Genomic DNA, 72,089 nt, shown 5'->3' with positions numbered 1-72,089 from the left:
TATTTGTTAATGGTCTACACTTGCAGCTCTCTTCCTCTGGGTTACCCTCAGGCTACTGGAGCTACTTTGACCTGTAAGCACAGAAAGCTTACATCCTTTTGAAGCAGTTTTTAGCCAGTGATACAAAGACTGACAGATTGCAGTGTGAAAACTCAGTTCTCTGGCCTTAGGACAAAGAAACATTCTCTAGTGAAACTAGACAAAACCTACTTGCATGGGGCCTTGCTTCCAATCACATCCTTGTTTGGCTTCTTCCTCTTCCTTTGCTGCTGCTTCTTCTAGGGTACTATCTTAGGAGTTCTTCCTAATAATTTAAAAATTCACTTGAATGCAAATGCTCACCCACTTCTGCCTCTGTAGAACTTGAACTACAGTAATTTTCTTACACCTCAATATCAGCTTAGAGATTGTGGTTCTTAGTCTACAGGTAAATAATGAAAGCAAAATAATTTATCAGTAACACATTCTTGTCAACAATAATATTTTCCAAGAATTTCTTTTGGAGAGAGCATGCTTTTAGAAGTTGTAGCAAGATTCAAAATCCATCTAGGCTGCCCAATGGCTATGGAATAACTGTGCATTACACATTGGATGAATAGGTCTAGCCTCATGCTTTGCTTATTGAATTTCCCATGAATGTTTTCCCTTATAGAATTCCCTCATTAACCTACCCCTCTATTAATTTGACCTACCAAATGCATAGCATATGTAATTGAAATTTAGAAAAGCATTATATATAGACACTTAATTGCATCTGCTAAAATTCTATTCTCAAACCAGGTCACATTCAGAGGTACGAAGGTTCAGACTTGGACCTGTCTTTTTGGCAGGGCACAATTTAACCCAATACAGTTGAGATTTTACTGTTTGAAGACATACTCATTCTGACTCATGGACTATGACACAACTGAAATAAATGATTTACTTATTCTGTGATAAAACTTTTGGATCTTGAACTTATAAAATGATTGACTTCATGTTTTTCATTACATCTATATCACTTCCAGAGTATTTTGACCATTAGAAATTTTATATGACCAAAAAGCATATTCTGCATTTTATGATCTCCAGTTGTGTAGCTTACATAATATGAAAGATGATTGTAGATCATTTTTGGAGCCCTAAAATTATGGTGCTAAAATAATTATATAAACCAATGAGTTAGATTAAGAAATGGAATAGGAAAAATTAAACTTTGAATTAGTAAAATTTCTACATGGTTTACTTCATAAGATTTTTTTTTCTCCTCATGACCTCAATCAATGTAAAATTTGCTACTACTACACATAGAGGATGTTGAAATGAAATTTGTGGACTTTGAACAGCTAATATGTAATGCTCATTTTCTCTGGCATACAATAAAATTAGGGAGATACATGAAGCATGCAGAAATAATAAATGGGAAAAATGCCATGGATTTGACATTTTGTTTCTAATTTGATGATGTTTTTTGTTTGCATTCAAAAAACACCCAATGAGATCAGCTTATATTTTCTGACACTTCCTTTCAAGACTATCAATAATTAATTATTGATAATGTTTGAAGAAATAAATTTACTCTTTAAAGAAACAATACTAAAGGGTTAGGGTTTTCAAAGACTCCTTTAAAGCAATATTGGGTAAGTTTCAAATGCAGTGTAGAAGATTGAATGTGAAGTACACAATTTGATAGAACTCTATAGGTTCCTACGACTCTGGAGATAAAGACAAATAACCCTTCTCTCAAACACAGATAAAACTGCACACCCACTAAAATGTCAACCCTTAGACTGGAACCAACTCAAAACATATAAAAAGTAGTATGTATTAAAGGAATACCAATAAATATGTTAGGGAAACGTGAGTGGGAAAGACTCATCATAGCATACTATTCAATCTCCTTGTGGTAAAAAGGTTTCTGCTTTTTATCTTGTTGATAACTAATTTCATTTCATTATGATTTGATAGATTACAAGAAATCCTTTGTATTTTCTAAGACTTGCTTTGTGTCCTGAAATATGATCCATTCTAGAAAAGATTCCATATGTAGCTGAAAAAAATTAAATTCAGTTGCTGATGGATAAAATATTCTATGGATGTCTGTTAGATGTATTTAATTAAGAGTATTTTTTAATTCTGAAGATTTTAATTTTTAATTCACTCAGTTTATGGCTGGATGACCTAACTTTGGGTGAGAGAGGTGTGTTGAAATTAACCAGTATTATTGTACTGGGGTCAATTTGAGTCTTTTTATGGAGTATGGTTTGTTTTATGTGCATAGATAACCTGATGTTTTGGGTACAAAGATTTATAAAGATGATATCCTGTTTTTGTTGTATGATTTCCTTAACTACTATGAAGTGAACTTTATTGTCTCTTCTAATTAATTTTGACTCAAAGTCTACTTTTATTTTAGTCTCCATTTGCCTGGCATATCTTTTTCTATTCTTTGCCTTCAACCTGTAAATGTTGTTCTCTGTAAGGTGAGTGTAAACAACATATGGCTGGGTCTTTGACAAATTTTGATACAATTTGTCAATCTGTCATTTGATTAAAGAGTTTAGATCATTTTGCATCCAGTGTTATTATAGAGATTGAGAGAAATTTAAAAATTCTAATAAACAAATAAGAATAGAGATACAATGTCTGGGTGCAGTGGTGCACACCTCTCATCCCAGTGGCTTAGGAGGAGGAGACGGGGGATCATGAGTCTCAGCAAAATCTAGGAGTTAAACAAATCAGTGAGACCCTGATCAAAATAAAATATAAATTAGGGCTGGGGATGTGGCTCAGTGGCCAAGTGCCCCTGAGTTCAATCCCTGGTACCTCCCCCTCTTCCCCCACAAAAAAATAGAGATACAACATATAAAAATCTCTGGGATGGTGTGAAGGCACCTCTAAAAGGAAAGTTTATGGCATTGAATTTCTATATACAAAATAAGATCCCATATAAGTAATCTAATGCTACACCTCAAGGCTTGAGGAAAATAAGAGCAAACTAATTCTGAAATCAGAGGAAGACAGGAAATAATAAAACCAGAGATAAAATCAGTGAAATTGAGGATAAAATTCTCAAATTTTGTTCACTGCACAAAGTGTCAACATAACTAAGAGTTGATTCTTTGAAAAGGTAAAGATATTGACAAACTTTTATCTAAACTAACAAAATAAACAGAGAAAAGGAAAAAATTACAAACTTACATATGAAAAAATGTCATATCAACATAGACATTCCAGAAATATAGAAGATCATTAGGAAGTATTTTGAAAAATTACACTACAATAGCCTGAAAAATCTACAAAATATTAACAAAGTTTTAGAGACATATGGCCCACCCGAATTAATTCAAGACAATAAAGAATATCAAGACCAATATCAAGCAATGAGATTGAAGCAGCAGTTAAGAAAGTCTTCCAAAGAAAATCCCAGGACCAGAATTATTTTCAGCCAAGTTCTACCAGATCTTTAAATAAGTAAAGCCAATCTTCCTCAAACCATTCCATTAAATGGAAATGGAGACAAAAGTTCCAAATTTATTCTATGAAGTCAGTAACACCATTGTCTCCAAAATAGGGAATGAAATATTAAAGAAACAAACTAAGAATAAGATCCCTGATGGACATAGTTTAAAAATATTTAACAAAATATTAGCAAGCCACATTCAATAACATATTAAGAAGATTGTTCTAGGTGTTGTGGTACATACATATAATCCAGTGGCTCAAGAGGCTGAGGGAGGAACATTAGATGTCCAAAGACAGCCTCAGCAACTTAGTAAGTCCTAAAGCAACTTAACAAGGACCTGTGTCAAAATATAAATAAATAAATAAAAACAAAAAGAGTTTTGGGGATATGGCTTAGTGGTTAAATGTCCTGGATTCAATTCCCAGTACAGAGGAGGAGGAGGAGAAGGAGGTAAAGAAGATGAGGAGGAGGAGGAGGAGGAAGAAGAAGAAGTTTGTACTCCATGATCAACAGTATTTTATAGTGGTAATGCAAGCTTATTTAAAAATATATAAATGGTACAAATCATTAAATGTTAAATTGATAGAATTAAGGACCAGCATCACATGATCATTTCAAGAGATGCAGAAAAAAACCTTTGACAAAATTCAGAACTCATTCATGTTAAAACCACTGGAGAAAGTAAGGCTAGAAGGAAATTATTTCAACATTATAAAAGATATACAACAAATTCAAAGCTAAGATCATATTGAATAGAGAAAAACTGAAAGTATTTCCTCTAAAATCAGGAAACGGGTAAAGGTGTCTACTCTCACATCTCCTATTCAATGTAATTCTTGAAGTTCTAGGCAGCATAATCAGGCAAGATAAGGAAGTAAAAGAGATCCAAACAGGACAAGAAGAAGTCAAATTGTTTCTGCAGATTGCATGATCCTATATGTAGAAGACACAAAGAAGCGCCATCAAAAGACTTCTGGAACTGATGAACAAATTAATCAAAGTAGCAAGATTCAAAATCAACATACATAAATCAATAGTTTACCTGTACTCCAATAACAAACCTGCTGAGAAAGAAATTAGGATAACTATTGCATTCTCAATAATCTCAAAAAACAATTAAAAAAAAACTTCAAATAAATTTAACCAAATAGGTGAAAGATATTTACAATGCAAACTATAGAACACTGTAAAAGTGGAGAAGATCTTAGAAGGCAGAAATATCTCCCATATTCATGGATAGGCAGAATTGATATCATTAAAATAGCCATACTACCATAGCAATATACACACTCAATGCATTTCCCATGAAGATACAAATGACATTCTTCTCAAAACTAGAACAACCAAATTCATATCCAAGAATAAAAGACAGAATAGTCAAAGCAATACTCAGAAAGAAGAGTGATGCTAGAAGCATCATTATATCTTATCTCAAATTACACCACAGAGCTATAGTAAATACAAAGAAAAAAAACACTCATGGCATTATCATCAAAACAGGCATGATGACAAACCTGCACAGATGCAATTATCTGACCCTCAAAAGTGACAAACACTTGTTGGAGGAAAGAGAACTTTTCTGGATATCAATATGTAGATGACTACAACTTGACCTTTCTCATCCTTTACAAAGGTCAAGGTTTATCAAAGAAGAATGTAGAAGAGAAACTTGGCAACTGCTGGAAGAAAACATAGGGCCAACACTCCAACATATTGCTATAGATACTAACTTCCTTAACAAGCCTTCTAAAACTCAATATATAAAACCAAGAATCAACAAGTGTGACAGTATCAAATCAAAGATTCTGCACTGCAACTATATCAATTAAGAGAATGGAGAGAAAGCTCACACTGTGTGAAAAAAAATCTTTGCCAGCTATTCCTCCAATAGGGGGTTGATAGCCATAATAGATAAAGAAATCAAAACTCTTAAAACTAAAAAAAAATCAAAAAACCCAATCAATAAATGAGCCAAAGAACTAAACAGACATTTCTCAAAATAAGAAATGCAAATATCTCAAAATATAAGAAAAATGATGAACATCTCTAGCAGTTGCAATTCAAATATACATCAAGACTTCATAATACTCCCATTAGAATGACAATCATCAAAAATAAAAGTAAGAAATGCTGTCAAGGATGTTGGGAAGAAGGTACACTCATACATTGTTGGGGAGACTGTAAATTAGTACAACTACTTTGACAATCAGTACAGAGATTCTCCAAAAGAGTAAGAATGAAACCACTATATGACCCAGCTACCCCATTCCTTGGCATTCATCTGAAAGAAATAAACACAGCCTAGTACAGTGATACAGAATATCAATTATCAATTTTTATTGCAGTGCAGTTCACGGTAGCCAAGTTTGGACCCAGCTCAGGTGCCCAACAACAGCTGAAATGATAAAGAAAATGTGGTACATACAGAAAAGGGGAGTTTTACTTATCCATAAAGAAGGAAATTATGTCACCTTCTGGTAAGTGGGTGGAACTGGAGAACGTCATGCTAAGTGAAATAAACCAGACTCAGCTTGTTAAAGGTTAAATGTTACTCTTATATACAGAAGCTAGAATAAAATAAGGGGGCAAAAGAGGGTACTTCATGAAAATATACAGTAGAACAGTGGCATTTAGGAAGGGGAATCAAAAGGGAGAGGGGAGGGAAAAAGGAACCGTAGAACACAGCTGGCTGTGCTATTAAATGTACATGAATATACCTCAGTGAATATCACCTTTATGGATATCTATGAAGCACAAATAATAGAAAAAAAATAAACACATAGAAAGAAGACTAGTGCAGTAGAGAAAAGGGGAGCAATGGAAAGGAGAAGGAGAGTGAAAGTTGACTTAGTGGAGATTGAAATGGAGCAAATTATATTCCATGCTTGCATGATTTTGAAAAAAATGAACACCACTCTTATGTATAACTGTAATGCACTAACAAAAACATTAAAAAGCACTTTGCAAAATCTTTCTCAGTCTTTTATTTATTTATTTATTTTGGGGTAGTGGACATTGAACTCAGGGGCACTTGAGCACTGAGCCACATCCCCAGCCTTATTTTGTATTTAATTTAGAGTCAGGGTCTCACTGAGTTGCTTATTGCCTCACCATTGCTGAGGCTGGCTTTGAACTCATGATCCTCCTGCCTCAGCCTCCGGAGCCTCTGGGATTACATGCATGCGCCACTGCACCCAGTCTACCAGTGTATTTTTTCATCATATACCCAATTTCCTACTTAATAAACACCACTTAATTTATGTTACTAAATGCTGTTAAATATTATTAAATAATAATATTCAATTTTAATTCAATAAATATATATTATACACTTAATATAACCAAGAAATTCTTTCATTTAATCAGAATTCCTTTGTAAACTTGTAACAGAAGTTATCTGTGCTCTTGAAATTTGAATTTCCATGAAAAGGGAATGTAATTAATTAAAAGAATAATCTAAAATAATATATTTTTATTTGCTGATCAGTGTTTTCTAAAAACAATAATACTGTCTATGTGCTACAGTTTATTTTATCTTTTTACAAACATTTATTTGTCCTGTTTAGATATACATGAGAGTAAAGTGTATGTTTTCATATTTATACAAACATCATGTATGTGTCATTTTCATTGGCAATCATAGTCCTGTAATGTACATCATGTGAAGAATCACAGTGTTGTATTCATATATGTACATAGAAAAAGTATGTTATATGCATTCCATTGTCTTTTCTATTCCTATCTACCCTTTCTTCTCTTCATTCCCTTTGTATAATATACCAAATTTTCTATTCTTCTCTTCCCCTCCTTATTGTATGTTACCATCCACATATCAGAAGGAATATTTGACCTTTTTTTGGGGGGGATTGGCTTATTTCATTCAGCAGGATAGTCTGTAGTTCAATCCATTTACTTGCAAAAGTCATGAAGTCATCGTTTTTATGCCTGAATAATATTCCGCTGTGTATATATAAGACATTTTCTTTATATATTCATCTGTTTAAGGGCTTCTGGGTTAGTTCCATAGTTTAGCTATTATGAATTGAGCTCCTATAAATATTGATGTAGCTACATCACTATAGAATGCTGAATTTAACACCTTTAGGTACATACTAAGGAGTATTATAACCAAGTGAGATGGTGTAAGGCATAGACAATAGTGAATATTTGATCAGTAGAATATGTTTAAATATTTTAAACATTTGAATACCAATATATTATTTTTTTCTTCTAGTATGCCTTTGTCCTCTTAAAAAAATAAAACAAACCTCTGCTTAAGGTAATATAATAATATAATCTCCTAAATGTTCTTCCAGTATCTTTATTGTCTTAACTATATACTTAATTTATTTTTACATTGAAGTTTATGATTCATCTCATATTGGTGACATGAATGGTTAATTAATGGTCAAATTTACTTTTATACAAATGGATATCCAGTTTTTCTACCATCAGTTACTGAAAAAAAAATGTCTTTCTTCTTTGAATCAGTTTGGTAAACTTGTCAAAAATCATAACTGGGTCATATTTATTTGAAGTGATTCTAGACTTCTTATTTTGTCTACTGACTTTTTTCTGTGTTTTTACTTAAATCATCATCTTTATCATGATAACATTAGAGTAACTCTTGAAGTCAACTAATATAATGAATTCCTCCAAACATTTCTTTTTATTTAAATGTTATTTTGCCTATTATATATTCTTGCCACTCTGATGGCATTTCCAAGTTAACTTACAGATTTCTATAAATAGGTGGTAATATTTTGATTGAAATTACACTGAATCTATAGATTAGTTTAAGAAAAATTATCATTTTATCATACTAAATATCGTGATTATACTTTATTGCATATCTCACAGTTTTTTATTCTATTTTGATCTTTTGCGCAATTTTAGGGGAACTGTTTATTATTTCATGAAGGTCTATATTAGATTTAGGTTTTTCATAGATACCACTTATCAGATAAGAAAATAATTTTGTTTTTATTCAGGTTAATTCAAAGTTTTATAACATAAAAATGTGTTGCATTTTACCAAATATCTTCTTCAAATTTTTAAACAAATTATAATATTTTCTTTCTTTACTTCTTAATGTGGTTAAAGATGAATTTTTTCTCACATAAAAATAAATAAAAACAATAATAATGGCCAAATGTTAATGAATATAAGTTCTAATACAAATTAAAAATAAATGTCGTAATTCTTCCTTTTGCAAATAAGGGAAGAGATATTTTCCTCTCCCTTTCTTAGGGCATTTATTTTAAGAAAATAGTAATTTCAAGTTATTTTCTGTTTCTTTGAAATGCACGTAAATCTTTTTAAAAGCTAAATAAGCCTCTTGACAGCTTTAAGACCCAGAGATGTCTTTCTCAAGGAGCTAGGAACTATCTCTGTGAAATTAATCTCAAAGAAAAAAAGAACACTTCATCTCTTGGTTTTGCGAGGTATGTAGGAGATGAACCTCAGTGGGCACTTGGCTTGAAATTTTAAAACTATCTTTGATCACAAATGTGTGAAAGGTCTAATTTTCTGTTGGATAAAACCACCCAGTTAACACAGATGGTCATAACAACTACCAAGTGGGGAGGATACACCGATATTCTAGGATAAAATATGTGTGACAAATGCTGCTGTCAATTCCTCTGAGGCGAGGAATGGTTGCTATTTATTTTGAGAAAATGTATGTAATGTCTTGTATTCATTTGGCTATTTAGAAGGGAAAGATTTATTTCTATCTGCAATCTCTTAGCAGATTGCCTGTGATGCACATCACACTCTGGTTTAATGATCATTCAATAATAAAATCATGTGGTTTCTCTTCTACCTTTGGGGAAAGGTTTTCTAGAGTAGAATTACATATTTGTTTTTAATTACATTCCCTCAACATGGGATAGAGAGTTATGCAACAGAATGTTTGTGAAAATGTAAATTTAGAGAGAAATGGTCAACAAAATTATCTCTAGGCAAAGGATAGTGGAGTATAGATTTGAAAATTAAGTAGAAACCAGGCATATAAAAATATCTATGGAGAAGAGTGCAAGTGTAATAATAGCAAATATTCCGTGAAACAAAGGTAAGTTTCACTTATGCTAATAACAGAAAGTGTGCAGATATATGAAAACTTTCGAGAAGGATAGAAAAAGTGGTAATCAGATAAGGTGACAAAGGAAACTGTAGTCATCACCCAGAGGTTTTACAAAATATCCTAATTGTATGTTGGAATCTGGCACATGATCAAGTCTGTTTTTAAAGGGGAAAAAGTTCTGAGAAAGAACTTGATTTCCCAGGCAAGATATAGATCTAGAGTAACAGTGGTGGATATTTGAGACATGATTGAAAAAGGGAGTAAATTTTAGAATTTGACAAGTTCATTTGGAAATGAATACAAAGAAAAAGACAAAGCAAGAATTATTCCTAGGTCCTTGTCCACTGCAACTGGATGAATGATGATATCATTAAGGGCAGTGGTGGACTAGGAAGACTTATTTTAAGGAGGAAATCAAAACTTCTGCTTCAATCATGTAGTGTTTGAGATACCATTAAATATTCAAATAGAAACTTCGAGTTGGCAGTTAAAGACTGAATCAATCTGTAGTTCAGAAATCTACTTTGGAAAATCAGTAGTTTAGATGGCATTTGAAATCATGAATCTAAATAATGTCACATAGAATAGAGTAGAGCTAGTGGTAAAAAATTACATGAAGGCTGTGCTCTGAGACATACTGACAGTGCAGAGAGCTGAAAGCAGAGGAGAAGTCAGGAAAGGAGAAAGAGAATTTGTGGCCAAGTGAGAGGAAAACAAGACTGTTAGGTATTCCATGCCAGACCATTTTGATTTAAAATTAAATTCTCAGTGGTATCAGAAACTGAGTTCAAGTGTGATAAGAACAAATATTTCACTTTTGAATTCTGAAACCAAGCCATTGTTGACTTTGATGTGATCAACTTCAATGGAAACATGGGGAAGAACATTTAATAAAGAGATGAAAAAAGAGAGACTGAGATGAGGTAGTGCTGTTCATAGCTGGTGGGAACCACTGCTATTACTTTTATTTTTCATAATGGGAGTTGATTTTGTTTCAGGTTCCAAGGTTCTGCCTATTTTGTTATATTTTTTTTCTTGATGATATAGATTTTACTTTCAGAATTTATTATTTTTTTGTAATTATAGTGAGAAAAATACCATCTTTTTATAATTTATTATTTTGTTCTTTTTATTTTGCTTTCTTGATTTCTATTTTTTAATTTAAAATTTGGAGCCAAGCTCTGTCATGCACACCTGTAAGTATAAAGACTTAGGAGGCTGAGCAGGAGGATCACAAGTTCAAAGCCAGCCTTAGCAGCAGCAAGACAATAACCTATGGAACTAACCAAGGGGCCTTTAAACAGATAAATGGATAAAGAAAATGTGATATATATATATATATATATATATATATATATATATATATATATATACACACACACACACACACACACACACACACACACACACACACAATGGAATATTATTCAGCATCTTAAAGTAATCTGCCTAACAATCTTTCCTGATGTGTAATCAGAGGAAAGGACAGACAAAAGAAAGAAAGTCATTTGAAAAATAACAATGTGCAATCCATTGTATATGAGTCATCCGCACCAACTTCCAATTCTTAATGTGAACACAAATCACAGGGATTTCTTGACGTCAGCTCCTGTTTACTTGGATAAAGGACAAAGCCATTTCATATACGTTTACAATTGTTATATTAATTATGTCTTTTGGTCCACTACATGCTAGTTTTCAAGTTCTCTGGATGACAATAACTATTACCGCTATGGCTTAGATATGAGGTGTCTCTCAAAAGGTCACCTAGGAGACAAGGTAAGAAAGTTTAGAGGTAAAATGACGGGGTAATGAGACTTTTAACCTAATCAATGCATTGATCCCCTGGTAGGAATTCACTGGATGGTAACTGTTACAGAGGTTGTGTGGTTGAAGGATGTGGGTCTGGGGATGAGCTTCTGGGGTATAGATTTTGTCCTTGTTGATCAGAGCTCTCTCTCTCTCTCTGCTTTCTGATCATGTCTTCAGCTGCTTTCTTCCACCACACTCTATCACCATAATGTTCTTTGTTCTATGTACTGACACCTCTGAAACCTTGACTGTTAAATAAACTTTGTTTCCTCTAAACTTGTTCTTATCAGATATTTTGGACTTAGTGATGTAAAAACTGCCTAAAACAGTTACAAAGCCTATGTCAAGATATGTTAACAATTTATTTGAATAAACCGAAATAAAATTGTGTCTGACCTTAAGATTCTAAAAAAATATATACACTTACATTTAAATTTAATTCATCTTATACTGAAAATTCTGGCCTAGAAACTGGAATCATGAGGCTGGGAATGAGAGGGCAGCATTCAGTGTTTTTAAATATTATATGTGTGTGTGCTCAGACATACATATACATATATTTTTAGGCTATGACCTACCTAGTTAAATCAAAAAGGAGGAGATAGGCTTTGGCCTAATTAAAAAGAAATCCATCTGACAAAACCAGCGCTTATTATCTCTCAGTAAAGAATGTGTTCACCACTATATCTACTAGTAACCGGGATCTCTGCTGGAAATTGATGGAAAAGTCTAAACAAAGAATTAATTTAGAGGTGTGTCAAAAGTCAAGGGTGCCACCTAATCAAAAGTCACTAGATGGGGGCTGGGGATGTGGCTCAAGCGGTAGCGCACTCGCCTGACATGCATGCGGCCCGGGTTCGATCCTCAGCACCACATACCAACAAAGATGTTGTGTCCGCCGAGAACTAAAAAATAAATATTAAACATTCTCTCTCTCTCTCTCTCTCTCTCTCTCTCTCTCTCTCTCTCTCCTCTCTCACTCTCTCTTTAAAAAAAAAAGTCACTAGATGGGGAATCTCAGAGGTTTGTCTCTCATTAATTTACCGTGACTCAGAAAGGCCTTCTTCAAGTAAATCAAGGCTTGAAACAAATACATCTATGCTGGGGAAGTGTCTGAACAACAATCAAGCCATGAATGCTGCTCCCAGAGATTAATGGAATACATATTATCTCTGAAATATACTTATAAACAACTGATTAAGCAACATAGCAAAATGTTCTGGCCAGGCATAGTCACAGGTGCCTGTAATTCTAGAGGCTTAGGAGGCTGAGGCAGAGGATTACAAGTTCAAAGCCAGCCTCATCAACTGAGCAAGGTCCTAAGCAACTTAGCAAGACCCTGTCTTTAAAGAAAACACTAAAAGGGCTAGAAATGTGGCTCAATGGTTAAAAGCCCCTGGGTTCCATCTCAGGTACCAAATAAATAAATAATACTTCTGGTGAGAGTTCCAAAAGAATCAGCTTCATCATGAGGTTGAAAAAGAATGATTGTCTATACTTGATAATCTCAAGACCCTAAAATTCTTATAAAACCTCTATGTTATCCTCCAAGTTTTCACGCATAAATTAATTCAACAAAAATATATAGTATATACTTTCTTGTTAAGTTTGAGATCTCCTCTTTTAAAATTGCAGTAGAAATAGGGAACATATTTTTAGGGATTAAAATTTTAAAAAACTCATAAACACATGAAACTTGTCAGCCATAGAGAAACACATAAATATTCTGTTATTTCCAGTATTTAATAGCACACTGTTTGACCTGCTGCAGATTCTCAATTAATATTTTTGCATAACTTTTACTTCGGGAAAATATAAAAAACAAAATTCAGAAATTGGGTCGGGAATGAAAGTACCAAATGACTGTATTCCCTCAGGGGATGGATGAAGTAAATTGAGTCACGTATACACATGAGACTAAGAAAGCTAAGGGTGCTAAATATATAATGGGTCTCAAAAATATGATTGTGGGCCAGGTACAGTGGCACACACCTGTAATCCCAGCAGTTTGGGGCTGAGGCAGGAGGATTTTGAGTTCAAAGCCAGCCTCAGCAACTTACTGAGGCACTTAGCAACTCAGTGAGACCTTGTCTCTAAATAAAATATATAAAAAGAGCTGGGGATGTGGCTCAGTGGTTGAGCACCCCTGGGTTCAGTCTTCAGTACCAAAAATAACATATATATATAGGAAAAAATATATATATATATATTTTCTAGTCCACAATCATATATACATGTATATATGTATCATGTATATATGATTGTGGAGTAGAACATGGGTAAGTACTGTCACCTTTCTGTTAAGGATAAAAGTTTCAACCCATGATTAATTGGCTCTATTTTTTTGAGTGAGGCAGCACATAATGGGCCATATGGTAGAACAGAACCCCAGACATCATCACCAGGTAGCAAAAGAAAAAGAGACAAAAGAGAAGAGGGGGTCAGGTTCCTACTACTCCCTGTAGGTTAAGCCTCTGATAACCTAAAGACCTTCTCCACTTAGGCCTCTTAGAGTCTCCTGTTAGAGCCTCTACCACCTTCCAATAGTTCCACTCCAGGACCACAGCTTTAAGAAAGACATGGACCTTTGGGGAATAAATAAGATTCAAGGTGCAGACTGGGAGTACAGCTCAGTGGCCCAATGCTTGCCTAGCATATGTAAGCACTGGGTTTCATGCCCTAGCACAAAATTCCAAAACAAAGCAAGATCCAAACCATCACAGCCCCTTGGAATCATTGTATCGGTCCCTGTAATTTTCCTATTGCCTCCAGAAATATGCTCCTTGTGGATGAGATAAATACACTTCCAAAGTTTTTGCTTTTCAAAATAGAATATTCCTTAAGCTGTACATACATGAGCCAAACAGGAATCAACCTAAGCATAGATTTTTTTTGTTCTATTAATAAATTAAACTATTCATGACTATCTTTTAAAACTTGATTTCATTTATTTTATTCTGCAGCAGTTTCGAGTATGAGAAAAACATTTGATATCATCAGTAAATGAGTCATGTTAGGAGAGGCCAGTCCCAGAAGCCTCTCTGTGCCCTGTTCAGATAATGAAATCCTCTAAAAAAGCTATGATGCATTTTGTCTATGAAATGTTTTCTTTTTCCCATTTCATAAAATTCAGGATATGAGTCAATGCAACCAGGAGGGTTCATTTTAGGATAATCATAATGTTTTAAACCACTTGATGGCTGATTAAGAATTCTGAGCTTTATTGATATAACCTTTCAAATATCCTTCAAAAATTTTCCTCTAAATTGAATTTACCATACTGTATACTCACTGGATAGGAAAAAATGGAAATAGGAGACACATATTTTTTTTCTGATTCTATTAAAAAAGGAATAAACCAATAGGGAACAAACCATGTTGGGAAACATAACAAACATCAGTCTCATAAAGTGCCATAAGAGCAGAGCTTAGCAAGCTGTCTGTTCCAGAAAGCATCCCCTTTGATAGGGCAAGACCTCCACCCCCACCTGAGCTTCTAGCAGTGCTTCCAAAAGGTCAATATGGACATTGCAGGTTTGCCTACAAATTCAGACCTTTCTGTTTTCTTGCTCCAACTGGTACATTTGTAAAGTATTTTTTAATTTGAACTGGATACAATATAACTTTAACGTTTTGACTTTTAAATGACCCATAATAATTTTATATATTTACAGGATATGATAGAGTGATCTGCTACAAAAAATTAATGTGGAATTATCCATTCAGGATCATTAGCGCCACCATATTCTCAGACACCATATATATATATATATATATATATATATATATATATATATATATATATATATTGGGGAATTTCAGATTCTTCTTTTCTAGTTATTTTGCAATGTACAATAAATCACTATTCATTACAGTCATGTTATTCTGTGATAAAAGACTAGAACTAATTTCTAGTTTTAGTTATACATGAGAGTAAAATGTATTGTGACATACCATACATACATGGAGTGTAAGTTCCCATTTTTGAAGTTGCACATGATGTGGAATACACTGGTCATGTATTCATACATGAATATAGGAAAGTCATGTCCAATTCATTCTACTGTCTTTCCTATTTCCATCCCCACTTCCTTGTCTTCATTCCTCTTTGTCTAACCCAATGAAATTATATTCTCCCCCATCCCTTTGTTGTGTTTTAAGCTTCTGCATATCAGAGAGAACATTCAGTTTTATCAAGATTGGCTTATGTCACTTAGCATAATAATCTCCAGATCCATTCATTACCAGTAAACACCATAATTTCTTTCTTCCTATGACTGACTAATTTTCCATTGTGTTTATATACCACATTTCCTTTATCTAGTCATCTGTTGAAGGGAACCCAGTTTGGTTTCATAGCTTAGATATTGTGAATTGTACTGTCATAAACACTGATGTGACCAAGACACAATAGTAGACTGATATTAAGTCACTTTGGTATATGCTGAGGGGATAGATAACTGGGTCAAATGGGGATTCCATTCCAAGTTTTCTAAGGAACCTCCATGCTGCTTACCAGAGTGGATGCAACAATTTGTAGCCCCACCAGAAATATATGAGTGCACACTTTCCCCCATATCCTCAACAAAATTTATTGTTACTTATATTCTTTATAATTGACATTCTGACTGGAGTGAGGTGGAATTTCTATAGCTTTGATTTACATTTCTCTAAGTGTTAGAGATTTTGAACATTTTTTTTTTCATAGATTTGTTGACCAGTCATATTTCTTCTTCTGTGAAGTGTCTGATCATTTTGTTTGTCTATGTCTTGATTGGGTTATTTGTGGGTTTTTTTTTTTTTTTGAGTGCTCAGCTTTTTGAGTTCTTCATATATCCTGGATATTAATGCACTATCTGAGGTGCAGGAAGCAAAGATGTTCTTTTGTTCTAGGCTCTGTCATCATGTTCTTGATTGTTTCCTTTGATGAGAAGAAGCTTTTCAGTTTTATACAATCTTTTTTATTGGTTATTGATTTTACTTCTTTCACTTTATGAGTCTTATTGAGGAAGTCAGTTCCTTAGCTGACATGATGGAGATTTGGGCCTACTTTTACTTCTAGTATGTTCAGGGTGTGTGGTCCAATGCTGATGTCCTTGATCCACTTTGAGTTGAGTTTTGTGCAGGGTGAAATAGGGGTTTAAATTCATTTTGTTGCATATGGCTTTCTAGTTTTCCCAGAGCCATTTGGTGAAGAGGATATCTTTTCTCCAGTGTATGTTTATGGTGCCTTTGTCTAGTATAAGATAACTCTATTTATTTGAATTTTTCTTTGTGTCTTCTATTCTGTACCATTGGTCTTCATGTCTGTTTTGGTGACAATACCATGCCATTTTTGTTACTACAGGTCTGTAGTATAATTTAAGGTCTGGTATTATGATGCCTTCTGGTTTACTTTTCTAGCTGAAGATTGCTTTGGCTATTCAGGTCCTTTTATTTTTCCAAATGAATTTTATGACTGCTTTTTCTATTTTTATGTGGAATGTCTTTGAAATTTAAAAGAAATTACATTAAATCCATATAATACTCTTGACAGTATGGTCATTTGATAATATTAATTCTGCCTGTTTGGATAGGGAGATCTTTCCATCTTCTAAGGTTTTCTTCAACTACTAGAACTAATTTCTCCTATGTAACTCTATCCTGATACTCATTATCTACCCTCTTTCTATCCTCTCTCCTGTTGCACTTCCTAATCTGTAATGACCACTATTTTTTTAATTTCCTTTTTAAAAATCAACTCTTTTGCTTTCCACAAATGATATAGCCTTACAAGTTTTTCTTTACATAGTATCCTCCAATTTCATCCATGTGACCACAAATGACTGGATTTTATTAATCTTTATGACTGCATGACATTCCATTGTGTTTTATATCACCTATTTTTAATCCCTTCATCTTTCAAAGAATGACTTAATCAATTCTGTATCTTGACTATTGGAATAGAGCTGCAATAGTCATGGGAAATTAGGTAAATCTTTGATTTTATCTCTTTTCATTTGTATATACTCCTAGTAGGGGGATTTCTGGATTATATTCTGGTTCTTTACTTATTTGTTTGCTTAGATAGAATCATACTATTTTCCACAAAGGTTCTATTGATTATTATTGCCACCAATATATAAGAGGTATTCTTTCTTTTCATTCCCACCAGCACTTTTTGTTTTTTGGATAATATCCACTTTAACAGGAGTGAGATACTATCTCAATGTGGTCTCACTTTTCATTTTTCTGATTATTAAGGATATTGACTAATTTTACACATAATTGTTGTACATTTGTATGCCTTCTTTTCATGAATATCTTGAAATTATTTGCCTATATTTAATATAATTTTTGTTGTTGTTGAGTTGTTGGAATTCCTTTTATATTCTCAATATTAATCCCTGTTTCTTGGATACTTTGAAAAAATTTTCTTTAGTTCTGCAGTTTGTACCTCCACTGTGTGAACTGTTTCCTTCTGTGTACAGAACCTTTCAGAATGATGTAATTGGTTTGTTGCTGGTGCTGTTGTGGTCTTATCCAAAAGTCCTTGCCCACTCTAATATCTTGAAGTGCTTCCAGTATGTTTTCTTCTAATAGTTTTATAGTTTCAGATCTTAGATTTAGATCTTTGATCCATTGTGAATAGATTTATGTGTAAGAGTAGAAGTCTGCTTTAACTATTGTGAACATGGATATCCAGGGTGCCCAGTATTGCCCATTGCACAGACTTTTCTTTTTTTAAAGTATGACTTTGGTGCCTTTGTCACAAGTTCACTGCCTCAACCTTAGGTTGCAATCCAGTGGAAGAGCTTTTACCTAGCATGTTCAAGACTTTGGTTCAATCCCAGCACAGGAAAATAAAAAAAAATGTTGTTGAATATATTTATATTATTTTCTGGATTTTATCTACTCAGTACCATGTGTGGGTTTGTGTATGGATTTTTGTCCCAGTTCTTTATTGGTTTGGTTATTATGGCTTTGAAATGTACCTTAAACTCAGATATTATGATGCCTTCATTTTTGTCCTTTCTTCTCAATATTTCTTTGACTCTTCCGGGTCTTCTTTGGTTTAAACTGAATAATGTAATTAATTTTCAGATTTCAGTGAAGAATGTCTTTGGTATTTTAAGAGGAATTACATTGAATCATACACCACTTTATGTAGTGTGAACATTTTTTTTTTCATAGAAGCACTTTTTATTATGGCCAAAATGGAGGAATAACCCAAATGTCTATCAACGTATAAATGCATAAACTAATCTGGTACATCCATACAATGATATAGTATCCCATCATAAAAATGAATGATGCATACTGACCCAAGTTAATGCACATATAAACTTTGAAAAGAGTATGCTAATGGAAAAAATTTCTTTTGTTCTGCATTTACAAAGCATTACATATTGTTTGAATTTCATGTTTAGAATAGGCAAATGCATAAAGATAGAAAACAGATTGATATTAAAATGGGGATGAAGGGAGTAGAAACTGTTAACGATGTGTTTTTTTTTTTTATGGAGTGACAGGGGGTCGTGGGCTTTTCGGTGATGGTTGCACATTATAGGTATACCAATTTCTTTCTAATTGTACACTAGAAAATATTAAATGTTGAATTTTATGTTTGTTCATTTTATCCCACAAAAATCAAAGATATAATTTATGGACCAATTGACTTTGGGGAAATTTTTTGTTGGTGAATTTTAATTGTATAGAATGGTAAATTTCATTGGGACATTCACACATGCTTAAAACAATTTTATTAAATTCTTTATCTGTTATATTAGCTATTCACCTCTTTCCTTTCCCCTTCCTCTACCCCAATAATCTACCTTTTACACACAATGGTCTTTCAGTTTTTTTTCTTTTGTCTATCTTCCACATATGAGAGAAATATAATATTTGTATTTCTGAATTCGGATTATTTCATTTAATATGAAATAACCTCCAGTTTCATCTGTTTTCCTAAAAATGGCATAACTTTATTCTTACTTTTAGCTTTAAAAAAGTCCATCATGTGTATATACACATTATTCTTTTTATTCATTCACCTGCTGATGGACCCCTAAGCTATTTTCATAACTTGGACACTGTAAATTGTGCTGCAATAAACATGTATTTACATGTATTGGTAAAGAAAACTGACTCTGATTCTTCTGGGTTAATGCCAAGGTGTGGTGTAGCAGGTCATGTGGTAGTTACATTTTTTAGTTTAATTCTTCTGGGTTAATGCTAAGTTGTGGTATAGCAGGTCATGTGGTAGTTGCATTTTTAGTTTTGTGAGAAACATTCATACTGACTCCCAAAGTAGCTTCACTCTTTTTCATTCAATAGTGTGCAAAAGTTCCTTTTCCCCCTGCATCCTTGGAAACATTTATTGTTATTAGTGTCCTTCATTATTGTTATTCTTATTGGGCTGAAATAGAATCTCACTGTAGTTTTTTGATTCACATTTTTTTCTGATATTTAAAGATGCTGAACACTATTTCATGAAATTTTTGGCAACTTGTGTTTCTTTTGAGAAGTGTCTATTCTTTTTTTGGTTCATAATTGATTATTTTTTGTTCTTTTCTTGTTGAGTTTTTGTAGTTATTTACATATTCTGGATAGTAATCCTCTCAGAAGAGTACAGATAAATATTTCTGCCATTTCAAAGGCTATATCCTTAGGCTATTGTTCCCTTTGCTGTGCAATACTATTTTTTGATTTGATGCCTCCTCATTTATTGAGTTTTGGTATTGTTTCATGAACTGATGGAGTTCTGTTCAGAAATGTGTATATGTTGAAAGGTTTTCTTCTGGCTGTAGCAAATTTTCTAATCTTATACCTAGGTCTCTGATAAATTTTGACTTAGCTTTTGTACAGAGTAAGAGCGAGGTATCTAGTTTCTTCCTTCCTAGAGAACCATATGTAGAAGTACCATTTATTAAAGAGGATCTCTTTTCTCCAATTTATATTTTTAGGAACTTATCAAGAATCAGGTGACTGTAGTTATGTGATTTTGTCTCTGTTCTTTCCATTGATCTATGTGTTTTATTCCAAAACCTTGCTATATTTTTATCTGCAGTATAACTTGAAATTGGGTATTATAATACTTCTTTATTTCTTCAGGATTGCTTTGGCTATTCTGATTCTTTAGTTCCTTAATATAAATGTTACAATTTTTTTTTCCTAGTTCTGAGACGAGTATTATTGGTAGCTTCATGGGGAGTCCATTTAATCATTTTGGTAATATGACAATTTTAGCAACATTAATTAGGCCTATCCATGAACATGGGAAATCTTTACTTCGTTTAGTATCTTCTACAATGTATTTTTAGTGTTCTGTAATTTTCCATGTACAGGTCCTTTATTTTCTTGTCTAGATTTATTGCCAGGTAATTTTTAAAGATCACATGAATGGAATTGCTTTTCTGATTACTTTCTCAGTAAGTTTATTATGGTGTATAGACATGCTTGATATTTGTATGATGATTTTATATCCTATTACTTTCCTGAATTTGATGTTTTGTTGCATTCAATATGAAAATATTTTAGAAATATTTAACATCTATATTCATCAAGGATATCAGGCTGTAGTTTTACTGTCATTGATGTGTTCCTATTATTTTCTTTTTGTTCATAAAGAATTTTATTTTTATTGCTTCTTTTTAGTTTTATATGATAATAGAATACACTTTGATAAATTATACATGCATAGTTTAATTTATTCCAATTAGGACCCCATTCTTGTGTGCGTCGACCATAGTGGGATTCACTTGGGTTTTTTTCATTTGTGTGTAAAGAAAAATTATATCAGATTCATTCTTCTACTGTCTTTCCAATTTCTACACACCCTCAATTCTTTTTATTCCCCTTTGTCCAACCTAATGAACTTCTCTTCTTTCCTCCATTTAGTATGGTGTAGCTTTTGCATATCAATGATATCTTCTAATTTTTTATTTTTTTGAGATTGACTTATTTTACTTAACATGATAGTTTCCAGATCCATACATTGAGTAGTAAAAGTTCTGATGCCATTCTTCTTTATGGCCAAGTAATATGCCATTGTATATATATAACAAAATTCTTTATCCATTTATCTTTTGAAAGACACCTAGTTGGTTCCACAGGTTATGTATTGTCAATTGTGCTGCTATAAACATTGATGTGGCTTTGTCACTATAGCTTGTTTATTTTAACTCTTTGGATATATACCAAGGAGTAGTATAATTAGTTCAAAAAGTACTTCCATTCTTATTTTTTTTTTGTATCTCCATACTGCCTACCAGAATGGCTGCAACAATTTTCAGTCCCACCACCAATGTATGAGTGTACATTTTCCCCACAACCTCACCAAAATTTATTGCTATTTGTATTCTTGATAATTGCCATTCTGACTTTAGTGAGATATAATCTCAGTGTAATTTTAAGTTTAATTTCTGTAGTTGCTAGACAAGTTGAACATTTTTTCCTATATTTGTTAACCATCCATATTTCTACTTTTGAGAAGTGTCTGTTCAGTTCTTTTGCCCATTTATGGATCAGATTATTTGCTTTTATTTGGTGGGTTTTTTTGAGTTCTTTATATATCCTCCACTATCTGAAGTGCAGATGCAAAGATTTTCTTCCATTCTGCAGACTCTCTCTTCATTTCTTGATTGTTTCCTTTGCCATGAAAAAAGCTTTTCAGTTTGAAGACATCCCATTTATTGATTATTGATTTTTCTTCCTGCACTTTAGGACTTTTGTTGAGAAAATCAATTCCTGAGCCAATGTGTGAAGTGTGGGGTCTACATTTTGTTTTACTTTATGTAAGGTTTCTCATTTAATTCCTAGGTCTTTGATCCACTTTTAGTTGATTTTTTTGTACATGGTGAGATATAGTGGTTGATTTTTATTTTATTACATATGGATTTTCAGTTTTCCCAGCACAATTTTTTAAAGAGTCAATATTTTTTTCCAGTATATGTTTTTTGGTGCCTTTGTCTAGGATGCAATAACTGTATTTATGTGGGTTTGTTTCTGTGGCATTTATTTTGCTCCATTGGTCCACATGTCATGTCTGTTTTGGTGCCAAATACCATGCTGTTTTTGTTACTAAAGCTCTGTAGTGTAATTTAAGGTCTGGCATTGTGATGCCTCCTGCTTTATTATTTATTTATCCATTATTTATTTATTACTTTTTTATTAATAATTGCTTTGGCTATTCTGTTTCTCTTATTTTTTAATATAAATTTTATAAAATCTTTTCTTTTTCTGTAAAGAACACTATTGGAAATTTGGTGGAAACTGCATTGAATCTTCACGATTCTTTTAGTAGTGTGGTCATATTGACAATATTAATTCTGCCTATCCAAGAATATGGAATTAATGCTGCTTTAATTTCTTTCTTTAGTGTTCTGTAGTTTTCAATATATAGATCTTTCACTTCTTTTGTTGCATTCAGACCTAAGTACTGTATTGTATTATATTGATTGTATTTTTGAGGCTATTGTGAATGGGATGCTTTTCCTAATTTCTCATTCAGTTGATTCATCATTGAAGTATGGGAATAAAATTGATTTATGGGTATTAATTTTGTATCCTGCTACTTTGCTGAATTCTTTTATGTGTTCTAGAAGTTTATTGGTAGAGATTAATGGGTCTTCTAAATATAGAATCATGTCATTGACAAACAAATAGCTGGAGCTCTCCTTTTTCTATTCTTATCCCTTTAATTTATTTCTTTTGTCTCAGTGCTCTGGTTAGGATTTTAAGGACTATGTTGAATAGAAATGGTGAAAGTAAACATTCTTGTCTTGTTTCTGTTTTTAGAGGAAATGCTTTTACTTTTACTCCATTTAGAATGATATTAGCCTTTAGTTTGTCTTATGTAGCATTTCCAATTTTGAGGTATGTTCATTTTTCATACTTAGTTTTTCTAGTGTTCTAACATGAATAGATTCTATATTTGTCAAATGTTTTCTCTGCATTTATTGAGGTGATCATGTGGTTCTTGTCATTTTAGACCACAATGCAATTCTTAACAAATAAAAAAATAATAATAGAGATAATATCCTGCATTCTATCAGATCATAGGGGAATGAAATTAGAATTAAATAGGACAAAAAGCAGAAACTACTCTAACACTTGTATATTAAATTATTTACTATTGAATGATGAATGGATAGCAGAAGAAATCAGAGGTAAAACTTTAAAGACCTACAAGAAAATAAGAATGGTGTTATAGCCTATCAAAATCTCTGATACACTATGAAGGCAGTTCTAAGAAGAAAGTCTATAGCATTGAGCTCATTCATTAAAAGAATAGGAAATCACACACACACACACACACACACACACACACACAAATCTAACATTACATCTTAAGGCCCTACAAATTGAAGAACAAATCAACAACAAAATCAATAGAAGGCAGGAAAAAATAAAATCAAAGCTGAACTCAATGAAATTGAGACTAAAAAAGCATTTCAAAAAATCAATGAAATGAAAAGTTGGTTCTTTAAAAAATAAGCAAAAAATTGAAAAACCTTAGCCAAGCTTACTAAAATAAAGAGAAAATTTTCCAATTGTTAAAACTATGGTGAAAATGGAAATATCACTAGAGATGCTACTGAAATATAGATGATAACCAGAATCTATTTTGAAAAAGTATACTCCAAAAAGCTAAAAAAAATCTTAAGGATATCAACAGATTTATAGAGACATATTACCTACCCCAATTAAACCAGGAGGATATAGAAAATTTAAACAGATAAATTTCAATTAATAAAATTGAAGAAGCCATCAAAAGCCTACCAACAAATAAGGTCCAGGAGTGGATGAATTCACAGCTGAATTCTACCAGGCTTTTACAGAAAAACTAAAACCAATCCTCCTAAAATCATTTCATGAAATAGAAAGAAGGGAACTATCTGTAACACATTATACAAAGCTAGTTATCACTCTGATACCAAAACCAAACAAAGACACATCAAGGAACAAAAACTTCAGACCAAGATCTCTGTTGAATACTGATGCAAAGATTTTTAATAAAATACTAGCAAATTGCATACAAAAACACATTAAAAGTGCTACACCATGACCAAGTGGGTTTTATCCCATGCATGCAAGATTGGTTCAACATACAGAAATTAGTAAATATAACTCATCAGATAAATAGACCTAAAGACAAAAATCTGTGTTTATCTTAATATAAGCAGAGAAAGCATTTGACAAAATACACCATGCATTAATGTTTAGAACCCTATTTGGTTTTGAAATCATATTCATACTTGCTTCTTACAATGAATTTGGAAATGATCCCTCTTTTTGTCTGGTTTCATAGAATAATTTGAGGGGCATTGGTCTTAATTCTTCTTTAAAGATAAACAGAATATATCAAATTAACACATTTAAATAAATAAAATTGGGTCAAAGTATGCAATATCAAATACCATAAGAAGGGCATTCCCTTCAACACAGAAGACAATGCCAGTGAAAAAAATTTAAAACAGTAATATTGAAAATACTTAAATTCCTCTACACAGACCTTACCTGTCTACTTATGGCACAAATATAGGAAGCTCTGATAGTTCTGTGGCATGCCCAGGTAGCAGTGTATTTTTCTGTGTCTTAGAGGGAAAATCCTGGAATTTGACAGTCTACCACCTAAATTCCCAACAGAGGTGAGCTCTGGTATTACCAATGTCTCTGGGGCCTCTGGATGTGGCAGCTGTGATTCTAGATCCACATTATGTTCAAGAGCCTGCACTCAGGTTCCATAGTGTTATGCACAGCGATGCCAAGGTCTGTGATGGTAACAGCCTCATGTTGAGGCTATGTACTACAGTGGGATCTGTCCTCATGCTCTGCAGAGGCAAACACCAATGATACTACAGCTAGTGATTGCATCAGAGATTCCAGGATTCCATGCTGGCCACTAGGATACTATAGACTCTAATAGCATGTCTCTTCTGAAGATGGCACCATAATATAGCATCTTGGGCTCTGGAGGTTGTTGAGGGGGTATGAACTTCTCTAGAGAAAAACATTTGAAAGGAAACCAGGCAGATTCCCTAACTGGGTTCAAAGTCTTTTTCAACTCACTTTCAAACTACAGAACTCATTTTCATTTATGTTGCTTGGCTGCAGCAGTAATGAAGGCCTCTGAGGCTTTCCCACTTAACTTTCCTGAGCAACATGAACTCTGCCATGTTAAGGCACTGGGGACACAAGTTGTAGTAAATTTTGATCTTCTCTCCAGGCTGCCATCTGGAGTCTCCACTTTGCTTGGGGTTCACATCATTCTTTCCTGAGGTCGAGTATTTTCCCTGCCACTCCTAAAAAAATGTTTTTCCCCTGGTTTTCCTCTTTGGAAAAGGGTATCTCTGTTAAGTCTATTTGGATCCTCTCACCATTCAGATTTTTATTTTGCTGGTCTGATATAGGCCTTGTCTTTTACATTTCTAAAAAGATTCTTAATAGAGATTCTCTTGACCTTAGCGTCATTAACATTTTGAACCATGTACAGACAGTTCGTGACTTTGGGTGGTATTTTAAGATATTTTGACTTTGTGATGGTTTAAAACTGGCATCATTCAGAAGATGAATTTTTAGTTTTGTTATTTCCTTTGGTTAGTTTTATGAGGTATGATACTCTTTTGGGATACTGAACAGTAGCAGTAAGCAACAGTTCTCAGGAGTACTCTACCATGTGTTATGATGCTAAACTATGATGTTTATTAGGTTAAGCGTATTAAATGAGTTAGTTAATTGCAATATTTACAATTTATGAAGGGCTTATTGAAACATAGTATCATTATACATGAAGTAGAAGTTATCATTATTTTTTCTTGTTGTTTAGGATGACTAGCTTGTGCCTAGAAGGTTGTTTTAGAAGCATCCTTGGCTTCTACCCACTGAATATGAGTAGTGTTCCCCTAATCAATCATGACAATCTAAAATGCCTCTAGAAATTTAAAAACATAAGTTAGAGGATTGTGTCACCCCAGTTGGAACTATTGGTGTAGGGAATATTAATGCTGCTGGTCCCGAGAAAAGATTTTAGAAGGTTTGGCCTGGGCTTTCCATACTAAACTCATGTCTTCAACAGAGTAAGGATTCCATGGCATCAAGAGAAGGGACGTATCTTGAGCCTAGGATCCTCTTCTTGACCAAATGCTAGGTGAGTAGGGCCTGAGTCTCATATAAGCCTCTGTCTGTCACCTCAATTGCCACAAGTACTAGAGATTGAACAAGTTTTAGTGTTACTAGAGAATTCTACATATGGAATACGAAGAAAATGTTCTGATTCCTGGGAAAATACTTCCTTAGTAGAAGAGGAAGTTCAGTTGTTTAACATAGAAAATGTGCGAATTATCAAACTAGGCACGAAAACACATGGCCCAACCTAGAGCATATAGCTCCTCGTGAACAGGCCTGACCAAAGACGGTTAAAATTTGCTATGCTAGACATTGACAACTTTTTCTGTAAAGGGTCAAATATTAACTATTTTATGCTCAGCACATTAAACAGCTCTAGTGCATCTACTCAACTTAAAAATGGGTGGCTTTTGGGGGTGGGGTAGAGCACTTGCCTAGTACTTTATGAGGCACTGGGTCTGGTCCCCGGCACCACATAAAAAAAAAAAAATTAAAAAAATAAAGTTATTATGTTCATCTACAACTAAAAAAATAATAAAATTAATTTCAGCTTTAGCAATGGTGAGACACTAAGCAACTCAGTGAGATACTGTCTCTAAATATCATACAAAATAGGGCTGGGATGTCGCCTAGTAGTCAAGTGCCCCTTAATGCAATCCCCAGTATCAAAAAAATAAAATAAAATAAAATAAAAATGTTGGAGGTGACTCCACCATTTAGACATATATGAATATATGTCTAAATAAGACATATATTCATGCACATCTTTACATACAAACAAATAATTAACTAAAGCAGACTTTAGGCTTATTCTGAAATTAAAATTACATAAAACGAATATTCACGTATTTCCAACATAGTAATCAATGATATATATTTAATTTTTCATCAGTTAGAATTGGCACAAATGTTGTTCTAAACATTTTTTTGTCTCTTTTTGGTCCTGAGTTATTTATCTGTGTTGGTTTTCCAAGTTTTCCTGATATTGGTCTGTGCCTTGTACTCTACTTAACTTTTGTAAGTCTTTGGCAGGATGTCATTGTCTAATACTAGAATATTTTACTTCTTAAAAATAGTTTTAACCTTTGGTCAGATGACATTTTTAAGGTACTGAGTACTGAGACTTTATCAATAATGTTTTCAAAGATTTTAATTATCATAAAATTTCTAGTAAATTCTTATCAACTTAAGCACTTGAGGAATCTTACCTACCTATGTTTATATATTACACTTCCTCATACTGGAACTGATCTATACATGCTTTGTGGAGTTAATTTTCTGCTCTCAGTACTCACTGGGTCTCTCAGTACTCAGTCATCTTTGGGTCTGTCAACAGGGCTGTTACAATAACATAAGTAAAATTATCCCTTTGTTCATTCCGTACTCAACTAGTTTCTTGATAATGCTTATTTGAGGTGCCTAAAATTATTGCTTTTCTCACAGTAAGACACCTGTCTTAAAGAAAATCCTTTGTGTCAAAACATTCCTATTCAACCACACAACCGTGACCTACCCCAAAAGATTCCCCTCCCAAAGGAAATATAATTAAAAATTTAAAAATGAATGCTATATTCTCATTCTCCATTTCTCACTTGCAATCTGTATTGTATTCTGATGTGGAGAGGAAAGCAGGCTGATAAAACATTTGAAAGGCAGTGAAATGTTTTCAGGCTGATAAATTCAAAAATACATCTGCAAGGCCAAAAGGAAATATATTATACACAGTATACCAAGAAAAGTGTTCCCAAGATAGAAAACCAAGGTTCTCTGCTCATTTCAACCTAAAACATGTTTAAGGTCTTCATTCTTCTTTTTTTGTATCTAATACATTTCCAAAACTCTGCAATTATCACACACAAGTAAAGAAGTGAAATGAACTGTGCTTTCTGCTGCACTTCTTGGGTTATCCTTGATAATAACAATGGTGATGGGCAGAAATTTTATTTCTGGAAGCATAGTCACCATGTAAAACCAAATTATCAGATTTCAGGGCCAAAAAGAACATTTTGCTGGATGTAAGAGTTATAAATCATCCCTCTCTAGAATACTGGAAGTTGTGGCTTTTAGCAAAGAAATATATCAAATGTAGTTTAATATTGATTTTCTTTTTCCTTCAGAAATACATTTCAACCACAAAGACCCCAAAGATTAGCAAATCTACATGTAATTTTTATGCAGGCTACAGTTACACTTCTGTTCCTATTTTATTGAAAAATATTTGTGATGGTTCATTCAACTTATTCTCCCATACCTAACTTACAGTTGTGAGAAGTGCACCATGAGGGTACAGGGCCTCAGATTTATTGGGGACATCAGAGTGTGTGTGCTGAAAAGGAGCAAAGGATCCAGGAGTGAATGAGGCACTACAGGGTTGCCTTTTGGGGCAACCTTCCTTTGGAAGTGTCATATACTTTGGTTAGGACAACTTTGCAATGTGTGGCTTGTCACTCATGCCAGAATTGACTGGACAATATTTAAGTACTTAACACAAAAACAACACTGATAAGCAATGAAGCTACGTTGTTAGATTTTGTCTTTAGAGAGGAAGAGATCAATCAAGAGTAAAGGCATATAAATAAGGTGTTGTTAAGTTGCCCAGGCTGGCCTCAAACTGTGATCCTCCCACCTCAGCCTCGTGAATTACACAGTGCCTTGCCTGAATGGGTATTTCCCTAAATGATTATTAGGAATGATCAAAATAAAAATAAAAATTTTGAAACTCTATGGAGAGGATTTCTCAAAAATTTGACTGTAAATCTCAGGAGACTCCTTAAATGAGCCTCACATTATAGAGCATGAGATTTGCATGAATGTATTTTAGAAAATACTGAAATATTAAGAAGAATGAGAAAGAGATAGAAAGAATGTTTTCTTTTAAAAATGCAGATTCACAAGTGAGGCATGGTGGTACACATCTATAATCCTAATATCTCAGGGGGCTGATGCAGGAGGATTCCAAGTTCAAAACCAACTTATGTAAGCCCTAAGCAACTTAGTGAGAACCTCTCCCCCCCCAAAAAAAAAAAAGAAAGAAAGAAAGAAAGTATTGAGAATGTGACTCAGTGCCCCTGGGTTCAATCTCTGGCAATAAGGAAAAAATAGAGAAGAAAAGAAAAGAAAAGAAAGTCAGATTCACTGAATCACTTCCACTGGTGGAAAAGTAGCCTTGACTAAAATTAGAAGCAATGGACACAGGTTTGAGCAGAAGCACAGGATATTTTAGCACTATGCTATTCCCCTGCCTAAAAGATTTTAAATGTTACTGAACTATGCTTCAGTTTTTACGAAGACTTTCTTTGAAATTTGGAATTCTCTTATTATTCTATTACCCTTGTAAAACATTCATCAGTTGCATGTTAGATCAACACAGAAAAATTTATTTAGTTCAAACTGAACTAAAATATGTTCAAGTAGACAGTTGAATGGAGACCTTCAAATGCAAGTGCAGGATAAAGCAAATAGAAACTTGATTGATGCCTCCTGTCTTGAATTCTTGGTGAAGAAATAGGAGGTTTTTAGAAAATAATGCATTGGGGATTATAACTTTTCTTTTCTGATTAGAGGAAGAAAGTAGGAAAAAGACAGGCCTTGTTCCTATCCCACCTGTGGCCACTTTATCTCGTCTTCCATTAGGCTTAGCTTCATGGTAGAGAAGCCTAATTTTCTAAAACATCATTTTCTCCCTTCAACTAGGAGATCTCCCATGACCACCACTGCCATTGTGGTACAAATGATTGGAGATGGTGACACTTCCAGTTAAAACATCCTATTTCCCTGGTCTCTTTGCAGAATGGTGTGGGTAATAAGATTAACACAAGTTGAAGGTTGGGGATGCTCAGGAAAACCTCTTGCCCATCCACTTTTTCTTCTGCCTGTTTTCTACAAATGTGGCCATAATAGCCTAAGTGGCATCATCCATTTTCATGACAGAAAGGCCAGGATTCTTGCACAGACCAGATCTGTCATGTTTATGAAGCTGTTGAAGCAAAGTCAGACTCCAGCCACTTATATATTTCTGATTTACAAAAAGAGTAAATGGTAAATGCTTACATGAAGATTATTCTTGACACATACTCAGTTTACACTTAACTGCCTCTTTTGAGAGTTCAGTTTACAGGTACATAACCCAGTTCCTAACTGTCCCAGAGTAAAATATTAGATGTCATTAATACAATAGAAAGACAAAGATAGAGATATGATGTGATGTTCAGATAGCTTTAAAATTGACTTAAGGCACTCATGTTTCTGAGAAGAATTGAGTTTAATTTTGCCTCCTAATTAGGCATCCAGGCTTTTAGGAACTATGCGGCTATGTAGACACAGGTGACGTTTTGAAATACACATGATGAATATCTATCATGCATTCAAGTCAGCACTGACTTTTACTTGGCTCCTAACTACCGCATTAACTTCCATCAGTTTGCTTCATGTATAAGGCTCACAGCATACCACTAATTGAAATGAAACTTTATAATGAAAAGAAAGATGTTGTATGAAGTATGATTGTATTTAGTACTCAAAAACAAAACAAACAAACAAACAAAAAAAAAACCCACGTTGTCCCAAAAGGCCATGACAATACGGGGAAGGTCCTGAATGGGTTGAGTTTCTTGCAACTTAAAGTGCATAACTGATACATGAACAGAAATTATGATTTCTGATCATTCATCATGTTTTGTGAATTGCTGAAATTAACACAAAGAATGTACTAATTTTATTTTTATTTTCTCCTATGAGATGACTGTATATATATATTATGAATATTTTGGAGACAGTATTACCTTATTAAGACATATTATGCAATTGCAATTTTCTATCACCAGAGATGATGAGCCAGTAATGTCCTATTTAAAAATGAATTCTTTATAATATATATGTTTGGCAAAGATGGAGAGAAAAATTACAGAGCATGCATTTATTTGTAAAGTTTATTTTATTCATAAAATATTTGATTATACATTAACATATCATCATCAATTTATATATGCACATCCATTTATTCTTAGTTAAAATGGTATATATATATATATGATCAATTGATATATATACATATATTTATAGGATTAATTATAAATATTCACATACAAAATAAATATATGTACTGTGTCATGTATGTAATATTCAGAGTGACTATATAGAAGGAAATCTGCATAAAGAATCAAGATATACATGCAGAAATATATAAACTAGATATATACACATATAAGCTATTAAAATTATATAAGGTAAAATAAGCTCAGTGATAAATCAGGAATAACTCTGAACGAATTGCTTTCAGTATAAAATATATGAGGAATATACATTATTCAATGACCTTTATTCAGAATGCTAATAGAATACAAGCCTCAATGAGAGCCTATCCAGATGTATACAAAGTAGAAGGGTGGAATAGTAAGAGATTTCATCTGTGTTGTTCCAGGGTACAGTCTGTAGGTGCTAAGGACCTGCACTGTCAAGCTCTTGAGTTGAACTGCTTCCCTCCATCTGTGCTTGACATTGTTCTGACCCACCCCCACTATGGAATAGTGAAAGGCCATCTGACACTGCTCATGAAACTCTTATTATCTCCGGTTTCTGAGGCAACCTGTTCTAACCAATTGAGGTTGCCATCAAGGACAATACATACCTTCAGGGAAGACATTTAATTTATAAGTAAACAGGAAACAAGAGTAGAAAGTCATAGCCGCATGAATGTATCAGCTCTCTCCTCTGTTGTTCCTGGCATAATACTGTTTTGAATTTTTTCTCTGTCAAGGTAGGTCCCTTTAAGTTGGTGCATATTTCTGAAAATCTATGCTGTCCATGAATTATGACTAAATTCTGATAGTCCAAAAGTGTACCTACCTAGGAAACCCACCACCTCATATTTTATTTGTATACATATTGTGAATAATGTAAGATTATTGGGAAATATGAGGACTCTCTTTTTCTTAATATCTTAATGAATGTCTCTTAAGTTTAGACATTCAAGTTAAGGGTTAATGGCTGCTCTGCATCTTCCAGACATGAAGAACTTTCTGTAGGAGATTTAAATAAATAGCTGTTGGTGGCTTCTTCTTTAAGCATCTGTATACATCATTTTCCTTGTTTTGAACCCTCTTTTGGACATTCTATTTGTACTTTCAAATGGTTTCAAATTGGTTTACTGACCAATGTCTGATGGTCATCATAACTATCTGTCATATATAAAGACTGATATAATCATCATGCAGCTTGTGTGGAAAGAAGAGCGATTTTAAGATGATTTTCTTCAGGGTCTAATGGAGTAAGAGTGATGATAAACTCGATATCCTTAACTCTAAGTCCCACTGTATAATAATAATGCTATTCCTCTTCATAAAAATAATTTATTTTACACAAAGTAATGCACAATAGAGCCTCATTCTCACTGTTAGGGTCTGTAAACAAGTCAGGATGGCGCCTGACAAATGTTAGAGTCTGTAAACAAGTCTGGATGGCGCCTGGCATTTTGCCAGAGGGAGTGGTTTGTGAAGAAAGCCAGCGAGCCATTAAGTGGGGAGATTTCTTATTGGTTGACTGCTGTATCTAGCTTATGTTAATTAAGATAAGCTGTGTGGAATGTATAAATACCTCTGTTGTCCTACAATAAACAGCTCCCACTCCTGCTGTATCAATCTACACAAGTTGTTCCTCACCCCTGGTTATTTTGCTGCTGCCTGACTGCGGCACTCACCTTACTGGTAATTGTTAAATAATGAAATTTGTTAAAATTCAGGACTTTGTTGAAAACCATCTGGCAAGTGTATCCCCCATATTGGCCAAATCATTCAGAATAAAGACATCTCTTTTCATGAAAGTACTGGAGAAAAGTTTAAAATTTAAAATATGATATAGTTAATTCCACAAACCTAAACCTTTTTAAGAGTTTGTTTGAAACTCATATCTAAATGCAGAAACACTTAGGGAGCTTATTAAATAAATTATTCCTTAAAATTTACTCATTATGAAAATATCTTCAACTTCACAAATTTTCATTCGTTGAAACCTGGAACACTTTTTAATTTTTTTTTTCATTTTTTTTAACATCAGATTCCTCCAAGTTCCTTTCCTGAGTATGAGGTTTAATTGAGGTGCATAATAATAATGCTATACCTATTCATAAAAATAATTAATACATCTGATCATGTCACACACTTTTACTTCATCCCTGATTCAATGTATTCTCTCAGTTTCTAGTAGCAACACAGCTTATACAAACAGGAAAATTAATTCTCATTAATCTTAACATTTCAACAAAATGATTTCAAAAATAAAATGAAAATTGGTTTCCTTTGATAAACATTTGTTACAATTAAATCATTGTTGGCCTTTGTATGATACCTTTTTTTCTTTTTTACCTTTACTTAAAGTGTGTGTGTGTGTGTGTGTGTGTGTGTGTGTGTGTGTGTTTTCACTTATAGGTATTACAATACAGTTGGAGCAAGTATAGTGAGAGAGAACCCCAGTCCATGTGATCTTGGAGTGCCTGAGTTTTGTTATCAATTGAATCAAATGAAAGTATCATTTTAAAAGCACTACTTGCTTTTTAATGAAACCCCACAGTGAATTACTTTGTGATATTAATCATTCCTTCCATAACATAAAGACTCATTCCATAACTTGCATATGCAATGTGTCGCCAGCTTTCATTAACTAAAACACAGTTACACTGATATGACCTGTTTTTTTGTCAACTTTATTGCTGCTGCAACCAACAGACCTGACAAGAACTATTTTAAAGGAGGAAACTTCTTTTGGATCTCACAGTTTCAGCAGTCTTAATGGATAGAAAGCCAGCTCCATTTCTCTGGGCCCATTTTGTGGCAGCACATCTAGAGAAAAGAGTGTGTGTGGGGGGTCGGGGGGGGGGGGAGTGGCTCAAGACATTGTCAACCAGAAGCAGAACAAGAGGGCTCCATTCAACAGGGACAAAGTAAATACTCCAAAGATATGCCCCCAAGGACCCACCTCCTAGAGCCAGACCCTATCTGCCTACAGTTACCACCCCATTAATTCCTATCAGAGGATTAATTTACTTATTAATACTTTCATAACAGTTATTTCACTCAGAAATTTCCTGCATTTTCTCACATGTGAACTTTTGGAGACACCTAATATACAAACTATAACATGACCTTATTTTGTTAATAGTTGTCAAGTAAATAAATAAACAAATACTTATGTATATTAAGTGTAATTCTATTCATCCTCTTTCAATTGTAGAGGTACACACCTGCCAGATGATAGCTTTATAACATTTGTCATACAGGCAGACTACAGGGAAATAACAGCTTTGGACAGAGGAGCCTGGCATGAAGCTATTATGAAAGAAAGCCCTGTTTCAAAATTTAAAATTATGAAGCTACAAATACAAAAGTATTTCAATTATTGGCTGCATATCGAAGAAGAATTGTTCTGTTGTGAGTTTTTTCTCTTTCCATTTTTATATAGGAAGTGATCACTGTCAACGTCATCAACATGAAATATGACTAAAGGTGATTCGAGAAGACAATCAGACATACCAAAGGAAGCATTATAGTAGGCATTATGAAGAAAGAGGAAAATTTTGGAGATAAGTTGAAGTGAAAAGTGACAGGTTTTGGAAAAAGACAGATGGATTTTTTTTAAGACCTTGAGTTTACAATTTAAGAAGTAACAATACCTTAAAGGAAGAATGAGTAGCTCAGTCTTCTTATTACAAAGCAATAAATTCAAATGTGGAATTTACCTGAGGTATTTATTAACAAAAACAAATACAATAATGATAGAAATTTTTAAAAAAAAACATATCTGGTAGTAAAAAAAAAAAAAGCTTTAAAAACCAAAAGTGTATATTGCCTTCTGTGGTATTTTGAATGTTCTACAAAACTAGAAGAGTTGATCCTTTAGAACAATTATTCTATGGAGCAAATAAGAAGCTGACAGTTCCTAGGAAAAGAATTGATTTTATTATTAAACTAAAATACTGGTTTCAAAAAGCATGAATATGGACAGGTAGAGACATGTAGAAAATCACGAGATGACTTCATTCTGGCTGAGAAAACTTTATCATAGAGAAATTGAAGATCTCAATTTCTCTCTCTTGCCACACTTGCTTTTTTCACTGGAGATGTGGCTGCATAGAGCAAAATGTTAGTCTTTTTGGACAAAAGGTAGACAAGAATTGGATTATTTGATGTACAGGACTAAGCACATTCCAGCAAAATGAAAAGGTCATATTTTATAGCTGGAAGATGTATCAAAGATAATTTAATGCACTGCTGTAAATTAAAGATGAGGAAACATGTCCCAAGAAATGGAAGAGAGACACTTTTGTTTCATCAGTGGTAAATGATGAAAGCATATGTGTCTTAGACATTTGCCATTTAGGAAGGCTAAGCACATTTTGAAATTTATAATCTTAAGATAAATACTTCTGACCTTGTTTGGTAGTCTACTTTTCTCTGCTTTCTAGCCAAGCTGTCAAGCTGAACTACTGAAATGGGCCGGAATGCAAACTCTGAGCCAACAAACTCAGGTCTGGGTTCATTGACCTAAATTTTTCAAGGGGAAAATAATGCAATGATGTGTCCAGGCATTCAGGAAAACATTGGTGTCCAGCAATTCAAATAGTTACAGGCAATGAAAATGAAACTCATTCTCTGCTAAGCCAGCCAACCAACCAACCAACCAACCAACCAATCAAACAAAGAACAATAACAAAAGAGAAAAGGAAAAAGAAAGAACTTGATTCTAAATAGCAATGCCAAATACCTAAGAAGTCACAAAGTTAAGTCTAAGTTAGTCAGAGTCTCATTATAACATGAGATTGCTTTTAAGATACCTGATGCTCATTTTTGTCTTTGAGTGAAAGAATCTCTGAATGTGCATTGGTAAACGTTAGTAACAGAATATTGTTCTTCAGGACATGATCACTCTTTGTAATTGGTAATGACCAGTAGAAGACAGATTAAAAAGGTGTATTTGTGCAAATATCAATACATTGTTAGACTCCATTTAGTCACTAATATGGAAATTAAACAAGTTTTGACAGAATCAAATTATTTTATATAAGGAAGTGATTAGGGACCAGACAGATTCTGGAAGGCTAAGTAGGCTGTAGTAAAGCTGCATAGAGATGCAGCACAGAGGGTGACTGGGAAAAGGAGTAAAAGGTCCCTTGAAACATAAAAAAAAAAAAAAAAAAAAAAAAAGAATATAAGGGGAGAGAAAGAAATGACAGGTTTATCTTTTGCAAAATTTTGATTGGTTCCTTTTCTGTGTGTTGCAATGTTACATTTGCCTAGCAGGGCTCTTAGGATTAGATTTACACTGTTTATTTGAATGTGAAGAGGTCCAGTAGATTTTCAAGTGGGAAAAAAGCATGCAGCCTTAATTACAAAGGTAGGGAGATAAAGATGGGCTATTATTATCAGTGGTGGAGACTCTAAGAGAAGGGAAATGGTGATTACAATTCCCAACAAAATATACCTTCAGGATTTACTCCAAATTCTAATCAGGCAATTTCTTCCTTTTGGAATTCTAACTGACCTCACTTTCCTATGCACACATATGAATATACCACAGTGAATCTCACCATTATTTATATCCACAAGGCACTATTAAAACATATATAAGTAAATAGAATAAAGATCAGTAGACTAGAGGGAAAGGAACAGGGGGAGGGAGAAAGGAAGGGGAAGGGGAAGTACTGGGGACTGAATTGGAGCAAATTACATCCCATGCTTGCATAATAATATCAAAATGAATCTTAATGTTATGTATAACTAAAAAAAGAAGAAAATAAATTTATGGAAATGTGCATTTGTATTTTGAAGATTTGAAAATTTTTATATTTTATTGAGAGCCCAGCAGAGAAGAATATGATATACTATATCTCAGGAAAAATTAATTTAGAATACTTGTTGCTCTAGAAAGCAATCATAGAGCACAAATCAAATGTTCAAGTAACAATATAGCAATGAGGACTTCCCACACATTTGAAATATGGAGTCCAAGTTTACTTATGCAACGTCGTGTAACCACAACATTGTAATGCCATATAAACTTCAGGAAGTAATCAAAATTAAATTAAATCTGCAATGTTTATATCAGGGGAAAAAAAGAAAATTAATAATGGATTTTTAAACTTAATTCCTAAAAATACATGAAGTAGTAACACAGTAGAGACATTTAGGGGAAAAGTTAGGGGAAAAATACAGATGAATTATCTCATTACTGAAAAAAAAAAACCATAACATTTAAAGCCTCATATCAGTAGAAAAAACCCTGAAATATTTTGTTGCTAATGTTTCCAAATATCACTTTAAAAGAATTAAGCAGAAATTTTGAGTAGTACAAGTACCATTGATAACTTGAATAAAGAAGTCAAAGTTTAAATTTAGTTTTCAAAATATAAAATTGTTGCATTCTATATTTTGGATTTCAGTTCTGAATTTATAATGAATTGTTCATAAAGTACTTTAGTCCATTCCCTTTTATGTAGATTTTATTACTAAATATTTCATTGAGGAATTGACATCATTTCATAATTGACAGAGATGACCATGAAAACTGATAATTGTTTGGAAAAAATAAGGCATAACTGGGGTGAAGAGGAGATGTATGGTTTTGAATGTTAATGGTGTTTCAGAAATACTAGATCGGTGATTCACATTTAAAAAAAAAAAAAAAAAAAAAAAAAAACAATAACAAAAAGTATGTGTCCTAAGGATGAAATATGCATTGAGTACCAAGAATTTACTTCCACGATTATATATCTTAAAAGGTTAAATAGAAAATTTGAGTTTTACAATTTTTACAATATAAAACAATTATATTGGAGGAAAAAAAGGGGTTATTAAATAGTAAAATATTTGCTTTAAAAAAAACTATAGTCATGAAAAAATAAAAACATCATTATTCCAAGCTGAAGTTGATTGATTTTAAAAATATATCAATATATAAAATCTTCCTATGATGGGAATACCAGGTAAGGAGAGAAACTTTGACTATTTCAATTACATAAATGCAGAATAATATTAACTAACAAAATATCTTAAACAAATGACAACTAAAAAGAGAAGTAGGCAAACTTGATAGCGTATTTGAAAATTTGAAAATACCTGCAAACTTGAAACTTGAAGTGCCAGTTGCAAAAATTATGACATTAATAAATACCTTAAATATAGGCTAAATACCACAAAAACCAGTGATAAAATTCTCTTCATTTTCTTAGTTGAAGAAATGCTAGGGACAAGGTTGTAGAACAAAATTTTGCAGAAAAAAAAATCAAATTTCAGTAGTCTTCCTGTAGGTACTTCACAAAAATTTTGCTTTATACTTTAACTGAGCATTCTCTTTTGAAGTTCATAAAGGACCACAATGAATTATTATAGTGGGTTTTTTGTTAATATTATCATTACTTGATAATCTTTTGCTTTATTTCAAATAAATGGAAATCAAAGTATGTTAGCAATGATGAATATAGCAATAATATATTTATTTTATGTGATAAATAGCAAAACTATTATTTATATTATTAATTCTATTCTCTTTCATTCCTATCCATATTCAAGTAGTTCTTAAAGGGATAGCAACAAAAATTGGTTTGATAACTTATATAATTAGTATCCCACATGAAATAATAAAGAAAAGTTGATAAAAATTTCTCCTATCTAAAAAATCAGATCAATGAGGGTACTTGTAATTAAGGAAACAGAGGTAAAATTTTGAGATATCTCACTGGTATAAGCCCTACACATTTCCTCTCAATACGTTCTTATGGTCAAGCAACTTTGTAACAGACAAATTAGGATATTGTAATAATCTAAGTTGCATTTGTCACACTGTTCTTTCTCTCAGGTGACTGAATTGACAAAATTAAAATGGTAAGAAGAGGTGATAAAGGAAAACACATCTAAAAGTGTATGAAGAATGTATTGTATGGTAAATATTTATTATATGCTTCCTACTTTGACTCCTCAAGGACAAGTTTATTGATCCTACATTAAAGTTCTGTAATTATTCAGTTTTATAATCCTTTTAAAAATATTTTTTTGGAGTCAGGATAATCAATTATTAAAAACATTGACTAGACTATTTTAAGTAATCTATGATATTCAAACTTTTGAATTCAATACAATATTGATTGCTCATTGACAAATTAATAAAAATTGAAATTAAATCCAAGGCATATTTTATTTTCCCAAGCTTCTGTTTCAAACCCCAAATGAAATTGCAAAAATAAAACTAATAAAACAAAATCAGGAGTTATGGATGACAGAAAACAGATGGCATGGTATTGGTACACATGCATACAATACAGAAGTAAATTATAATAAAAGGCACCCAATGTAGTTCTTAGTCTTTCTAGGGAAACATGAAGGTAGACCATTTGGGGGTACAATGGACATGGTGGTCTTTCTTCTTCTGTTAAGAGCAGCTTTCCAACCCTAAATGGTGATGTAATATTTTCCTTCTCCCTGTAGAAGATATCTGAGAAAGTGGATAATGTGGTATAAACTCTCAGGAAAGAAACAGGAAAGAACACCATAAGACATCAAAGCAAGCTTAGGGCAGGGAAATTTAAAACAAATCCAAACAGTAACTCTAAGGAGAAAGGAGTGAAGAGAAGAACCTCACACCTCAAAATTACTTTTTGTCTGGATTAATTCAAATACTTTAAAATAGAAATTGAATACTGTATAAAGTTGAGGAAACAAGGATAAAGTATTAGTCTATGACTATTGTCACTATTGGGAGAAAACTTCAAAGAAAGCAAAACAGAACACTGTGTAGATCTCTGTGTACCTCAGTGGGAAAGGCTTGGGCAGTGGGGTGCAGTGCAGAAAGCTAATATTTTTTCTTATTTTTTAATGATATTTCTATTTTTAAATATAACATTCTGTTTATTGCTTCTATTTTGATGGCTTTCTCATATTACTATTTTCCTCTTTATATGTATTTATGGTTGCCATCTAAAAAGCCACGTTAGCATCTGGCCACTAGGGGGTACCCTCACTGCACATATTGCTACACACTACCACTCCTGGGATGATCTTGACCGGGAATGCCACGATCTGAATTTTCCTTTCAGCTCATTTAAATCTGAAACTGCTTTGCTCTTGTTATGTTTTTTTAACCTCTGGCCTAAGGACTTGGCATCACTATATTCTTCATTATGAGAAGCAAAGCCACTTTTTCTGTGTACTGTCAATTTCGGCATCTTGAAAAGGATGAGAAAGTAGAAGCACTTGCTTAAACTCAAGATTTCTCAGGAGACATAAACCTTTGTACACTTGTAGCATCTTTTTTTTGTTGTTGTTCATTTACATAGTTGCTTATATTTATTTTTCATAAGTTCTGAAAACATACAAAATTATGACATCTCTTAGGATATTTAATATGTTCAAATTTCACTGTGAAAATAAAACTTGTTGCCCCCTCTAATTTAAAATTATTAAATAGTATCACCTGTGTAAAGAATTTATTGTGTATTTGTTAATATGCTATGCCATCTTAAACATTCTTAATATTTTCCTTTTAATCATATTTTATATTGCATTTCCACTCCAAAGGAATAAGCAGCTTACTATAATGTTGTAGTATGGCATTTCTTTAAAAATTAATGACTTATTCAATTTTATAGGAAAAAAACAGATTATTTTCCATGCGGACCAATGTAATTAAACCAACTGTTTCTTATATTTAAGCATTTATTGAAATAAACAAAAATTTAAAACTTCACTAAATGATTAATATAAAACTCCAAGTAGTGTATTTAGTTTCAGATAATGTCAGAAAAAAATTTGGAAGCCTTCAAAATGGAGAAAAACGTGATATCTTTCCTAGATTGCCCATGTATTGCCTATGTATTTCATTGTCTTTGACTTATTTTCAAACTATGTAAAATGTAGAAAAGTGAAAATAATGCAAATGTTATCTAATTGTGTCTAGTGAAATACAATTACTTATTGGCTGCTTGATGGACCATTTTAGAAAAACGCATTTGTAAATTTCATTCAGAATTTCTTTTTTATTCAATTTTGTTACTTTTATTGATACATTATAGTTGTACATAATAGTTGGATTCACTTTGATATAACACATGCATGGAATTTAATTTACTTTCTTTCCCCAATGCCTCCCCCACTTTCCCTCTCCTCTTTCACCTCTCTGTTCCCCTTCTTCTACTCTATTGATATACTATATATATAGTATATCAATAGAGTAGAAGAAGGGGAACAGAGAGGTGAAAGATATATATTAAAAAGATATATATTAAAGATATATATTAAAAAAAGATATATATATATATATATATATATATATATCTTTTTTTTAATTGTTGCTATATAGATATACACAAATGTGGAACTCACTGTAGTGTATATATGCACATAGTGTAACTTAGAATTTCTTATGTTCTGTGCATGTGTACATCTTGGGATTGTTCTTTGAACTGGTTGTAATTGTTTCCTCATTAATTATTGACTTACATTTTTAATAGACGTTCACTTTATATTTCTGAAAGAGTCATGATTCTGTCATTGTTTGACAATTAGCCATTAGTGCATTGATGATCTAGATTAATGCATAAAGGTTCAGATTAGCAATCACAGGTCAGATTCCATTAAAAACCACATTCTAAAAAAATTAAATTCTAATTAGACCTACATCCTTTGACTATGTCAAAATACAACAATAGTTTCATCTAGATAAGCCTTTTAATGAACAGTATTCTTACTTAACCATAGGTTTGAGAGTTCAACTTTGCAAAGGAGCACTAACAAATACCCACAATCAATGTCAATGCCACATATATTATATTTTTAAATAATTATAAATAATTATGGATTTCATATATATATATATATGAAATACCTTATAATAACAATGATGATAATAATAATAATAATAATAATAAAACTCTTATAATTATTGCAAAGTCTTATTACCCTGTAGTTACAAGTCTAAATATGAAGTCTTATATGACAGAACAGGTTTAATGGACGCGTTTCCTGATATTTTAAAATAGTTTTTTTTTAATGTCATAGTTATCATTTTATGTATGACTGCATTAGAGGTAACTATATTTATAAAAATAAACCCACAATTTGAGGATGCTGCATGTGAGTGTGAAAGGGCTTTTCCTCCCTGTGGATGGCCCACATTTTAGAACCATTTAAAATTGCAGCTTCAAAGAAATACTATTTTTTACAAACTAAAAAATACTTGGGTTTTAGTAAATGACAGCTCCTGCTTCTGAAGTCAGATCTATGTGGCCAGTGGCTACTGGCTGAGCAGCAAGAAGGTGCAGGCCAAAGGGCAATTGCCCACAGCAACAGTCTTTAGAGCACAGAAATATCATGGGGCAAATAAAACATCACTGTAAATAGAGCTTGATGAAGAAAACATAGTTATCATATATAGAAGGATATAAGATGAGATTTTCACAGTTTTCCCCTATTGAAGCACAAAGTCAGAGAATGAAGCATTCATTGGTGCACAGTACAAATTCTAAATCAAGCACACAACCTCCAACATGGAACTTGGAAAACAGGTGCTTCTCATATATTCTCTTGGCCTGGTGATTCTCAACCGACAGCATTTTCCCCCCACTAGAGGGATATTGGGGATGACTGGAAATATTTGTGGTGGTCATGACTTGAATAGTGGAGAAAGGTTTCTCCTGGCATCTATTGGTCAGAGGCCAATGATATTTTACACATGCTATAATGCACAGGATGACCATCTATAACAAGAATTACTCAGCACAAAAGGTTGTGTTGTTGTAAAACCTGGCTTAGTGTAACCATTATCTCATGTTACAGAAGGACTGCATTAGGAGAAGTCAGAAATGACAATTGGTTTGGAAAAAGATGTTGTATTTATGCAGAATTTTTATCTCTACCATGAAGATAGGATTTCTTTCCCCAAACTTCAGGTTTCATTTACATTATTTTCAAATTTCAGTCCATGGAGATAAATAATATTTGTCTCTTAAATTTAAAGTGTCAAAGGGACCTGCAATTGGCTTATGCCTGAGAAGGACATACGTAAAAGAAATGCTTCAAACTAGCTGCTCAGACAGCCAAGTGATACTGAGGACCACAACAGGAAAACCCATGCTTTAAAGACCAAAGGAATGTGAGTTTCCCAGGAGTCATATTAGAATTCCTCCATATGAAGTCTTTATTGGGTCTATTTGAAATGCAAATTTTGCAAATGAGTAATGTCAAGGAATGGAGAAATTATTTTCTCCCCACAAAACTCAAGAAAGCATGAATCAGATAAAGAACACCTTCTCATCCAAACAGTAGTGATGTCAAATTGCAACCCTTCTATTCATGGGCTCCTTGGCCCTCTCATTTTCTCCTTTACTCCATGCCACCCAGGAGGAACAGACGCAGCCTTTTGGCAAAGATGGAAAAGTACATGTCAGAAAAACAGAGGTCAGCCAGGACTTCCCACTCAACTGTAGTCCTCTCAGCCCCAGGCAAAGCAAGGCTGAGGGAGAAGAAAAGAGTCAGGTTTGGGTAATTAATTTTTAGTTGCTGGATTAAAACTGTTTTAAAGACTAAAGTTATTGTGAAAGAATTTTCATTATCCAAAAATATCCCCCAAATGAGAGATTTTACTCAAGACACAAGGAAGAAAGAGCCCATAATTTGGATTTGAGAAGACACTGGAGGAAAAGAATAAATTGCTTTTTGTTTGTATCCATGCTCCACTAACTGCGGATGATAATGGATGGTAGATAACTCAATGCCTGAAGAAGGAAGTGGCTAAGGAAGATGAGCCTAGTTGCAGAGGAATGTGGCTAAGTGAAGTTTACAACTTCAAGAAAGACTTGATGGATTTAAATAAGCTAAGTAGACATTCTGCACAGCTACCAATGCCTTTTTAAATATCTTGTTGTTGCATGCAATGAAGGAATTTAAGAATATCAGTAAGAAGGGGAGTGGGACTTATTCACTGGCCACTTCTGGATTTCATTCCTCCCTTTTTAGGGCACTTTACTTGTATTTCTTGTTATATAAGCTTATGGCAGATTTTTTTTTCTCTTTCTCTCAGAATCATCTTTGCTTATTACCTTCTGGCTCAACGCTGAAATTCTTCTTAAGCTTAAAAATTACTGTACTCTGTGCAGCATACTTTTAAATGCATTAGTGGTAAAATTCATCCCTTAGCTTATTCATTTCTTCAATTTATTTATGAATCACACCTTTTATGAAAAGGCCATTCTTCAAGTTGTATCCTCAATGTTTGACTAAAAAGATCTAATCTTTTCCTATGGGATGTATGTAAGTAAAATGGGTTCTAAAAGTGTACTCAGCACTGTACCAGACATTAGGTATATCTACATATGTGAATGAACATCATCCTATGCCACATAGAATTTAATATCCAAAATTTCAGTGTAATAAGGAAGGATACTAGAAAATTAATGATCCCAACACCAGTTAAAATGTTTATATGTGTTGCAAACATAACTTCTGGGTGTTTCTAGCTGATACTCTACATCATTCAAAATAAAAACAAAGAAGAAATCATCTGAAATTTTAAAATAAGACATAAGAGTGGCAGCATATTATTTTAGAAGGGCCAAATACCACCCAATATTTGTCTAGGAAAATGTGGTTAGCTTAGCTTCAGTTTACTATTTATTAAGGACCCAGATTTTATGTTAATTTGCAGACTTTTGGGTCCAGTAAAGATGCAAATAATTTGCCTCTGGTAAAGCAGATAATCAAAAGAATTTATGGCTCTGTCATACATAAACCAGTTTTGTATCTATCAACACTTTTTCTAGCATTTCTTATATATGCTCAGTTCATAATGCTTCGTAACATGGCCATAATATCTCACTTGTTACCTACCTCATTATATAATGAAGTACATGAATCTTGATGGGTATTTGTTTTATGTGTCTGAGCATTGTTGCTTTTACTTTTTTGGAAAATTATATATAATTTTATCAGATTTAAAAAATACATATTATACTACTTGGCTATGAGGTTTTTATTTCAATGAAGTTGTTATTAAAACTTTATCAATTTATCATCTATAGTACCTATCAAGATGACATAAATTATCTTATTTAACCTCTCAGTTTAGGAAAATTTTGTTAATCATCTTAATGTGCAGTTATCCATACATTTCTGATATAAAATATGTATTTTAAATTATGTGTTTTTCTTTTAATAAAACTTTAGGATCAGGCTGGAAATATTTTATTTAGATTTTTTGTGTCTAAATTAGTATTTGAGTTTAGTCTATTTTTATTTCAATTCTAGGTGCAAAACCTTTTATTAATTCCATCCATTATTTGTGTTTTTGATTAGATTCTACTCTCATTTTACTTTATGGAGATATAATTGAGAAAAAGCTGTACATATTTAATTTGTAGAATTTGATGAGTTTGGATATACATATATACCAATGAAAGCATCAGCACAAGCTATGCCATAAATAAATCACTTCCAAAGTTTGTTATAGAAAGAGTTGGTTATTTTCTTTTTATTTAACTTCTATATTTTGTGATAGTTTAAGCAAAAAAATTCAATCATTGTTTTTTTTTTTAATGTTTGGTAGAGTTTTCTTTGGGGAGATTTTAAATCTGCTTTTACATTTTCAACTTCTATGAATATTGACCTACTGATTTTTCTACCTCATTTTAAGTCAATTTTTAAAATAGATTGTCTTAGCAAATTATCCATTTTATCCAGATGATCACATTTACTGTTATAGAATCATATAGGTAATTTATTATTAATTAAAACAACTTATAAAATAAATACTCTAAGAGTGTAAATGATTTCATTCTGATGAGAATTCTGTGTCTGTTATTTTCTTATTTCATAGGAAAAAATAAGAGTAAGCATCCTGGTCTATAACTTGCTACTTTACTATATACTACACTTAGCAATATGTCCCCCAAATCATTCTGTCAGTTTATGTAGATCATTTTAATTATAATACTAAAATTTCTTTCAATACCCCATAATTTACATGGAACAGAAATTCAAGGGTTTCACCAAGAATACTGCTAATAAAAATGTTGAGTGATTCCAAAAGTTTGGGAACAAACAAAGCTGAAGTGAATTAATTTTTAAATATGTTCTACACATGACATATTATTATTATTATTGAACAAATGACCATCTATGTAACTTTTTGGTAAAATGGTTTGTATCTTGAAAATTTAAAAAAAAAATAAACTTCCCTCAAAAAAGCCTAGGTCCATTTGCACTCTATTACCATGTTTTTATCTTGACATTATCAAACTACTTATTTTTTATTTTCCAATGTGATGTGTACAGCATATGTATTGTGTTTAAAATTACACTATCTGATTACTGGTTTTAAACCTTTTTATTAATTCCATCCATTGTCTGTGTTTTTTATTAGATTCTACTCTCATTTCACTTTATGGAGATATAACTGACATACAAAAAGCTGTACATATTTATGGAATTTGATGAGTTTGTATATAAGTATATACCAATGAAACCATCACCACATGCTATGCAATAAAATAAATCACTTCCAAAAGTTATCTTTAACTCACTTCATTTTTTATTTTGATGATGATGATGATGATAAGAATACCAAGATCTATCTTGGTATTAAAAATTTTAAGTATGTAGTATTGTTAACAATAAAAATTACATTGTGTAACAAATATCTAGGACTTCTTTATCTTGCTTAACTGAGGATTTTTACTCTTTGGTGAATACCTCACTGTTTCCTGATCCCCCAGGCCCTGGCAATCTCCATTCTACTTCCTGCTTATAAGAGTTTGACTACTTTCCATTTTCACATACAAAGTGTTATGTAGTGCGTTCTCTGAGTGTCTAGCCTATTTCACTCGGCATAATGTCTCCTTGGTTCATCTACGTTGTCACAAATGAAAGAATTTCCTTTTTATAAGGTGAGATATTCTGTTATACATATATGCCACGTTTTTTATCCATCTAGTTTGCTTCCGTAACTTGGCTGTTGTAGATAATACTGCAAAGAATGCAATAATATAGAAAACCTCTTTCACATTTTCACAGAAAAATCATTTCACAGTGAGATTCTACGTAAGTTCATACGTCTCTTTTCATTTTTTTGAGGACTCGCCATACTGTTTTCAATAGTGATTCCAACAACTTACATTTCTACCAACAATGTTTATATAAGGTTCTCTCTTCTCCCATCCTCACCAACACTAGGGATCTCTGTCATCTGTCTTATTAAGAGCAATGCTAACAGAAAAGAGATGATGTCTCATTGTTATTTGATTTTGAATTTTCTTGATAATTGGTGATTTTGAGCACATTTCATGTACCTTTTGGTCATTACTGTATGTTTTGGGAAGAATTTTATTAGGTTTCTTTGCCCATTTATAAATGGATCTTTTTTTAAAAAAAAAATTAATGTTGAGCTATAGAGCCACACATGACTTCAAATAGCAATTTTGAGCCAAAAGAACTCAAAAGTTGCAGGCATTGTGCTACCTGATTTCAAAATATACTACAAAATTATAGTAATAAAATAGTAAGGTACTGACATAAAACAGATATATAGGAAAATGGAACAGAATATAGGGGCTTGGAAAAAATGCATGCATATAAGGTTAAGTGATTATCAACAAGGCTGCCAAGAATATACAGTGGAGAAATGATTGTCTCTTTGATTAATGATATTGAAGAAGCTGCATATCCACATGCAAAAAAATGAAATAGTACCCTTATCTTATATCACATGAAAATTAAAAAAAAATAAAGTGGATTTAAGTCTTAAATACAAGTTTGAAAGCATCATACTCCTAGAAGAAAACAAAAATGTCTTTCAAGAGTTTGATCTTGGAAGCTTTCTCAGCTATGGCACCAAAGCATAGGCAACAAAAGCAACATATACCAATGGACTACAACCTAAATAGCTCTACATAACAGAAGAAACATTTTCCGTAGCAAAAAGAAAATACATAACACATCAAGGCAACCCACAGAATAAGAGAAAATATCTGCAAGCCATATAACTAATACATCTAATAACATATATTTAATAACAAGTTAATATTCAAAATGTCCAAGGAAATTTTTTCATTTTCATCATTACTTTCACCAACTGCAATATGCGTTACTTTGACTTCATGAGAAGACAAATGCCTACATGGTCAAGTTCCAGCTTCTCTGACTTGTTTGAATATGTTTACTGGCTATTTTAATTTACCTCCCCCATCTCATTCTTAGTTCCAACCTCACCTTTTTCACAAGTCCTAATCCTTCCTGGAGAAAATATGTAAGGCTTGCAATTTTCAATGGGAAGATCAATGAATGAATGCACTGTTTTGCCACTGCTTTTAATTTTATATGGGCTTGTATTTTTTTTTTTTACCCAATCCTTTAAAGAAAAAAAAAAAAATCTTTGCTTTGAGTCAATGTTGTTTGCTAGAAAAGCAAAGTGACACATACCCGCAGCACTGTGGACTCTGTAATCACATTATGCTTCTTATCACTTCCACATGATGGAAGTAGCAATTAGAGGTGATGACAAGATGTTCTCCAGAATTCACTTTTCTCAAAATGAAAAAGGCATATTACAGAAAACCCTTGACAAAATGCCATCCATGTTCCCACAATAACTCCATTCCTTGATTTTTTGCACATCAGCTGAAAAATGTTAAAATGCAGTCAACACACCAAAGTGACATGTTTCCCTATTGAATAAACCACCTTTTAACTCAAGATTGTGTTAGTTATTAATAACAGAAAGCTATATGAAAATTATTTTTATAAACCCAGGAATACAGGAATGTTTTACTTATTCCAGCTGCAGGAACGTACCCTGAAGGTTGACAGGTATTAGGAAAACTATCAGAGATTGAAGCAACTCTTCCTTCCTTCCTTCATTTCTTTTTTATTTTTCTCTCTCTTTTTCTTTCTTTCTCTTCCTTTCATGCAATATATGCATTATCTTACATCTATTTTTTTGTAAATGCTTCATTTTCCTTACCTCCTCATCCCAAATCATCACCTTACATATGAAGGTGATCAGTCCACTTGCAAGCCTATGATAAACAGACAAAGGATAATTTTTAAGACCATTTTAATGAGAGAGAGAGAGAGAGAGAGAGAGAGAGAGAGAGAGAGAGAGAGAGATTGAAGTGAATTCTGTTGTAAGGTTTATAAGAGTTTTTTCTCAGCAAGAGAAACAATAAAAGAGGTAAATAGAGAGCCTACATCCTGGGAACAAATCTTTACCCCCCACACCTCCAATAGAGCCCTAATATCCAGAATGTACAAAGAACTCAAAAAATTAAACAATAAGATAACAAATAACCCAATTAACAAATGGGCCAAGGACCTCAACAGACACTTCTCAGAGGAGGACATACAATCAATCAACAAGTACATGAAAAAATGCTCACCATCTCTAGCAATCAGAGAAATGCAAATCAAAACCACCCTAAGATACCATCTCACTCCAGTAAGATTGGCAGCCATTATGAAGTCAAACAACAACAAGTGTTGGCGGGGATGTGGGGAAAAGGGTACACTTGTACACTGCTGGTGGGACTGCAAAATGGTGAGGCCAATTTGGAAAGCAGTATGGAGATTCCTGGGAAAGCTGGGAATGGAACCACCATTTGACCCAGCTATCGCACTTCTCGGACTATTCCCTGAGGACCTTAAAAGAGCGCACTATAGGGATACAACCACATCAATGATTATAGCGGCACAATTCACAATAGCTAGACTGTGGAACCAACCTAGATGCCCTTCAATTGATGAATGGATAAAAAAAAATGTGGCATCTATACACAATGGAGTATTATGCAGCACTAAGAAATGACAAAATCATAGAATTTTCAGGGAAATGGATGGCATTAGAGCAGATTATGCTAAGCGAAGCTAGCCAAGCCCTAAAAAACAAATGCCAAATGTCTGCTTTGATATAAAGAGAACAACTAAGAACAGAACAGGAAGAAAGAGCATGAGGAAAAGACTACTGTAAACAAAGACGAATGGGGGGAGAGAAACGGAGAGAGAAGGGAAAGCATATGGAAATGGTAGGAGACCTTCAAGGATACATAAAATTATAAGAGGTTATGAGGGGCAAGGGGGAGGGGAAAAAAAGGGAGAGAATTGAACAACAGCAGGGGAGGTAGAGAGGGAAGATGGGAGGGGAGGGGAGGGGAGGGGGGATAGTAGGGGATAGGAAAGGTAGCAGAATACAACAGTCACTAATATGGCATTATGTAAAAATGTGAATATGTAACAGATGTGATTCTGCAATCTGTATTTGGGGTGAAAATGGGAGTTCAAAGCACAATTTGAGTCTAATGTATGAAAGATGATATATCATGAACTATGTAATGCGATAAATAATCAATAAAAAAATAAAAAAAATAATATTGAAAAAAAAAAGAGTTAGAATGCACTAGTAGAAAATCACTGGAAGATATTAAAGAGAAGTAGATGAAAGCAGCATGTTGAGCCCAATGCACTAATGCACTATTCCTGAGTTGATGCTTCCCCCCATCCTTCAGTAATTAGACTATATCTGCTAATTGGTGCTCACTGAAGTTAGGCTACTCTCTTCTGTGGAAATTGGAATATAGAATACTGTATTCCTTGATAATCACAACTCAAAGGAATGGCTCCCACATATATGATGGAAATGTTAGTGGATTGTAAAACTAGCAAAAGCCTGGGAAGGAATCTACACATATCTGAGAAAATGTACAATGACATGTTACTGCTTTAAGAGAAGTCCCATAGACTGTCTTATCAGGAGTCTATGGGAAGGAACCTACCTAAAATTTAGTCAAGCAGAGGGAATCTGAAGACCTCTTTAATAAAATCTAAACTTTCTAGCATCTTTCATCTGGATTCCAAACTCAAAGAAAATTAAATTGATTGGCTCAGGGGAGGTTAGATGTCTGATGCAGGTTCAAACACAATGACCTGTTTGTTCCTTCCTGGCTTCAGAGGATCCAATTTCACAGAGGCATGTGTTACAGCTGCCAAGGTCTGAAAAGGGAGCTGCTGAAAACACTTGCTGCACTACCTTCATGAAAAGAGTGTTTATTATTTTGCAAGCTTAAAGGATCAAAGTTATATCTCCCAGCCAACCCATTGAGTAAGAAAGTTTAAGAAGCAAAGATACTAATGGGCCTTAAAACTATGGAACCAATTAACAGAATATGCATCTTAACACTATGCAATAAAACTGGAAAAAGATGTAGTTTATGCACAATCTAATGATCTACCTGGGGTTCTTTTTCATTACTTAATTTCTCTGAGATTTTTTTTTATATATCTCTGAAATTGAAACTCTAATTCATTGGCTATAGAATGTTATATGGTGATCGTGTGAGCATATTGATCAGTCATTCCTTTTAAAAAAATATTTATTGAGTGCATTGAACCCTGTATACAGAGATAAGAAATAAGAAACAGACCCCAAAATAAAAATTGTCAAGCAATGTGGAATAACAAGAGCATTGAAATACCGAGTCCTACAGATACAAAATAAAGTTTTACCTAATCCAGATGGGGAGAGAAAAGAAAAGGACATTTTTATATATATGAAGGAAAAGACTCTTGATTGCATAAGTGCTAAGAGCCTGGAGATAAATATTACAGGGTGAGTAGAGAGCACGTGGACATGGAGAAGTACAGAAGTCACAATAAATTGAATTTGGCATCAGGAAACGGCGGGAAATTACACTGGAGAAGTAGCTAGGTCACAGAAAGCCTCAAAATATTATATTAAACATTTTAATTTATACATGCAATTCTTACCACAGATTTATGCAAACCTACACTGGGTCCTGCAGTTGTTCCAAAAATTGTTTCCAACATGACATTCTCCACATTGTTTGCTCACTTTTCTACAACCACCCACAACCCAGGGCACTGTTCTTCAGTACCAAGGATTGAAGATATAATTTGCATAGTAGTAAATTATTGCAGTTGTACCTTGAAGGTCTTGGAATGCCACTGAGTAGAGGGAGGATTGAGCAGCTAGTCTTAACAGAGAGAGAAAATTCGGGAGCAAGATAATCACTTTTAAGAGATCAACTTAGAAATTGGAAGCATGAAAAAGAGAAGTAGCTAAAGTCATAAAGATGTATGGATAGTTTTGAGAAATATTTAGGTGATAAACTTGACAGGGCTTAATAATTGATGGAAATACAGAATGGAGGGCTGAAAGGAGACCCAAATAATTGTCTTATCATTTCATAGCAATGTTAGCATATTTTTAAACACTGCAATTATAAACATAAGTTAATAAAATGGATAATGGGAAAGGGGTATGTCAGCTGAAAAGGGGTAGTAAAATATAAACCATGAGAGGAAAATGCACATGTATTCAGTGGGCAACAGTTCAATCCAGAAAGTTCAACTGGGTTGAAATGAGGCCCAACAAGGAGATTTAAGCCCATTAGTTGAAAGCTAGAAAGTTCTGCCAAATCAATTGATCAGGGGTGTTGATGATATTCTTTCATATGCCTCAGGAAGAGGACACATGAATAACTTTGCCACTGTGTTGGGATGCTTAAATTCTTAGTCTCCAAGGCAATTTTTTTTAACTAAACAGCAAATACCAGTTTATTGTATCTTTTTTTTTGATCTTGACATATCATATATTTGATTCAAATGGGGTATGAATTCTTATTTTTCCAAGTGAACAGATTGCAGGATCACATTGGTTATACAGCCAGGTTTATACATACAGCCATACTAGTATCTGTTGTATTCTGCTGCCCTTCCTATCTCCCTCTCCCCTCCCCTCTCCTCCAATCACCTCTCTCTACACAATCTACTGTGACACATTTCTCTCTCTTTTTTTCTTCTGCCTCACACCATCTTATATGTAATTTTGTATAACAATGAGGGTTTCTTTCCATCTTCCGTGCAATTTCCCTTCTCCCTCCCATTCCCTCCCACCTCTAGTCCCCGTCTAGTGGTAATCTTCTTCTCATGTTCTTCCTCCCTACTCTGTTTTGAGTCACCACCCTTATATCAAAGAAGACATTCAGCATTTGTTTTTTAGGGATTGGCTAACTTCACTTAGCATAATCTGCTCTAATGCCATCCATTTCCCTGCAAATGCCATGATTTTGTTATTTTTTAGTGCTGAGTAATATTCCATTGTGTATAAATGCCACATTTTTTTATCCATTCATCTATTGAAGGGCTGTTAAAGGGAACCATCCACCAACAAGACATAACAATCATCAATATATATGCCCCAATCAATGGTGCTGCTACGTCCACAAAACAAACTCTCCTCAAGTTCAAGAGACAAATAGATCACAACACAATAATTATGGGTGACTTCAACACACCTCTCTCACCATTGGATAGATATTCCAAACAAAAGCTGAATAAAGAAACTGTAGAACTCAATAACACAATTAATAACCTAGACTTAACCGACATATAGAGAGTATATCAACCATCATCAAGCAGATACACTTTTTTTCTCAGCAGCACATGGATCCTTCTAAAAAATAGACCATATATTATGCCATAGGGCAACTCTTAGCAATTATAAAGGAGTAGAGATAATACCATGCATCTTATATGATCATAATGGAATGAAACTGGAAATCAACAATAAAAGAAGGAAGGAAAAATCCTACGTCACTTGGAGAATGAACAATATGTTACTGAATGATCAATGGGTTACAGAAGACATCAAGGAGGAAATAAAAAATTCTTAGAGATAAATGAAAACATAGACACAACATATCGGAATCTATGGGACACTATGAAAGCAGTTCTAAGAGGAAAATCCAAGGCAATTTGAAAGAAGCAGGATATTGACTCCCTTTCTCCCTGCCTGCCACTCAGCCCCCACCTTCCTTCCCTGCATTCTCTTCTTACATCTGAGTGTCCAACTGTCTCTACATAGCAGAGACATAAACCCTGTCCCCCAGCTCTGTCCTACCTGCCATTGTAGAAGGTATCTGCTATCTCTAAAATCACCCAAACATGAACTTTCTGGATAATCAACAGACTTTCAATTTCTCTATTTTTACTGTGCATGGACTGCAAACAAACAAGTCACCGATCAGTGTGGTTCTGCAGACTTCGCTTTGTGTAACACCCTGTTTTAACAGCTGTCAAGCTGAAAATGAACTTCTCTGAATACGGTGGGAATAGGGACTTAGTAGCTTTGCTTCTTTTTGTCCAGCAGAGATGGAGGCAGGGCCTTGGTCTTACAGGATGGTTCTACAGGAAAGACTTAGATAATCAAGTTACATTACTGAAAGAGATAGGTGGTCAACAACATTAGCTTTTTTTTTTTTTAATGAGCTTACTGATACCAATGTATCACCCTAATGACTTTTCAAAAAGAAGGCTTTATTATGTAAATTTCACACTATGTTATGATGGGATACTTATACATGGCAAAATGGTTATTATAATAAAGAATATTAACGTACCTATCATATCACATTGTTAGTTGTTTGGGTGACAATAGCAGCTAAAATAAACTTTTTAACAAATATGCTTAATATAAATAATTTTTGAGCTGCAGTGCTCAGGTTGTAAGGTGATTGTATCTTTAGACTCTTCCTACATACCTGCTACCATCTATCCTTTGACATATATCTCCCCATTCTCTCATCCCCCCACCACATTATGACCCAGAAATCCCTCTTCTGGATATTTAATTAAAGGAAATGACATTTCCACCTCATGAAGGTATTTACATTCTCATGTTCATTGAACCGTTCATTCGTAACAACCAAGATGTGGTCACAAACTTAATGTCCATCCAGTGAACAGTAGTTAAAGAGCATACACATACACACACAGAGGAATATTATTCAGTCTTAAAAAGAAGGACATTTTGTCATGTGCCACAACATGGATACTTGGAGACTATTTTGCTGAGTAAAGTAGCCCAGACAAAGAAAGAAAAAATATTGTATGTTTTTAGTTATATGTGGAAAAAAAAAGAAAATCAAGCATAATAAGATGGTAGTCACCCTAACAACTCTTAAAAGATATTAATTCATCACTTAATACACGTTTTTTGAGTGTCTAAGTACTGGGTACCTAGAGATGAAGGAAATAACATATATGTTCTACCTGATGGAATGAACTTTTCAGGATATGATCAGGAAACAGGTCATACTTAGGTATGAAAGTTCTTAGGCCAAGTTTGTGCCTTACATTCCTCACCACATTCTCTTCTTGTAGTTTCTAATGTCATATGTAGACCACAGAAGGATGCTTGCACCCAAAGATGGATGGTAAGTTGAAGCCTAAACTTTATGTAACACCTTTGGGATTCTTTAATTTTGAGCAACAAAAATGAATTAAGAAGTCTCACTTGCTGAGGTTAAACTCAGGTCTAGACAGTGTTACTCTAACACAGAGCAGGCACATGGATGACCCCTGGATAAATCAAATGTTTCCCTCTGCCTTACTAATTGTATGATAGAAGTGTCTTTCTCCTTTCCTAGAAGTAAGCCAGAGAAGTCTTTGAGGGGAGTACTGCTTTTCCTTTACACCACTGTGTCCTCAGAAGCTAGCACAGTACTTGGCACATATAACTTGCTCAATAAATAGAAACTGAAAAATATGAGAAAATTTCTTAAAAAGAAGCACTGTAATTTCCTCTCCACGTTGAATCAGTTAATATTTTTTTTTCCTTTTGAAAGGAACACAATACCAGAGAAAGAATCCTCCTTCAGAAATAATGTTTGTTTACAAATATGTGTATATTTAATTTTCAAGTGGCCATATAACGGTTGAAATTCTTTTTTTTTTTTTAAATTTTGCTCTGATAAATGTGAACTTTATGAAGTCCAAGGGGGATAGGCAGCCACCAATCATAGTATAAATGCATAAAGCTTCTTTTATTGTTTTTCTGCTCCTGCCCTTTGCTGAAGGATATCTCCTGTGTTCCTCAGTGGCAGGAGCAGAGTGAAAACATTTCAGTTTATGGAAGCAATTAGACACACATCTGTTGTTCCAGAACTCCCATATTAAATGCTTGTCCACACTGACCCTACGAATTTAAAAATGTCTATATACAATAAGGAATATTTTAAGTCACACTGATGCACAAGGACACATTATGGAATTTGGCTATTTTTCACTTTGGATTATTAAAAATATAGTCTTTTTTTTCCTTGAATAGTTAAAAAATCTGCATTCTTTAATGTTATGACCAAAGAGTAGTAATTATAATAATTTGTTTTGCTTTCTATATTTACTTAGCATCTATTTAAAGATATCTTAAACTTTAATATCCTAGTATTGGGGGTGGTGGCTATTCAATAAATAACTGTACACTGACTAAATGAATGTAAAAGTGGTAAGAAAAATCCTAAATCCCTGAGATTCTTAAACTAAGATGACCTTATACATTAATATAAAGACTTTGAGATTAAAGCCTGATTTTATTCCCTGTACTAAAAGCTAAAATCATAAAAATAAATAAAATATTTTAATTGAATATATATATATATATATATATATATGTGTGTGTGTGTGTGTGTGTGTGTATATATATATATATATATACACACACACACACACACACACACACACACAAATAAGAAATCACACATATGAAAGTTGGTTAGTCATTACCCCCAAGTTGATTGGGTTTTTGGAAATAAGCCTACAGGAAAAATGGAAGGAGGTAAAGAAATAATCAATGAAATAAAATATTTTACATTAATTAATTTATATCTTTTATGTGGAAGCTTATTTCTAAGAAAAAACCTTTAAAACCCTTAAAAATAGTATATGTAAATGTACCCAAATAATTTAAAACAAATTAGTAAATGCTATCATTGCATATTCCATTTTAGTTTAGTTCCTTTGCTACTGGATTCTTCTCCTCCTTGCTTTTTTATTCCCATATCACCCTAGTCAGCGAACTAAATTTTACAACTCGCTTATATTTTTTTACTTCCATATTTAGAATATTCAAGTAAACTCTTTACTCTTCTTTCATTCCCTTCACACCTAGGTATGGCAGTTTCTCTCCCTTGACCGGCTGTCAGATGATGTATACCTGATGCTCTGTCTCAGTCTCTCTCAGTTTTTCTCTCTCTTCATTCTTATGACTCACATTTTATTCTCACCAGCCATCATTACTGCTGATGAGGTGACATGATGTTCTACTCATTCTCTCAGAGCCCCAATTCCACTTTGTTTGAAAATACCCATACTATGTTTTTTTTTCCATTTTCATTTTAGTTAAAACTTTTCATAATACTCTCTGAATAAAGACTCTTTTATTTGAATCTCTCCTAGTTTTATATTTTAATTTGTTCTTACTGAACAATTTTACTGTTGAACTGGAGACCTGGATTAAATTTTTCTCACTTTCTATACCCAGCTGTATTGAGTTATTCATACATGAAAAGAACCTCAATAAACAATGGTCAAAAAGAATGAAACAATAAACAAATCAATGAAAAGTTCAGACTTACTATTGAACTTTAATATATATGGAGCTTATTTTAGACTTGACATAAGAATCTTTATGCACTCCCTCTTTTTATTTTTCTATATCTATAATTGTGCATAAAATTATTCAGATTGAAATAAATGTTAAGAAATTATAGGGCTGGGGATGTGGCTCAAGCGGTAGCGCGCTCGCCTGGCATGCGTGTGGCCCGGGTTCGATCCTCAGCACCACATACCAACAAAGATGTTATGTCCACCGAGAACTAAAAAATAAATATTAAAAATTCTCTCTCTCTCTCTCTCTCTCTCTCTCTCTCTCTCTCTTTCTCTCACTCTCTCTTAAAAAAAAAGATTAAAAAAAAAGAAATTATAAATAATGAGCATGTGTAAAATGGAAAATCCAAAAATTCAATGACCATGGTCTCCTAGACACAATTCTATCCCTTCTTTAAGACAAGTTTTTTAAAATGGTGAAGTTCATGTAATTATAACATGTTTAATAATGATTTAAACTTTTTGTAATATTATAAAACTTGAAAAATAAGAAAACATATAAAATATAAAATATTCTTTTAAAATGAAGTTATCTGTTGGATACTAAAGTCTTTTGACGTATAAAAAGTTAAACTTCTTGAATATTTGTGTATCTTGCCCACAACTCTCTCCTTTTATTCATTCATTATTAGTACCTTGTTTATCACTGAGACAAAATACATTACAAGAATGACTTAAAGGAAGAAAGGTTCTTTGGGGGCTCATAGTTTTAGATATTGAGTCCATGACTATCCAGCTTCATGGATGGAAACTGAGATGAGGTAGAACATCGTGGAGGAAGGTTGTGGTGAAGGAAAGCATGGAACCCAGAAAGGAGAGAGAGGGACAGAGAGAGGGAGAGAGAGAGAAAGAGCCCTAGACAAGATATAATTCCCAAGTACAGACCTTGCCTACTTCTTCCAGTCACATACCATGTGCATGCAGTTACCACCCAGTGGTACATTCTAATTATGAATCCATCCAGAGAATTAATCCACTGATGAGTTACAGATCTCATAAGCTTATCATTTTACCCTAACCACTCCTCCACTGCCCAATCCGTGAATCTAATACATGAGCCAAACAATAAAAACTCCATAGGCATCTCTTTCTATTTTTGCACCTTAGTTTTCCCTTATAGATGTAGAGATTCAGTAAAATAATCGAAGAGTTCTTTCATCTTCCTTGTAAAGATATTGCATTCTTAGCCATTCACAAATTATATACTACAAAATTAATATATGCTGCATGCAGTCAAATAGTCATATTTTAAGAATTGTAAGAAGTGAATTAATAAAAAATTTTCTCTATTCTGAAATGAGTGTCAATAGTTTTGGTTTTAGATTTAGTATTTAACAGTATGGAATGACCACTGGACTTTAAGGCTTTGCCACTTAGAATCATTTGAAGTCAGTAAATTCTCTTGTTCTGTGTGGTTATGGAATGCAGAATGCTCTTGTTTTATTTTTTATATGTCCTTTAATTAATCTTGTTGTTAATTAATGACAGCTACATTAGAAATCATCGGAGGATGTGTTTGTTAACCTTAATAAAGTTTATAATAAATGAGAGAGAGCATTAGTAAAGATTTCAAGCCATAAAATTATAAGCATGGCACCAGAATCTCTTGACAGAAATGAGAACTAAAAATCTATTAGATGATGAGATAGGAGAGGGTCTTCTAGTAATTGAAAGTGGCCCCTGGGTTCTTCAGATGTCAAGAAGCAGTCTGCTTGGGACTGCTTTCAAAGTCAGTTTTTTTCAGTCTCTGTAAAAATCTTGCTTGATTTGTTAACCTCTGAACATTACTGCCTGGAGTGGAGAACAATTAGATTCATTAATTTGTTTCCCTTCTCACTTGATTTAATACATCCTCAGTAATAGAGCTCACTAACAATTGTAGTCTTGACTTTAGTACTTATTAGTAAATTATACTTTAAACTGAATATTAAATTATCATTGAAGAATGCAAATAAAAAGAGCATTTCAAAGCTGAAAAAGACATAAAAATAAGTATATTTGGAACATCTTTTCAAAGGCATAGAGTTTTACAAACTCAGAATTTTTTAGAATATAGAAAACCCTGTGGCATAACTATGTCTTGCATTATATTTTTGATTAGTTAAAAATAGGTTGCATCATGAAAAGAGATGTTTCTTGTGTATACATTATTAAATGATTCTGTTGTCCCCTAAGGGAGGCACACTTCATATGGTTGATGGGTATTGATGAGCATCGAGTCCTCTAACAAATTAACTTTGTTCCTAATGAGCCTTGGTTGAAAGAATTCCAGTTTACTTCAGTGGACAGATAGTTTTTAAACCAAACATCTCTGTTGAATATAATTAAAATGTTGGATTCACAAGTACACAATGAAGATCCAAACAGAAGGGAAGAAACTTTCAGGTCATTTTTGGATCAAAGTCTAACTAGAAGTAGGTGAAATAGCAAAGAGTGAAATTACTTTCATTCTGAAAGCATCCTTCAATAAATAAGTACTGGAGAGCTGGAAAACAAAGAAAAGAATCTTGTATCCAACCAAGTAGGCATTTTTCTGAGGGATTCTTACTTACTACCTTCAGGCATCAGATGTTGCACCATTTAATTTAAAGATAAAACCAGCTTTAGAGGGTTTTTTCCATATTCAAGCCGCAACCAGAAGAAAATGAAATGATTGGAATGGGAGATGGAAAAGGGAAGAACAATGGAAAAAAAAAAGGACAACATTTATGTGCATAGGTCACATGGTGATGCATGAAAGAGGCAGGCCGATTCCTCAAATCTGGAAATTAATTTGTGTTTATACCAATTGGTGATATACACATTATATATATATATATATATATATATATATATATAAAATTGTAGTTAGACAGAAAACCTTCATTTTATTTATTTATTTTTATATTGTGGTGAGGATGGAACAGCACCCCACACATGCTAGGCAAGCACTCTATTGCTGAGCCACAACCCCAGCCCCGACATATACATTTTTGAGCAAAGACTAACAATTATTTGAATACTAATAGACTTTAGTAAAAACTATTTAAATACAAACTATAACCCATAGTAACAACGAATTCATATAAACTCAGAGCATTAGCTTTTTTTTTAATTGTTAAGCAAACTGTGGTTTCAACCTCTTTTAAATGTAGATAAGAAAACTGTATCAAACCAGAGGTGAACATGAAAATATATATTTAATATGATAGGACTGGCACATGCCCTAACAGAACTTCCAGTATTTCTGTTATAAATGCATGGGATTGTACACTACCAAGTGAGACTGGATAAATTCCCTACACAATAATTCCCTCCACTGATTTCAACAAAAATTTCAACATTATTTAAATTTTTTTATTAGTTGCTCAAAACATTACAATGATCTTGACATATCACACATTTGATTCGAATGGGGTATGAAAACAACAGCAACAACAACAAAAACAGTGGCATGAAGATGGTAAAAAGCAGACTGCTGAGTGGGATTTAGAGGGAAAAGAAAACTTTGAAAAACAGATTGTACTATGAGAAGTTAATGATTTATTAGTTTTTTTCTTCTTTATATTTTATTTTCTGTTGTTGTCCAAAGGTTGGTTCAAGTAATGAAACTGTAAGTTAAATGCGTACACACACACACACACACACACACACACAACACACACACAATACTTGCTTCTGAAATAAGTCTCTGCTTGCTGATGAAAAGACTGGAAAAAGAGCTGCAAAGTCTGAGGACAGCCCTTTTTAAATTCATTTTTTTCCTCCAAGATGTTCAATACAAATGTGTACATGTATGTATACGGATGCATACATAAATATTATCAACAACAGAATTATATTAAATTTATCAATTCATCAACAATAGAAATATTTCTCTTGCACTTGGAGAATGTGGAGGAATGTTTTATTCACAAAAGCCTTTATTTCTAGCATGGTGGATGATCTGACATAAGTGCCAAGTTCCCAAAATAATTATGCAAGTGACCCAAAGATGTTTCCAAAATTCTATGAGAAGAGGACTAGAAATTTTTGCCTTAGAGATACTGCAAATTGTGTTTTCTTTCTTTTTCCTGTTTTTTTTTGATAGAGCTTTAAAAATTCTATTCATCTTTCCAAATAACCTGCTTTATGTGTTTTTCTTTGAGTACATTATCTTTGGAATTTGCTGAATCTATAATGCATGTTTTCACCAACTGGGAAGGCATCCAAACATTATTTCCTCCTTATGTTTTTGCACCAATCTCTCTTCAGATTCTGAGATGCAAGTGACAAAAATTTTAGAAGGTTTAGTATTTTTGCACAAACCTGTTAGGCTCTCTTTAATGATCTTCCTTTTTTTTTTTGTTCCCTTCCTAATTTCCTTAAATCGGATAATTTCTCATGATCCCTCTTTCTCTGCCAGGTTCATTCCACTGTTGAGAACTTCAGTTACTTTTCATTTCTTATTTTGAATTTTTCAGTTCTTTTTCACTCTGTTCTCTAGTGTGAAACCTATTCAGTGCAGACTATCCACATCTCTTTTATTGTAGGTGTTTTCACCTTTTCCATTTATTTTAAGGTGTTCTCCACATGAAACATGGCTATGATAGGTATTTCAAAGTTTCTATGTGATCATTCAAGCAACTTGGTCATTGGCAGTTGAATTGTCTTTTAGAAAAGCTAGATTTAATTAATTGATTAAATTTTATTAATTAACTAGGTTTTCCTGCTTCTTTATGTCTATAGAATATCAGAGTGCAAAAGTACAAAGAGATGATACTAAAAACAACAAAAATTGGCACATTAATTTAAAAATTTTAATGAAATGAAACAATTTCATGACAGTAAATGTAAGACCAAATCTCACTTAAGAAAACACAATAAAGAATGTAAAAAAGGTAAAGCAACTAAATCTAGTTTTAAAAAAAAAAAACTTCCAAGGAAGTTTAACAGCCCATGATTATTAGTGGCAATTTTTACAAAGTATTTAAGGAAAAAAAAAAAACACAAATTTGTCAGAATCTTTTCTTGAGTATAGAAGAGATAATGCTTACTGCTTTTTTTCTGAGTCCAGTATTATGCTAATGCCAAAATCTGATGCAGTCATCATAATAAAATTAAAGTACATATTCCTCATGAATACTGATGCAAACATCCTAATAAAATGTTAGGAAAAAGAACACACCAATATGAAAAATGCATAATAACACAATCAATTCAGTTTTATTCCTGGAATGAATGAGTGACTCAACATTGGAAAATCATTTAATGTAATTGCTGTATTATCAGACCAAAGAAGAAAAAGACATCACATTAATAGTTGCAGGAAAGCATTTGACAAACCTGCACACACTCATGATAAAACCCTCACCCAACCAGGAAATGAACAGAGCTTCAGAAACTTAATGCAAGGTTAAAATGCCAGCCAACAAATAGTATAAATGAAAATATAAGGAAATAAGTTTTTGAAGTACAGTTCAGCAAAGAATTCCTCAATATGACACCAAGGACGAGGCTCACAGAAGAGAAACATGCTAGCAGTTGGAAATCCTGAAGATGAAAAACTTTTAGTTCTGTGAAAGACCATACTGAGAGATAAAAATAAAAGCCACAGGAAGCATTTTGAAATCACCTGTCTGAAAAAATAACTTGCATCCAGAATGTAATAATAAATTGCACTCAACACTGAAAATAATCAAACAACCTGATTTTTAAAAAATGGCAAAAGTTTTGATAGAACAGTTCATTAAATATGTACTTTAGCTCTGGATGTAGCTCAGTGGTAGAGCATTTGCTTGGTATGTGTGAGATCCTGAGTTCAATCCCCAGCACAAAAAGAAAAAAAAATACTTTTAGAAAATAAACATGAATCGTGAATTAATTAGAAGTGAATTAATTAGAAGTAGGTGGCTTTCCACATTTCAAGTACTGATGAGGGGATGTCTACATCCTTTCTTTTTATTGGATTTCAGTTTAGTTATGTTTTGATTACTGAAATCTTCGATGTATGTTTTATCACTCCACCAATGATCTACTTTTACTCACTGTTATTGATGCCTATATAAAATACAAGTCTCCATTGTTGGGAGTAATGTTTTATATATTTGGCTAAGATGTGTGTGTGTGTTAATATTTGTTGATAGACTGTATAAGTTCCTTTCAAAGAGGTTCATATCCAAATACCCAGAACTTGCAAATACGTGATGTACTTGGGAAAGTGAGGTTGAAATTTTAGATGTAATTAAGGTTGCTGTTCACTTGAAAAGATTATCCTGATTGACCCAATGTAAGCCAAAGTATCTACAAAAGTGAAAGAGGTGGTCAGATAAGGAATCAAACTGTTCAATGTGATATGAAAGAGACTCAGTCCACCATTGTTTCCCTGGAAGATGGGGCAAGAGAGCTATGAGACAAAGGGTGTGTAGAGCTTCTAGCAGTTGGAAAGAGTTAAGAGCATGAACTAAAAGTTAAAAGTAAGAGCATGACTTTCCCTTCAAATCTTTCAGGAAAGAATGCAGGACTGCTGAACAAATTTGAGTTTTTCACAGGAAGACCCATTTACATACATATTTATGATTTTATAGCATTTAATTTCTTAATCCTTTCATCAATATAAAATATTTAAACCATCTGTTTATCTGATTATTCATATAAACATATGATATTTCTTATGATTGAAATTAAGCACTTGTATTACTTTTCTTTTGGCTACTTTAAATCATTCTGTGACTTTATATTTAAAGTGATTCTGTGATCTTAAAAAGAGCATTGCATTAAGTCTTGCTTTTTTTGTTTATGTCTCTGGCTTATAATAGAAGTGTTAAGTATCTTTGCATTTAATGTAATTATTAATATGGTTGGGATTAATTTCATCTCCCTGTTCTTTTTCAATTATGTGTTTTATCTTTTTTATTCTCTTTAATTTTTTTTAGATTCAGCTAGCATTATTGTTTTATCATTTTAATGGTTCTTGTATTTTTAGTTGTTCAATCGTTCTTTACTATAGCTTTTTAATTGTCCTTTTCATGGCCAGTCTAGAAATTAAAATGAACTCCTTGATTCATCATAGGCCACTGTGAATTATTTGTAGATCATGTGCAAGGAAGTTAAAATAACATGGTTCCTTTTTATCTGTGGTTTCTCTTTGCATGGTTTCAGTGACTCAGTTTTGAGCCACAGTTCAAAAATACTGATATTTCTCTTGGCTCTTTCAATAAAGAGAGACCATCTTCACATAACTTGTATTGTTATGTGTTTGATTTTATTATAAGTGCTACTATTAATCCCTTACTCTGCCTAATTTACAAATTAAACTTTATTGTAGTTATGTATATACAAAAAAACAACACATAGTATAGAGGCAGTTTGGAACTATCAGCAGTGTAGGGTATCTACTTGATGGATTTCCAACTCAACTTTTGCTCCTGTGATGGTTTATTTTACTTCCATATATGTTTAATGACCCACTGTTTTGGTTTGTCTGAGAAGATCTTCCTTCGTCTTTAATACTGTTGATTATATTACTTCATAATTAACTCTAGGATGAATTTTTCTTTCATATTTTAAAACAACATCTTGTGCCCAGTGTGCATACGGAGTCCATTTTAATTTTTATTGACATTCCCTCATATGTAATTTTCTTTATGTTTTTTAAAATTCATCCCTTTACTTTCTTTTTCAGCAGATTAGCTATTAGATGTGATTTACTTTGTAATTATTTTACTTGTGATTTATTAAGCTTCTTGAAACTGTTGATACCTTTCATCAAATTGGGGAAATTTTTGACTGTCAAATTTTTAATATTTTCTCTTTCACTTTTGTATTTCTTAGACTCCATTTGTGTGTGTGTTCCACACAATATTATTACCACAATGAATATAGGAACGTTATGTCCAATTCATTCTGCTGTCTTTCCAAATCTCTGCCCCCCTTATTGTGTGCCAGCATCCACATATTAGAGAAAATATTTGACCTCTTGTTTTTGAGGATTGGCTTATTCCATTTAGTATAATAATCTCTAGTTCCACCCATTTATCAGCAAATGCTATAATTTCATTTTTCTTTATGGCTGAGTAATATTCCATTGTGTGTCTATACCACATATTCTTTATCTATTCATCTGTTGAAGGGCACGTAGGTTGGTTCCATATATCATATCACCCAGTTAGAAGTGTCATCAAAGAAAGAACAAAAACAGAAAGATAAACACCAAATAGTAGCAAGGGTATGGTAAAAAGGAGCTCATATTCTGTTGGCAGCAATGCAAGTTAATGTAAACATAGTATAGGAAGAACAGTATGGAGATTCCTCAAAAAACTACAGACTGATCTACCATATGATCATGGTACCCTACTTCTGGTTATATACCTGAAAGAAAGGAAATCAGCCTATCTGTGTTTATTGTGACACTATTCACAATAGCTGAGACATGGAATCTAGTTACCCATTAAGAGATAAATGGAAAAAAAACAAAAGAATGTGCTATATATACAAGATGGAATACTATTCAGCCATAAAGAAAATTCAAATCCTGTCATTTGCAGTAAAATAGTTGGACATAGAAAACATTATGTTAAGTAAAATAAACTAGACATAGAAATACAAGTACTACATATTCTGTCCCATATGTGGTGGAAGCTTAAAAACATCAATCTGAAGGTAGACTAGTAATTACCAGTGGTTGGACAGGGGGAGGGTGGGTAGATAAAAGGAGGCTGGTTGGATCACTGCATGCTGTATGCATGTGTTGAAGTATCACACTTAACCTCATGCTATGTACAATTAATACCTGTGAATCAAAATTAAAGGAAAAACTTGTCCCAAAGGACTCTGTCTCTGATATTTTTTGATTGACAGATAATAATTGCACACTTTTCAGACATCCCTTTTCTTATTCAGTAAAAGTCTGTAGGGGCCAGGCACAGGGGCACACACCTGCAATCCCAGAGGCTAAGGAGGCTGAGCAGGAGGATCCAGAATTCAAAACCAGTCTCAGAAATGGTGATGTCCTCAGTAATTCATTGAGACCCTGTCTCTAAATAAAATACAAAAATGGTCTGGGGATGTGGCTCAGTGGTCAAGTGGCCCTGAGTTCAAAATTGATACCTCTGCTCAAAGAAAATGTCTGTAGGGAAGAATTGAGAAGTGCAGGAAAGATGAATTCTGTGGATCAGACACCTCTGAGTTCCAGCCTCCACACCAGTTCAAGTGTGGCCATTAGACATTGTTCACCTGCTATCTCCTTATCTCAGCTGCATTTTCCTAACCAGCACAGACTAAACCTTCCAAAATTCTGTGCCCCAGACACAGCCAAGCCCTCAAAGTTTAAAGTGGCCTTCTGACTGGCCTAGTAAAGTTTCATTCTTTGGAATTGGATTCTGTTATCTACTCTCACATCTGTTGTATAATTTATCAATTTTTTGAATAATTGATATGTCAGCTTATCTGATGTTTCCTTAATCATATGTTAGAAATACTAGAATTTCACAACATTCTACATGGTATCCAGAAGAGGCCAACTGCAAATCACTTTGATATGAAGTTTATTGTTTCTAATCTGAAAATGTATGCATTCTTAATAAGCACCTGTTTATTGCCTAACCAGTGATGTAGGGTTAATTTGTTTATTTATTCATTGGTACTATGTTATTTACTCTAGAAATTATCTATTTACAATAAAATATTCCAACTCCTTTTCTAGGTACTTAGAAGATAACAATAACCAAATCAGATATTTTTGCTTTTACAAAGCAAAAATGGGCTGGGGATGTGGCTCAAGTGGTAGCACGCTCGCCTGGCATGCACAGGGCGCTGGGTTCGATCCTCAGCAGCACATAAAAAAATAAAATAAAGATGTTGTGTCCACCAAAAACTAAAAAATATATACTAAAAATTCTTTCTCTCTGTCTCTGTCTCTGTCTCTTTCTTTAAAAATGAAAAAAAGCAAAATAATATCCACAAACAAAATTAAAAGGTAAAGGAAAAAAATGTTCCATAGAACAGCAACAAAGGTCTGTTATTATTGTGGATAAAGGGCAAAAGGAAGTTGGTTTGGGAAACTGAGCTGGCAATTATATGACAAAAAATGAAAAAGTAGTGCATAGTATTAATGTTCTTATGTGTTGCTTCTTTCCTTTATTAGATTTCCAATTTAAGCAAGAGTATCTGTGTTTGTTTTGTTTAACATTTTATCCTTGATGCTTTGAAGGTTGTTTTGTTTTTCATATATTAGCAACTGAATCACTGAGCAAATATTCGCTGAATGAATGAATTCAGTCAGGGTAGCAACCAAACATCTGTGAGTTTACTACTTTAATTAAAGGAACCGGATGCAAATTATCTTAGATAAATGTAAGGTATGTGAGTCCAATATTATTGTTAACATATGTTCATATAATGTGTCACTTAGAGCAAGCATCTGTCATCAGATCACCTGTGTTTCAAGGCCAGCTCCACCACTTATGACCTTTGTGACTTTGGGGAATCACTTGTTATGTACCTCAATTTCTTCATCTATATTTGGAAAGATGATAGTACCTTTGCATGGGTTTTATGACGATTGATTATTATTTGTGCAATGTGTGAAAGAGTTCTGGTGTTTAGTAAACATCAATATAAATGTTTGCTAGTCATAGGAGTACTCAGGTTGAATACTGAATTATATTAATTTTTCCTGCTGGAGAACAAATTACCACTAGTTTAGTGACTTAAAACAATGTCTATTTATTACCTCACAGTTCTGTAGGTAAGATGTCTGGGTAAATTTGTGTGGTGCTCTGCTTAAGGGCTAAGAAAAGCAAGATTTTGGATGGGCTTAGCTCTTATTGGAAGCTCTTAGCCCTGTGGAATAACTTCCCTTGAATCTCTTTCAGATTATTGGCACAATTCAGTTATTTAGTTGTAGGGTAGAAGTGTTTCATTATTGCCAGGGATTCTATCAGATGCTATGGGCTTTGCTTAAATCTTGCCCTATGGTCTTCTCAGCCAGGCGAAACTCTCTTGCCTCAAATCCCTCCTGCTTCAAATCTCCTGGATTTCTCCAGTCATTCCAGAATACTCTGTTTTAAAAATGCTCATGTGGTAAGCGAAGTCCACCTGCTTAAGATATAACCACTACATTTTGAGGTCAACTAAGGGAATGTAATTACATCTGCAAATCTGCAAAATCCCTTTTGCTACAAAATGTAACTTAATCGAGGTTGTAATATCATCCAGCCATATTAAAATTATATCTCCTACATTCTTACAGCTAGAATTCCATATAAAGGCATAGTCATAGATTTTGGCTAGAAGAATTACTGTACTAACAGCAATATAACTAGCTTTCTCCTACCTCTCCTCTTATTCCATTCCTAGAAGTGGAAGACTGGCAGAGTTGATATCAGATTTCAGGTGAGTTTGTAAAGAAATCCTACAGATAACTTCCCTAATGCCTCCTTTCTTCAGAGAGTATAGGAAACTTCAGGAAGTATTCCCTCAGTGAGGTCTGACCGGGTGCTTTCTCCATAAGCAAATGGTGAGCTCTTTTCATTTTATTTTTGCTTAAAAGCTACCAGAAGAGCAGTGCACTGATGATGTTGGATTATAGGGAAATGGTTAAGAGAGAAATGGCAAGATCACAGATGCATTATCTGTCAAATCAGTTACCAATAGTATTTCTGCCCCCCGCCCCCCCCCAAATACTATAGGAACATTTTCCATATCTAAGTATTATCATGAATTATGAATTATGATTAAATGCCAAAGAAATTTGTTGGCTGAGTAAAATTTCAATACATTCATGGTAAATTAAACTCATCATTGTAAATAGTAGAACAAATTTATTGACCAAAGGAAGTAAATGGTTGTAAGATGCCAGGTGGAGAGACACAGCGATTCAAATATAAAAGATCTCTTGCAACAACTTGATGTTTTCAATTAGATTTTTGAAAATAAGAATTAAAGATTCAAGTATTTATATGATGTATGGAATAGCATACAGAAATTATAAAATGATGGGCACTTATTCTATATACCATTAAAGTTTACAGAATGGGCCAGAGCAGGAAAAACTTAAATGAGAATGCTAATTCTTAGAATTTTATTGGTTTCTTAAGTGTTGATTGGAAAAGGATGCTATCCATATTCTAATGTCTTGTATAGGATTGGCATTTGATAATATTTAATGACATAATTGATAGACTTTTTAGTATGCACAATCACAGAATTGCATTTAAAAAGATAAGTCAGGCTGATGCACTGAAAGACACTAGCAATTAACTTAGAATCAATGAGTTGTGTAGAAGCACAAAAATAGAAAAGGCAGAAACATCAAATAAGAAATTGGTTGCAGAAGACCATAAATGCCAGGTGACTGTGTTGGATATACTCAATTTATAGAGACACTGAGAGAGGTAGAGATATCGTAAGAGTGATGATTTTTGATCCAGAAATCGAGGGCATTATCAGAGTCTTGGGATAATGACATCATTTTCTGAACCCTTATGGTTTTATTATGAAGGGAAGAAATCTAAGCACATTTGGAGAGAATATTTTAATGGATTTGCAATAAGTATAAAAAAAGACTAAAAATGACCCCTGTTTATTTGAAAAGGATGCCTGGTGCTCACTGTAGAAGAGCATCCTCATTCTAATATCTCTATGAGAAAATTTTAAACATATTTGATAGAGAGATTGAAATGCATAATGTGCAACACAGCCCCACAGAACATTCCCTGGAAGTGATCTGTTAGTGGACAGAGTAGCCAGGAGCCATGTGTGGCTATTTAGCTCTTGAAATATGGTTAGCAGAGCTGAAGAATTAAATTTTTAGTTTTAAGTAATTTAAACGTAAAATATAAGTACTGTGTGTGGCTTTTGGCTACACTCTGGGGCAGTTCACGTAGAAGATAACAAATCTAACCTTAGATTATAGCTTTTAATTCTGAAAGTCCTTTTTTTTTAAAAAAAAAGATATATAAGGTTAGTGAGTGGAATAAAAATAGTTGAAAGAGGATCTTCAGATTCAAATACTCTAATGAAGTAGAAAATGAAATACTTCCTGATTTATCTGGGTCTCATAAATTTTGCTGTCAACATTACCTGGTGCTGTAGGGTGTAATCATTACTTGGTTTTTTGGCTCACAGCTCCACTTTGTCCAGTGCCTCCACCCCAGGCCTTTATTCACCTGCGGACCAAGTTCTCCATCACATTGCTCTGAAAGAAATACAAGAATCATTCTCTTATAACTGGACAAAGTCCAATTACAACTTTACAAAGGCTAGTACTTTCCTAGTTGTTGTTTTGTTTCTACAGTTGCACATCTTCCCAGGGAAAGGAAACTCAGAGTCATGCTCTTCTACTTTTCAAGTATTCAAATAGATTAACAGGGTCCTGAATTTCTTCAAGTTTCTGGTGGTTGTCACTCACTGCAGCCTTTGCTATAGCATATATCCCAGGAGAAATGCGAACCCACTGATGATCATTAATTATTTTTATTTTAATACATTCTTAAGGATTTTTTAAATTATCTATAAATTAGCTATAGTAGAAACAGTGATGGTTCCAACAGCAGCAAGAAAATGATTGCTACCACAACACTAACAATTTTTGCTTTGGGTTTTCAATTCCCAACATGTAAAATGAACTTTGATGTGATTTTTACATTTCCATTATACATCAGAAAATCCAGGAGAAATGTCTCTAGTTCCCTAATGAATGAGCAGGCCTAGAATGTACTAGATTGATTTTGATATTGTACAACCTCGCCTTTTTCTCTAAATTGATGTCTGGGGTCTTTTACAACTTTTCAAAATGTAAAACTCTAGGCTTAGTGTAACACTATCCCAAAGGATGCATCAAGTTTTCTCATGTGTTTACAAATATGGCACTGCTGATATAAATAATATATTAAAAGAATGTCTGAGCAGGACTATATGGGGAGAGGAAGAAAAAGAAGCAAAATGTGTATTAGAGATGTCATCAGTTTCACTGTCTTCATTGATACTCCCACATCTCAGTCTATACATCAGGACAAGCTAAATGCTTTCATGAGTCTAGGTGGGATGTCTCAACTGTTTCTGGAGCAGTTTTTCAAAGGTGAAAGCATAAGAATTTGGGGAGCAAGATATATACAAATACTCCAAATTTGGCTATAAAAATTCATGGAGCATGCATTTTTTTCAAATATTTAAACCCTGTTTTTTTTTTTTTTTA

This window comes from Spermophilus citellus (assembly GCF_964194105.1).
Source record: "Spermophilus citellus genome assembly, chromosome: 2".
Taxonomy (NCBI): Eukaryota; Metazoa; Chordata; class Mammalia; order Rodentia; family Sciuridae; genus Spermophilus; species Spermophilus citellus.
The sequence above is the reverse complement of the archived record's forward strand: the minus strand, read 5'-3'. Positions refer to the sequence as shown.